General features: G+C 38.9%; 3 protein-coding genes and 1 long non-coding RNA gene across 5 annotated transcripts; 2 read left to right on the forward strand and 2 right to left on the reverse strand.

Annotated features, from left to right (window-relative positions):
• Positions 1-336: 336 nt before the first annotated feature.
• On the forward strand, positions 337-24,577 carry tmco4 (transmembrane and coiled-coil domains 4). 2 transcript variants are annotated; one of them, XM_089124430.1, is made up of 15 exons: positions 337-402; positions 7,303-7,411; positions 10,037-10,172; positions 10,423-10,597; positions 10,698-10,725; positions 11,671-11,800; positions 12,261-12,358; positions 13,605-13,748; positions 15,098-15,217; positions 15,988-16,152; positions 16,720-16,856; positions 18,384-18,468; positions 18,718-18,835; positions 20,283-20,400; positions 23,619-24,577. In XM_089124430.1, the coding sequence occupies exons 4-15, from the start codon at positions 10,484-10,486 to the stop codon at positions 24,156-24,158; spliced, it is 1,797 nt and encodes a 598-aa protein (XP_088980556.1). In that variant the 5' UTR covers positions 337-402; positions 7,303-7,411; positions 10,037-10,172; positions 10,423-10,483; the 3' UTR covers positions 24,159-24,577. The 2 variants fall into 2 exon arrangements, with proteins under 2 accessions (XP_088980556.1, XP_039507559.2); XM_039651625.2 differs by lacking the exons at positions 337-402; positions 7,303-7,411 and adding an exon at positions 8,948-9,115.
• htr6 (5-hydroxytryptamine (serotonin) receptor 6) lies at positions 23,708-29,378 on the reverse strand. Its single transcript, XM_039651627.2, has 3 exons — positions 27,773-29,378; positions 25,686-25,820; positions 23,708-25,246 (listed from the first exon to the last, which is right to left on the reverse strand). The coding sequence occupies exons 1-3, from the start codon at positions 28,781-28,783 to the stop codon at positions 24,887-24,889; spliced, it is 1,506 nt and encodes a 501-aa protein (XP_039507561.2). The 5' UTR covers positions 28,784-29,378; the 3' UTR covers positions 23,708-24,886.
• Positions 29,379-29,862: 484 nt separating this feature from the next.
• Positions 29,863-31,985, forward strand: LOC148970672 (uncharacterized). The gene is made up of 2 exons (XR_016148096.1): positions 29,863-30,557; positions 31,098-31,985. It is a non-coding gene; the product is annotated as an uncharacterized LOC148970672 (long non-coding RNA).
• Positions 31,986-33,537: 1,552 nt separating this feature from the next.
• micos10 (mitochondrial contact site and cristae organizing system subunit 10) lies at positions 33,538-36,635 on the reverse strand. Its single transcript, XM_039651628.2, has 4 exons — positions 36,478-36,635; positions 35,918-35,965; positions 35,730-35,839; positions 33,538-34,149 (listed from the first exon to the last, which is right to left on the reverse strand). The coding sequence occupies exons 1-4, from the start codon at positions 36,539-36,541 to the stop codon at positions 34,141-34,143; spliced, it is 231 nt and encodes a 76-aa protein (XP_039507562.1). The 5' UTR covers positions 36,542-36,635; the 3' UTR covers positions 33,538-34,140.
• Between the last annotated feature and the right edge of the window lie 33,900 nt (positions 36,636-70,535).

Consider the following 70,535-nt stretch of genomic DNA (forward strand, 5'->3'; position numbering starts at 1 on the left):
AATCTTTTGTAATCTTTTAAGTCTGTCACATTAATTAATGCATCTTTTTCTAATAAAAATAACGAAGGAAAAATAGCTGGAAATTCATCTTTGCATCAGAGAAATAAGTTATATTTTATAGAAAACACTTATTGTAATATTTTACAATATTGTTTTACAGTATTTTAGTTAGAAATTCAGCCTTCTTGAGGATAGTACATTTAAATAGCTAAAAATATATGCTTCTACTGATATTTTCAGTTTCTTTCTGGAAGATATCCAGATGGTGAAGTGTTAGTTATCTTGGTAATAATGTACTTGTGAACATGGTTTCATTTTATTGTGTTTGCCTTACAGGTACACTTCCAGACACACCTAATAATAGACTCACATGTGAGGAGATGAGATAAAGTCTTATATAGGGTAAGTATATAAGGAAGTAGTAAAGACAACTTTCGACCAAACATTGTATTGGACCAATTTCGTATACATTGTAAAAAGATCCCTAAAGCCGTGTTCTGGCGTTCACCATTACACACCTACTAAGCAAACAGATATGATATGACGTTTGCGGCGCTGAATTTACATTCAGTTAGTTACCGCAATTCTTCCTTTGAACTATCCCTGGGCAAACCCTGTGGAAAGTTCAAAACCCCTGCAGAGATTGTCAAATGGATATTGCAATTCATAAACGTGATCGTTTCGGGACAGTGTTGTGCATTGCTACACCCAACCAGTCTAGACACGCACCCTCATAAGACTGTCATCATGTGTACACTGTCCAGTCTTTGAATCCTTCATCCAATAAATCAGGTGCATCTCTGCACCTGGAAAAACGTTGCTCTGGAATGTGTGCAGCTTTTTGCATTGAGTTGCAAAGCAAGTTGTCCAGCGATACTCTGTTATTCTCATCGAAGATGAGGTAATATCATTCCAGAGAGTGTTGAGAGTGGAAATAAAGTGGGAGGAGAGTGATTTGAATATCAAATAGCACTGCAGAGCAGATTTTAATCAAGGACCAAGTCAAAAAAGCATGGACTTTCCACTTGAGGTGTGTTGAATTTCAAGAGCGCTTCATGAAAGCACAAATAGGTGTCTGAGTTCTCAGCCAAAATGGCTAATAGCTGTTCAAGTGAGCACTGTCCTGGAACTGCATGGTCACATGATCTCACTATAGGGCTTATATTAACTGGATTGAGTCACTGGATGTGAGTGGGTATGAGGGAATGGCACTCCTCAGAGACGGCTCAGTTTTCTTAATGTGGACCAACATGTGTTGCTTTGAATGGCGGTTTGCTGGTGTCTCTATCAGGCTTTAATAAGAAGAATTTAATGATTATAAAGACTGGCTTGGTTGGGTAGATACTGTTAGTTCCAGCATGGCTTGAGTGCGTCACCAGCTGGAAGAGTCGAAGTCTTGCAGAGATGTTGCTGCAAGAAGGAGGGGAAGTTATTTAGATTAACGTGAATTTAAAATAAATAATCATGATGTGCTTGGATAGATCATTTATAATAAATACCGCAATATTCCATTAAGACTGGAACGCTTCAATAAACTATACCATTTTCTTATATTCTTTATTTAAAATGAAAAGCAGGATCTGGAAGGGTTTGTTATTGACTTGCATAAATCAGGCGCAATCGAATTCACTCTGGTTTAAGCCGGCCCTCTTAAGCAACCGTAGACCATTCTCACACACCCTCGGAGAGAGTGCTCAGTATGTAATTGTGGATAATACAAATTTTTTGGTGAATCAAAAACTGCCATCAGTTCTGTGCACAATATACGCTCTCAGCTGTCAGATTTAGGGCCCTATTTTAAGGATGTAAGCGAATGGTCTAAAGCGTAGGGTGCACGTGCACTTAGGACGTGTCCGAATCCACTTTTGCTAGTTTAATGACGGGAGAAATGGTCGGTGTATGGTCTAAAATACATGACGGAATTTGCAAGCGGAAATACTGATCCTCTAGCGAAGTGTACGCGTGTTGTAGAACCACCTATAGGCACATATTACTAATGTGCTCTTCACCTCTGGAAAGATGGTTGTGTATTTAAAATGGGTCATTTATGTAGAAGAAATGTGAAATTATTTTTGAATTTGGAGCTTTCTAGACTGAGAAAAGCCAGAAAATGTATTTTTGGCTTATGTGGATGAAAGACAACAACTCCCAGAATGCACTTGCTTCGCTGCCCTAGGAGGCCACGCCTACCGGTAACAGAGCGCAGTAGTTAAACAAGCCTAGGCTACTAGTGAGTCTCCGTGATGAGTCTGCCCGAAAATGTGTTTCGAGATCGCCCAAAATGTCCGGGATTCGTCTTTTGCGTTCTACAGTCGCCATTTTTTAATTATGTTTACTGTGGCGAGCGGGACGAGTGAGGGTGGCGTGATTACCGATGAGCGACACCTGTGAGACGCACCGGTCTCGTATCTCTCACGGAGGAGCGGGAATTTTCTTAGCAATGTTAAAACGCACATCAACCGATCGCTTCGTTCATGTAAACACTACATTCAGATTCACCAATGGAATGAATTCAGTTAGATTGAAACAAAAGCTGTGCATGTAAACAATGAATGGCGACTGCAGAAAGCAAAAGCTGAATCCCGGACATCGACGGCCGGACAGGTCCGGGAAAAAGAGGATGGTAACCACTACTACTCAGCTTTCTCCACAAAACAAGAGCCTGCTATAGCTTAGCTTCCAAAAAAAGATGGCTGACACTATGTGTTCATTCTGTGAGTGAGATCGCCCTCTATGGGCGGGTTAAGAACATGCGGGACAGACCTGAATACTGACTGTAGTCTTTAGCCTCTGGCCAAAAAATCCTCCGATGACGCAAATGGACGATTTTTGAGAATTTTTTCCAGACAAAAAAACACATAAGTTCAAGTTTCAAGGTTTTCTACTAATACAAAGCTTAATGCTAAATCCTGAAGTATAATAATAATAATACTGCGCCAATGACTGCAGACCAGGTTTCAGTTGGTCAATGGCGCAGTCTATTTCAGTTGCCTCAAAATAGCAACACGCCAACAATGTGCCTGAACACACTGGCCCATGGGTGAACAAATGGGCGCTCATGCATTTCCTATGTAAACAACGTGGCGCAGGACGTGAAAAATGATAACTGCGTCAGGCTGAAACTTGCTGAAAACACTTGCGTCGCACCTGGTGTGTAAGATAGGGCCCAAAGTCTTCAAGTTGATAGCAGCACTGTTATCGCAGGCATGAGAACAAACAAAGCTGGTATCTGATTTCTGTTATCTGCGCAGAAATGCACGCAAGAGATCCGATAATCAGAAGCACTCGGTACAAGGACCCCGTGAGGCCCGCCCGCGTTCACTAATGAGGACCAGACAGAAGACATAAATGATCACCTTCCGCGCAAACACTAAAAATACTGTGGAAACACAGAGGGGTTTCCCATGCATCCCGTATTTGTAAAGTGCTGCCTTCCTGACTGTAAGTGTGAGTCTATACCTGCGTCACTTTAACTTCCCTCTTGGTGGTCTGACTTGCATTCCTTCCCATGTTCAAGGTTTGTCACGAGGGTTTGTTTGTGCACTACACATTTTTATGGCTTCCCAGTTCCCATATGGGCCCCATATGTAGGTATGTGTCTCCGCCTGTATAGGCTGGTGATCTGTGTTTGTTTACCACCATCTACATGTCATTGCATGTTTTGTATCTATAGTAATCAGTAGGCAATCACGGGCGTTATAGAGGTAATGCTGTTTTTCCATCCCTATAAGTTTCAGGGAAAAAAGCTGCGGCTTCATCACAATTTCAGCACTCAGAGTTTCCCAATTTTATAGCGCCAACACCCACTTTACAACTTTTCCATGCAGCGCTCCCAACACCGCATCTCCCTGCCAGCTGTAGCGCTGCATCTTAAGAAATCAATCCATCGCGACAATCGTGAGACTAACTACTAACCGGGAACGAGAGTCCCTCATGTATTTACAGCATTCCTAAAAGCTTGGAAAGAATTCCTCAGTGGAAGAGGAATTTCCAACAAAAAACAGCTATTGTATCCATGACAGATACAATGAGGCCCTTGTGTCCTCATCTGGTGTCCGCTGAAGGATCCTTTATTAGAGCGTGTTTGTGCTAGAGCTGATCGTTTTGAATGGAAACCACGTAATGTCTGGGGTTAAAACTAGTAAAGCACACATGATCTTTTTCATTCAGCTCAGATTTAGTCATCCATCATGTGAGTAAGTGTGGATAAAGGGCACCGCATGGGCGGACTTACTGACTTAATGTCAATGGGTGACAGCTTATTTTCCCATGAGAAGCAGCAGAGATCGCATGCAGTGAAGTCAAAGGAGAGTCTCGAACCAGAGGGATGTTTGTAAATGCACACACATGCAGAGGTATTATGGTGTCAGCTTAAAGGAGTAGTTCACTTTTCAAAAAAACTTTTGCTCACCCACTTCATCCAAGATGGCCACGTCTTTCTTTCTTCAGTCGAAAAGAAATTAAGAAATTCCAGGATTTTCTCCATATAATGGACTTCAATGGGAACCAAATGGTTCACAAGGTCCAATTGAGAGTTTCAGTGCAGCTTCAGAGGGCTTTAAACGACACAGACGATGAATTTCGAGTCATGACTCGAAAAAGATTCGTTCATTTTAATGAACGAATTCGAACAGGAGAGTCATGAACAATCATCACAGAACAGAGCAATTGTGCGTATAAAACTTACACTTTTTTTATTTATTTTTTAAATGACAGATCGTTTCGCTAGATAAGACCCTTATTCATCGTCTGGAATCGTTTAAAGCTGCACTGAAACTCTCATTTGGACCTTGAACCGTTTGGTTCCCATTGAAGTCCATTATATGGAGAAAAATCCTGGAATGTTCTCATCAAAAACCTTAATTTCTTTACGACTGAAGAAAGAAAGACATGGATATCTTGGATGACATGGGGGTGAGTAAATTATCAGCAAACATTTTTTTAAAGTGAACTACTCCTTTAAAATAGATATTTTGCAGCATACAAGACAAGTCATTTTACTTGATTGAAAAATTGTTGACGTATAGTCAGAGATATTGACACGTAGCTTTAAAACTAATATGGAAAGCAGTTCAACTAATTTGGTCTCAGAATAATTTGATGAAAAATGTTTGAGTTCGTATTGGGATCTAAATATCCTTGCACAGTTTGAGACCAAGATGAGACAAACAATAGTCTTTTTACCCAAAGAACCAAAATATTTTGGAGAAATATTACAGAGACCCGTTCCTGCTCTGCTTGGCATTCCTCCCGTTCCCCTAAGTCATCGTTAGTTCCTCACATGTTCTCATGCGTTTCAATGCATTTTCCGTGTTGGCCACAGTCTTATACAGCTGCGGTTTTCTTTTATATCTCTCTTTAGACATATCCTGACCTACTCCTCCACTCCCACCCCCATCATTCCCAAAAGACTGTCCAGCTGCACTTCTTTCCATAGAAACATACACAATCACACACTTTCTATTCGTGCGTATAAGGCCAGACAGGTCACGTTGCTTTGGCGTTGTTCAAGGCTGGTGGTTGTATATCGTGAGCATGTTTGTGTGCTGCGAATGATCTTTTTGAGTTTGTTTACCTTATCTGACTGAGCGGATGTCAAGAGGGTGTATTCAGTTTATATTGCCTTTGATTGGACGCCAAATTCCCCAAGAATCCCCCTGTTCTGTGAGGCCTGTCTCGACAGATTCGGCTGCGGATGTACTGAAAACACACACTTGATGTAGAACAATGCTTGCTAAGACAGATCTTTATGAGTGTGTGTGCGTGTCTCTGCTCTGTTATCTCTCAATAGATGTGGGGAGCTCTTGATGACAGTAAAGCCACTTTGAACAAACAGCTTTAGCACCTTCTGTTTGTTTCCGTGTTTGAGCTCTGGGATCGAGTCTCTCGTCGGGCTGATGGGAATGAGATGGAGGAGATGAGGAGCTGTGAATCAGTAAACCACAATAAATTCTACACTCTTAACAATGCTGGGTGGTTTTAAGCCAAATTTGGGTCAAATATGGACAAACCCAGATGTTGGGTTAAAAATGTAATTTAAAATTTTAACCCAACTTCAACTTTTACTTTCAACTGTTATTTTTTAAATTACATTTTAACGTTAATTTTTAACATTTTTATTTTTTAAATATGGGTTTGTCCATATTTGACCCAAATTTGGGTTGAAACAACCCAGCATTGTTTAGAGTGTATATTTTAATATCTGAGAAAAGAATATGCATAGGTCAACTAAACACTAAGCTAATATAAACAAACAATGCTAAGAATATAAGATGCTACAGATAAAAGAGATGCATAACAAATGAAACCAGAAAGGGTTTTTAATATTATTTACTATTACTATTTTACTATGAATACTATTTATCTATTTATTTAACATCATAAAACAATATGCTTTTATTTATATTTTTATATATATATACTGTATATATATATATATATATATATATATATATATATATATATATATATATATATATATATATATATAGTTCAGTTTAACCCAATAAAACAATATATTTTATGTTGAAAAAAATATCTATAGATAGAAATAGAATACGATAAATATTATTATTTTTATTAAGTAATATAATATTTTTTACAATATTTACAATATTATAATATATTTAATAGTGGTATTATAATAGTGATAATATTATAGTAATAATAATTTATTTTAATATAAAGTACAATAATAATAATAATTATTATTATTGTAATATATATATATATATAATTGTAAATTATTATTGTAATTACAATAATAATAGTTATTATTGTTTTTAAATATATTTAATAGATAATAATTTAAAATATTGAATTGTAAAATTAAATGTGTCATTATAATTGTATTATTAAATATATAATAATAATTATCATTCAAATGTTTAAATATTACATTTAATTGTGGTATAATAATATAAATAATTTAATTTTGTATTGTTATATAAAATTTTGTATAATATTCAGTGTAATAATAAAATTAGTAATTATTATTGTTAATATTATTATTATTAAAAAATAATATATTTAATAGATGCTAATAATAATATTGTATTTTTATATGAAATATATAGTTACAACAATGACAAGTATTAAGTGTTATTATTATTATTATTATTATTATGTCATTTATTTAAATTGACATCTATATTTTGTCCACCGCTAATGTTCTTAATTAAGGGAGCTTTGTAAATCTTTCTGTGGATCTTCTGTTTCTGAATGCTGGAACTGTTGTGCAACAGATGCTTTTACATTAAAGTGAAATGGAAGAAATGACATTGTGTTGTGTATCTCTCTCAGGCAGGTTGCATACAAACTTCTCAAGTTGAAATGGAGAAAGAAGAACAGATACAGATGTCTGTAACCCCCACTGATGTATAAACAGGATGTTTTGACCCCAAACACAAAGGTAAGATACTTCACTGCATGAATGAAGGAGCAGGGTTTGTATTACTGTAACGCTGACGGCTAGTTCTTCCTCTCTCTTCTCCTTTCTTCAAGGTTTGACCTCATAACCTCTGTAAAGAGACGGTACCAGGCAGAGAGAGAGAGAAAGAGACAGGAGAGAGATAGACATGACATAGATGTGCACAAATACACACATTCTCTTGTTACGAATGATGTCAGTTACATGTTGTGAAAAGAATATGAATAGACATGTCCATGAGTCTGTGTACAGGCGCGTGAAGCTGTAAAGACATGTCCATATTTAGCTGTTGCTCCTATGGAGATTGTTACTAGATATGCTTTTTTTGGTTTTTGGAAAATTATGTAATCATGCTTTTCACAAACTGTTCTCCTGGATCATCCCGCCTATGAGCTTTTAGTGGAAATAGCAACAAGACACAGCCAAAGACAACAACAGCAGCCATCAAGATCATAATGAAACTAAAAATACCAGTAGGTGTCAAAAAGTGAGCTATTGCTTGCAATGCGAATTATGTAACTCAAGACAAATTGCTATAATCAATCAAAGACGGGAAATTACTGATAAAATTATGGATGATTGTCATTTTATATACATGTATATACAGCTGCTTAGTGTTCAGTTCCAGGCTTTAAATACAAATTCTGAATATGATCAACGAATTTAAAAAAGAAAATATATATATATATATTATATATATATATATATATATATATATATATATATTATATTTTACATTACAATAAACAAGCTTACAAACAAATACAGTAACGTTTTGTGTCTGTGATGTTGTAAATAAGGATAGAAATAAGGTTAGAAATAAGGATCTAACTTAACCTCTAGTGCTCTCTGCTGGCTGCAAATGGGACTTCAACAATATTTCTGAAGGGCATATATTTATGTATTGAAGGGCTGCTTAAATTTATGAGGCACAACACCAACAATTAAAAACATGAATCATGTTTAAATTCTAAGATTCTAAAAAGAGACTCAGCTTATGAATATTAACTCATTATTAAAGTTATGCAGCCTTTACTTTCTAACCTCCCTCGAACGTCGTCACGGAAACTAATTCATGTTAATATTCGACGATATTTCTATTTTTCATTCAATCTCAAGTCAGGTAATACACGAAGAGCTTATATTTGTCAGGAAAAAGGTCGACATTAATTATTAATTGCCATCCTCTTATCAGTGATCTATATAAATAATTTTAAATAATTTATAGATCAGTGGTTTCAAACCAGTCCTTCCGATTACATTCCGATACGATACTCCAATCACGTTACCTAATTCATATTCATAAATCAATCTTACTCAGTGACCAACTTCTGCCAACGTGCAACGTTACTTATTAATATTCATAAGCCAATCCCTCGCTTTTAGGATTCGCTTATTTGCCAGCTGCTCTTGCCGTTCAGCCAATCAGTTAGGCCAGCTGGAGGAACGTAACTTTACGTAATGAATATTCATAAGCAAGTCCCTCTCTCATGAGTTGTGAATTGAATTGTCCAATAGGGGGCGTTGCTCCATACAAGACGACAACTTTGTGCTGAACTTTCATCTGTCACGACAACAAACTAACAACTTTCCAACATGGAGTGAACAAATCCGCTGTAATTTACTGTAAGGATAAACCAATGGAACCAACAAATAACAACAACGAGGACCCGAAATTAACTCCAGGTACTCATAAGCTTCACTAAGAGGGCAGTTTTAATTTTTTTAAAGGACTTTGAAAAGATTTTGAGTTTTGCCCAACAGCGTACAACAAAATAAGAGTCTTTGGTTTTCTTATTCTTAGCTCGTATTATATTAGTTATTGTTCGTTTTGTTGTATTGTGTTTGATTTTACAATTAAACTTTTATGTATTATTTTGATGTTGTTTTCTAATGATCGCATGTGTGTGTCTAACAGCTGCTTTAGTGTTTACTTCAGCTGCAGGATACGATCAAGGCCTAAAATATGTTTGGGTTTAAACAAGGGGAATTTTAACTTACGTAATAATAACACATGCATATCTGATGCATTTCCCGGGGCTTTTAACTGAAGAAAGCTCGAGACCATTGAGTTGAAAGACATATTACATACATTTTTAGTGTCAGATAGATTGCACAATGGTTGTGCAAATTCTCCATTTCAAAGTAATAATGTGTTAATATAAAAGTTTTGTGTGGTCTCCAGTGTCAGAAAACATGCAAATTAAGTTTTTTCTTGAATCTACAGCCTTTTAACCATAAATATTAAGCATTGCACCTCATTAAAAGCACAAAAACAGACTATCAATGCACATGAGAAGAGGAACGTGTGTAATTCTTTAAGTTTATGGCTCAAAAGGGTCAACAAGGCTTAGTGTTTATATTTTAAAATGATGTACTGGCTCCTATGCAGTGACAACATTAATGCATACCATAATTATGATTAAGTTAAGCAAAGTGATCATAAAATTTGTAATGTTTTAAAAAAAAAAATAACAAACATTTCTGCTTGGACCTATGTAATGAATATGTGGAGATCCATATCTGTTCTGACACAAATTCACAGTCCGTATCTATACGTGCACATTTTTCATTGGCACTTTTTGTGTTTTTTCTTTTTTGTGACAGACCCAGGAGGACAGAATAAAAAGCAGTCACCAGTTGAGAGCGTGTTTGGCCGACAGCTGAGTGAACCAGGGAGGTTTGCGTACGCTGGGTTATGTGGTGTGTCACTGGGACAGCTCTTTCATGGACACGAGCAAAAGTAAAACATTTCACAACACTTTAATGTACTGTGAAAAAAGCTTGGGGTCAAATATGTTCTTTTATGCTGTATGTTTCAGTTTAGTTTAGTTCACTGTGGCTCGGCTTTTAGCTACATTCATTGGGATAGTAACTTGCACTTCACGGCTAACCTTTTTCTTACTGCCCCCTAACTTTTGAACGCTAATGTACTTCCAGCATATTGAGGTTTGGGGTTGTGACTCTTCACTGTGATGTTTTTCCCAATGCAGACGTTTCCGTGAGGCGTATCTGGAGGGTCTGGTTCAGTGGCTGAATCTCGATGAGTCGGTCATGCCGGTTATGCAAGCGTTCCTGACAGGACTCGGGTTCGAAGGCACTGACACCTTCCTGTCCATTTTGCACGCAGAGCCGCTGCTCCGAGCCGGAGCTTTACCCATCACTCATGTACGCATGTGACGTGAATACAGTATATCTGGATGATTGCATTGACATATAGATGCTTTGTTTAGTTTGTGACGGTCTCTTTTGTTACTCTGTTTTTCAGGATCTCGTGTCTTTCTCTGTCAAGGATGGTGAGCTGTTGGTTCTTATTTAGTTAGCTGTTTGTTTGTTTTTTTGCATTGGCATGCATAAAAGAAAATATTAATTAAAATGATGAATAATAAATCAATTTAATGTCCAGAAAAAATATTTTGCGTAAAGAAAATGAATCCTGGTTCATTAGCATTCATATAGTTTGCATTTTTATTTTAATTTCTAGCACAATTAAGCACATTCACATACCAATGCTTCTTATTTTAAGCTTGAATTACATTTTGTACTTTCACTACTAACGTCACACAATACAAAACATGTTAATGATCCAAAAAGTCTTTATTTTCTTTATGCAAAATATTACTCTTTTTTTTTTTTTTAAATGAAAGGATCTTTTCCTTCACATTATCTTTGAGATTAATCTCTGTTTTACTTTAATATCATTGAGATACTATTATAGTTTTTATGAATATTTTGAATAAGATTTTGTGTTTTGTTTTATTTTTAATATCATTTTACATTTCATTTGTTAACGTTAACTAACAATGAAAAATACTTCTAAAGCATTTTATTAATTTCAGTTCATGTCAATTTCAACATTTACGTTATACATATTAAAACCTAAAGTTGCATCTGTTAATCTTATTTAATAGATGTGACCTTACACAAACCGTATTTTGTATTAACTAACATTGACAAAGATTTATTTCTCATTGTTAGTTAATGCATCATTTACCATTAACTATTGGTAATTTTGTTGTGTTTTTGTCTTTTTTTTATTGTTTATATAGTTTTAATTCATTTTTATTGTTTATTACCTAAATTAAAATGTGAAATTGCCTTTATTTATTTGAACGTTTATTTTATTCCGAATAAAGAAAATGGTTCTTTTTAAGTTTTTAGTTTTAGTTTTAATAATAACAGCCTGATCTGTTACTCTTGTTTCGTGTGTAATGAGCATTTGTTAATTTCTTGTGATGTAGGACATTACGATGCCAGGGCTCGTGTTCTGATCCGACATGTCAGCTGTCTCCTGCGTGTGACCCAACAGCAGCTGGAGGATTTTGAAGAGACCCTCGGAGAGAAATTGAGAGAGGCAGAAGAGGAGAGCGAGTGAGTGAAACGTCCTCCGATCATCAGCTGCTGCCCCTTTATGGGCTTTTTGCGAGCTTATCCTCATGTCTCTGAGAAACACACACTGATTTCATTGTTGGATGGATTATTTACAAGAGATTATTTTCTAAAAATCCCACCTGGACCTTCTGCAGATGCAAAGCCAATGCAGAAACATTTTGACACAATCAATATTATTGTTAAATGAAATACTTTTGACGTGGGGAACGAGCTTTGCATATATTTGCTGATTTCTGTCTTTTAATGTGTTCTCTCCTGCAAGACACGAGATGTGAGCTATCAGATGTTATGTTTTTGCAGTCAAGGTTTTTCCTTTCAGTACGGCGCTTTCATTTTAGTCTTGGTCTTTCATAGAATTTTTCTCCCAATGAGCAAGGCCTCTGAGTTTACAGCGACTCCGGGGAGCGTATTATGAATCAAATTGACTTTCTCTCAACAGAGAAGAGTCTTCAAGACGGCAGAAGAAAGAGAGAGGTCGTAAATTGCGCCGGTATCTGCTCATCGGACTTGCCACTGTGGGTGGAGGGACAGTAATCGGTGAGTCTAAACGCCACAGGACGTTTGTTTTAATCTACACTGGTCTTGCCGAGGTGATTCGGTCTCTATAATGTCACTGGAAAGTTCATGAAAAACATGCATAAAGAAAATAATCATACAACATTTCTGATTAAAAATCACAATAAATTTATCAAAAGTGACAAAGACATTTATAATGTAACCAAAGATTTCTGTTTCAAATAAATGCTGTTCTTTTGAAATTTATATTCATCAAATAATCCAGAAAAAATGCATCATTTCTACAAACATATTAAGCAGCAAAAATGTATTTCATTTTCAACGAACCATTATTAATAACTGAGCACCAATAATAATCATCAAATCATCATATTTATTTAATTTATATATATTATTCATACAAATATATATTCACAAACTTTCTTTACTGTAATTTATGCAGAGGTTTTATTTGTGAGTTTTTATTTAATTTCTTTAATTATTTATTTAAAAATATAATACAAATTAAAGTGTTAAATTAATATGAATTCAATTCAATAATTATAAATGATTTATGAAAAATTAGTCACAATACAAATAATAAAAAAACATGATTTATGTTTTGGTTATTATGATAATTTGAGTGGAAATGTGCTTAATTTTCATTTTCATATATTATTATTTTTAAAATAAATGGAATAATTAAAAAATATATATATTATTTTTTAATGAAAATATGATTTTATTATTAAATTATGATTTAATTATTAAATTAATTATCATTATTTATCTCTTAGTTCTGTCTCTTAATTGAATAATTGAAAATATATATTTTATTATTTTTAAAATAAAAATATTATTAAATTAAAGAATTATCATTATTTATCTTTTAGTTCTGTCTCTTAATTGAATAATTAAAAAATATATTATTGTTTAAAAATGAAAATATGATTTAATTATTAAATTAAAGAATTGTCATTATTTATCTCTTGGTTCTGTCTTTTAAGTGAATAATTAAATATATATATATATATATATATATATATATATATATATATATATATATATATATATATATATATATATATATTTTTTTTTTTATTTTTTTTAAACAAAAATATAATTTAATTATTAAGTAAAGAATTGTCATTATTTATCTCTTGGTTCTGTCACTTAATTGATGGGTGAAAGTCCAGGACTGATTTCATGAGATTCACCCACTGATATGAGATGTGTTTCCCTTGTCTGGGCTGAATGATCATGTGTGTGTGTGTCGTGTGTTGATCAGGTGTCACAGGAGGGTTGGCGGCTCCTCTGGTGGCTGCCGGGGCAGGAGCTGTGCTGGGAGCGGGTGGAGCCGCTGTTCTGGGATCTGCCACGGGCATCGCCATCATGGCCTCGTTGTTTGGAGCCGCGGGGGCCGGGTTAACAGGTGTTTTACAGAATATAATAGAAACTGTAGTAGAAAATGTATTGCTATTTTTCTGACTCTAAAATAGCTGATATATACACTAAAACTATGACCACAAATCAGATGTACTGTATACACTATACTGTTTATCTAATGTGTGATCATCATTTTAGTGTATATGTAAATGTATATTGTGCTCAGTTGAAGTGTTGCTTGGCAACCATACAGTGTACAGTTAGGCTAATTATATTAAGAGCCAGTTAGCACTCTTAGTATGAATAGGAACCAATCTTTGGTTCCTTAGATGTTACCCTGGTCACATTTTTTGACCACATACACATACACACACGCACACACCATACAGTACCAGTACAAAGTCACATGTGCAATGAAGTTGGTCTGGAGATCAATGGAGTATGATGGAAATAAACTGAACCCTTGGTTTAACTGCAAATACGACTTGGACTTTCATGAATAAAACAAGTTTTAAAACTTTAACAAGTTTTTGAAAGTTTAAAAGTAAAACAATTACTCAACCCTGAGATAGCACCTCAGGGGTTAAAGTTTGGGCTTGGCCTCTACAATGCTCATAATAATAATATTAATAGTAATTAATAAAAATTAAGCAGCAATTTGTAAAACAAATCGTCCTCCATCCTTTATCATTACTCAAAGTAGTAAGAACTTCAGACATTCTGCATTAATAGACAGTTTTGGGTAATAGTGGCCCACGGATGTTTAGCAGAAGTATTTCAGTAAGATCGTAATAACGTGAGTTAGTCGGTTAGCCGGAGACCTACACAATATAATGAATATAATGATCTCAATGAAGATCATAGGCGGGCATAATGCAAAATGTGTTGTCCAGTGACGTGTAGTCAAAACAAAGTGGGATTCGATTACCTGACGATTCGTTTAGGTGGTTCAGAGGTGATTCTTTCTTTTGAAAGACAATAACTTTATTTATCGTGCACTTTCGGCTTTAAAACTTTGTTTACATCGTTTACAAACGGCTGTATTACACACGGCATAAAGGGGAATATTCGAAAAGCATTGTAGGGGCACTTCAATTACTAGGCTTTGTTCGAGGATTGGTATGTGAGAAGATCAAATGGCACACTGAATAGAGTTAGATTCGTATAGAGTTTTATATAATCTTGCTTTGAAGACGAGCACATTGTCCGCTGCCTTTCAAAATGAACTGAGCTCAAGGTTGTTATTGATTGGTATTTCTTCAAAAGTTGTTTGTGTGTGTGTGTGTCTCACTTTATCTCTATTTGCAGATCAAGTTTTCTAAATTTTTAGTTTAAATCTCTTATAACATGAAGATACCACAAGGTATATTTACTCATTTTTGCTTTACTCATCAGGCTATAAAATGAACAAGCGTGTCGGCGCTATACAGGAGTTTGAGTTTCTTCCGATGAGTTCTGGAAAGCATCTGCATCTGACTATAGCCGTGACAGGCTGGTTATGCGGCGGCAAATACAGTGAGTGCTCAAATTAACCATCATATCACCATCAAAAAAGCATTTTTTCAGTTAATATTATTACTACATTACTTTATATTTTATTCATTACTTTATATTAGCTTTTGTATTTTATTTCTAAAATATACAGTTTTAAAGTCTCTTGTGTTAGTACTTCAACATGCTCTGAATATATGTGGCGTTTATTATTTATTAAAGGGGTTGTATGATTGTTTTTTGGGTGTACTTGAATAGGTTAACATGCTTCAAAAAAACATTATTTTCCACATAATGTACATTATTGAAGCTCTTCTATTCCCAGTCTGTCTAAAACGCACTGATTTCTACTAAACCCCTCCTACCGAAAAAGCTCAGAGTGCTCTCATTGGCCAGCTGAGCTAGTGCATTGTGATTGGCCAAACACCTCAGGCGTGTCAGAAATGTAACGCCCCTTAAAGGTGCAGTGTGTGATTTCTAGTGGTGAGGTTGCGAATTGCAACCAACAGAAGTTACGGTGGCCGGCAACAAGAGATGATGTCGTCATCTGAGACAGCAGAGAGTAGCCAGTTAAGCAATAAGGTTTCTTTACAAAGATAGAAGTAAGAAATTATGTTTACTCTATTATTCAGTAAAACGAAATGTTATTGCGAATATTGTTGTTACTTTTTTGTCTTTGTGTCAGTGTTTAATTCGCTGACTAAAAGCATCATATGACCCCTTTAATATAAAAAGCCAGAAATAGCCATGAAATATTGTTCACACTAAGGTTTAGTTTTGACTGGCCATCATAGGTTCGTTCCAGGCTCCCTGGTCCAGTCTTGGAGCGTGTGGCGAGCAGTACTGTCTGAAATGGGAGTCGCGTTATTTATTGGAACTGGGCTCTATTCTGGACTCATTATGGGACGGGCTTGTTAGTGTCTTTGCCCAGGAGGCCCTCAAATACACAGTGCTCTCAGGTATGTCTGCTTTACTATACCAATGCTGTTAAGCTATAAAAAGGACGTACTCTATGGTTTGAGGAAAAAAAGAAAGTCATTTGTAATTTATCTCACCTTATCTATGTGAGTATTGAACTGTGCAGTTATATTAATTCACTTAAGTCTGATCTGAATTGATCTGGACCATCTTTCACAGTCGTCCTGGCAGGAATGTGTCTAATACAGAGGAAGATTGCCCAGCAAAATTGCTCAAAAATTTGCTCTGTCGCCTTAATAGTCGAATTGAGATTTCTCTGTGTGTGTGTGTGTGTTATGAATGACAATCCAATGCCAGAATTTATATTGTTTGGTTGAGTGGCCATTGCATTTCTCACATATACTTTCATACACACTCTTCAGTCTTTTGGCTGTGGATTTTATTTTGCAATTTTATTATTATTATTCAAATGCTTATATATATATATATATATATATATAGAATACCTCCAAATTGCTCCATTTAATTGTAGTATATATGATTTGTCACACACATTGTTGTACGGTGTCCAGAATAACCACATTGCTGATTGTCTTGTTCATGCTCAGGGATAGTAACCGCTCTGACATGGCCTGCCTCTCTGCTGGCTGTGGCCAGTGTGATCGACAACCCCTGGGGAGTGTGTCTGAGTCGCTCAGCGGAAGTGGGGAAACACCTCGCACAGGTGCTCCGGAGCCGACAGCAGGTCAGAGTTCAGAAAATGAGTCCTTCTAGATTCTGCATTAGTATTTGATCTTTTCAGTTCAGCAAAACTTGTAATGACTAATTCAATTATGTCAATTAGTTAATTATGATAGACAGCCATTTAGACAGATTTAGAAATGCACTTACAGTACAGTTTGCCCTATTGACTTCTATTGTAACTGCATGACATGCCAAGTTTTAGTAAGATGTGTAAAATCATAAAAATGAAATGTTCATGGCAGGATGCTCAAAAACACAGTGACATATTGTGCAACATCCAAAGACGTTTGTGTGAATGTATGTAGGTGAAGAATTGATGCTTTAAAGTGGATCAGTCTTCATTTATTATTTAAAGTCCCCCTGTAATCAATAATTTAATCCCTTAAGACTCATCTTTGATCACCAAAATGACATATTTAAAAGTTTCCTTGAAAAGAAAAATTATTCATGCCTTAGAATGTAACTCGACACCCTTGCCTTATATAGAATATGAGGTTCAATGAATATGCAAATGAGCCCCGCCTCCACTCACTCACACCAGCTCAGAGATCCACTACACGTTGAACTGATTGGTAGTTTGTGACATCGAAAACACCAGTGGTTTCAAACCGCAAATTTAAGACTGTGTTTGGTTCACTGCAGTTTTAAGAAGAAAATACTGTTGACTTAATATGAAAGCATATTAAAAACACCACATTTAAACAATATTAAAAGCTTGATTTAATAATTAACCCTGCAAATCCTGACTTATGAAATAAGTCTGAAAAATTAAACCCTTAGACAAAAGTGTTTTTTGTTGAATATCATATTTGATTGGCTTTTATGATTCATATAGTATGATAAAGGAGAACATGGATCTAATAATCGAGGAAGAGAAACAACTAAATTTGATCAAAAATATGCAATTTGATGCAGTTGCTTATATTTATTGGGCATGGGCATATAAGTACATTTAAATTCTGATAGCTTTTAATGTTAATCTTTATAACATTATGTTGTAGCAGACTACTTACATTAATTGCATATAAATTTTGGTCACTATATCTCCCAATAATAAGTTTTAGTATTTAAATGATTATTTTTATGACCAAAGCTCTGCAAAAACATATAATGCAATGTAATATGAAGGACAGATTTCAACATTTCTCAAAAGCCTGATGAATCATATTTGATACTCGAATTATAACATGTTCTAAAAAAATTGATGTATGGATAATCACTTTAATGTTGAAACGATTTAAGTTATTTTTATGTTTACTTTGCAAAAACACTCGTTTATCATGCTTTTTTAGGCCTTCTACATATATAAAGTATAAACTGTCAATCAGATTACAGAATGCATGTAATACAGTAGATTGAGTGCAACAGGTTTTTCAGCAAAGTTTTGTTCATGTTGATGATTAGGCCTGAGAAATGTACATATCAAATATGATCGATATATCCTGCTAGGAATGTTAAATTTATAGGATAAACCTGGCCTATTCTTTTCAAATGTGTTTAATTATCTTCCTTTTTCATCTTTGTGCAGGGAAAGCGCCCTGTCAATCTAATTGGCTTTAGCCTTGGAGCTCGTGTCATATACTTCTGCCTAGAGGAGCTCGCTAATGATCAAGGTAGGCTTTCTATTCTTTGTACAGAGCGGGTGAGAGGTGACCGTACATCCTTTTGTCTTTAAGACCTTGCTTTTGAAGAAGTGTTGATTTGAGAGAGCTGAACGTGGACAAATTTCCTGCAAGCCAGACTGAGTCATTTTCTCTTCATCAGCCTAATGAAAGATGAAATCGGAGAGGTGTGAGGCTGTAAATGAAAATCTGTTCGCATGGAGCCGGTTGAAAGATATTCTGTCTCTTATTATCGGGCAGGTAGTGAAGGTGTGGTGGAAGATGTGGTGCTCCTGGGGGCCCCCGTGGACGGCTCCGAGAAAGCATGGAAGAGACTCTCCAGGGTAGTGGCGGGGAAGATTGTTAATGGATATTGCAGGTAAGACACTATTAGAGTTACTTCTAAGATTGATTGATTGTCCTGATTGAATTTAAAGGGATACTTCACCTCTGGAAAGATGAATGTGTATTTAAAATGGGTCATTTATGTAGAAGAAATGTGAAATTATTTTTGAATTTGGAGCTTTCTAGACTGAGAAAAGCCTGAAAATGTATTTTTGGCTTATGTGGATGAAAGACAACAACTCCCAGAATGCACTTTCTTCGCTGCCCTAGGAGGCCACGCCTACCGGTAACAGAGCGCAGTCGTTAAACAACAAGTCTAGGCTACTAGTGAGTCTCCGTGACGAGTCTGCCTGAAGATGTGTTTCGAGATCGCCCAAAATGTCCGGGATTCGGCTTTTGCGTTCTACAGTCGCCATTCATCATGTTTACTGTGGCGAGCGGGACGAGTGAGGGCCGTGGGAGAACGGCGCGAGGCCGGTGGTGTGATTACTGACTGTAGTCTTCAGTCTTTAGCCTCTGGACAAAAAAAATCCTCCAATGACGCAAAATTAGGATTTTTGAGGATTTTTTTTCCAGACAAAAAATATGTAAATCTCTCGTCAAATCACGGTGATTCGAAAATACTACTGGTTTTCTCCTAATACAAAGCTTAATGCTAAAATGTTTTTAAAATAATATTATAATTTAAAAGAACTGTTCTCTGTTTGAACATATTTTAAAATTTAATTTATTCCTGTGATGCAAAGTCATCATTACTCCAGTCTTCAGTGTCACATGATCCTTCAGAAATCATTCAAGAAACATTTCTTTAATATTATCAATATTGAAAACAGTTTTGCTGCTTCATTTTTTGAAACAGTAAACAATGATAAATTTTTTTTTAGGGTTTTTTGATGAATGGAAAGTTCAAAAGAACAGCATTTATTTAAAATATAAATATTTTGTAACATGTATTTACTGTCACGTTTGATTAATTCAGCAAGGATGCATTAAATGTAACTATTATTCTTTGTTTATTTAAATATTAATTAATCTTGCTGACCCCAACATTTGAACAGTAGTGTTTGCTCAATATCATTCTGCAAGTTCATTATGCCAGATGTTCTGCTTCTGACATTAGTTCAGATGGGAATAAAATTACCACAGTCTTCATCAATGCAAGATGTCAAACTTGTCAACTAGTGCCTCTAAATGCTGAAATCATGCTAGGCAAACAGAAAAGTGCTAAAGGTAACTTTTTAGATTATTACACATGTTTAATTATGAATTAGATGGAGTAATGGGTAATTAATTTACAAATCAAATTGAAATTAGTATTGAACAAATTACAGTCATTTCAGGCCACACATGAATAATTAGATTTGACACTTTATTTATGTAATAAAAAGTAACAATATCTCAATGTTGACTCCAAACCAATTTAGAGATTGCGATTTTAATGTTTTAACCACATTTATTTATTTGTGTCATTATTGGTTTAGAGGGGATTGGCTTCTTGGATTCCTGTATAGAAGTTCATCTGTCCAGCTGTCTGTTGCTGGGCTCCAGCCAATCAATTCGCAAGACCGCAAAATAATCAATGTGGACCTGTCTTCAGTGGTAAGCAAATGCGTGTGTGCATTGAGGATTGCATCCCAGATATTTGTTTTAAAGGGTTGATGAACTGAGAAATCAAATAAATTTTCCTTGAGCTTTTGACATCTAAGAGGTCATCATATTATAAGAATATCCTGTAAGTTTCAGAACTGAAAACGTCCTTGTTAGTCCAATAAAAGCTTTTCAGCAAACGACTCGTTTTTCAAAGTGGGGAACTATGATGTCAAAGAGGATAAAACACCACCCCCGCAGAAGAAGATCAACGCCTACTTCAACACGGCCAGTTTAGCCCCGCCCAGCGATTCGCGCATTACACGCATAGCTAAATAACATAGAATAGATGCCTACCTCGTGATGACAATCAGGATTGAGATACCGAGCAATACAGAATATTGTGCAGCGCCTGGTTGTGGAAGAAGACAGTCGCTGCATAAGCTTCCTCTGGATTCCAATAGGACTGCATGGATAAACTTTATTTTTAATGACGTTTCAACATTGTCTGTCTGTTCGCTTCATTTCACTGAGGATTGTTTTGTAAAACCGATTAAGATTAAAGAACAGTGCTGTGCCGTATATATTGGATCTGATGGGAATGGCGCAACACACGGACTCTAACATGTATGGGCAAATCGTTACGATTGCCATTTTACAACATTGGACGTTTTCAAAACAATTTCCCCCACGTGGACCGACAAGTGAGTTGAAACTCATTATTATATGCAAAACTGTTATCCACTCACAGCAGTGGGCGTTTACTTCCAAGTCTTCAGTGCGAGACGCCCATAAAAACCGAGCGTTTTTGAGCTAGGCTCAAAACTAGGGTAGAAAATAGCCTATTAATTATTCATTTTGATGTTTTTGAATGTAAAAACCAAGCGAACGTCATAAAATGACCTCAGACAACAATATAATAAAGTTCATGACCCCTTTAAATGTTCTTGGTGTCTGTGAGTTGCATTTAGATTCACATTGAATTCACTGGCATACATTAGCATAGAGTCAAAGTTTAATTTCCTTCAGATGGCTTCAAACCTTAACCAACTGAAAGGTGTTTTTTATATAGACAAAAGTGATTTAATGCTTTTTGCATTAAATACCCCCTTACATGAATAGAAAGGGCATTGTTAAATTGTCAGCCGCAAAAGACTACAATTACTGTAATTACTGTGGCAGGAAGTTCCTCGTTGATATTCAAGTGGAGTCCTTAAATCCAGGGCTGTTACCTCATAAAAAAAAGACTCAATGTGTCATTTTATGCAGTGCACAAATGTAAAAAGATAGACATTTCAAATTTTCAACTTAAAATGATCCATTCATAACAATCCCTTCTAAGTTACACAGAGCAACAGAAAGTCTGTACATCTCGACAGAGGTCGTCAGGTCCGCCATCCGTGTGATGTATTGTAGACAAAGGACTGAATCTGAGATATTCCTCATCTCGCAGAGACAGAATACAGGTTGCATCACATCGGCCTTAAGCCAGGACAAAAAAAGACATGCTATGGCATCTTTGTGAAAGAAGTTATTCATGAAAAAGAAAATGATACAGCTTAGATAAATTGGCAGAAGATATTGGTTTTGCGACTGCAATGCGAGGCATGTGAAGAATTGCACCTTCATTCGGCATGTGAAGAACTGTTTATGAGCAATTAAATTAGCTTCGTTTCCTGAAATAAATACCAGTGCTTGTAATGCAGCGCTAGAATAGTGTTACAGTTTTCAGGACTAATTTAGGCTTATTAGAAACACTTTAATCTTTACATAAAAACTCAGCAGATGTTACATAATGTCAAGGCAGGTGTAGTTAAATAAATAAATTAAATAGACCAGTTCAGTATGCAAATATTGCAATGGTGGAAATTAGTCAATGGGAGATCATCAAAATAAAGTCTTAAAGGAGTAGTTCACTTTCAAAAAAAATACTTTTGCTGATTATTTACTCACCCCCATGTCATCCAAGATATCCATGTCTTTCTTTCTTCAGTCGAAAAGAAATTAAGGTTTTTGATGAAAACATTCCAGGATTTTTCTCCATATAGTGGACTTCAATGGGAACCAAATGATTCAAGGTCCAAAAGACACTTTCTGTACAAACTGTTCAAAGGACTTTAAACGATTCCAAACAATGAATAAGGGTCTTATCAAGCGAAACGATCGCTCATTTAAAAAACAAAAACAATGTTATAGTTTTATAAGCTCAAATGCTAGCCTTGTTCTGTGATGCGCATTCGTGACTCTCCTGTTCAAACCTGTTCATCAAAATGAACAAATCTTTTCCAGAGTCAACTCGCTCATTCCGTCCGTTGAATGAACCAAATGACACAAAAAACGTTTCGTTCATTTTGATAAATGAGTTCGGACAGGAGGGTCACAGAACCCATTTGAGCTTATAAAACTTAAACTTTTTTTTTTTTAAATGAGCGATCGTTTCGCTTGATAAGACCCTTATTCATCGTCTGGAATCGTTTAAAGCCCTTTGAACATTTTGCAGTTTGCACTGAAACTCTAATTTGGACCTTGAACCGTTTGGTTCCCATTGAAGTGCATTATATGGAGAAAAATCCTGGAATGTTTTCATCAAAAACCTTAATTTCTTTTCGACTGAAGAAAGAATGACATGGATATCTTGGATGACCTGGGGATGAGTAAATTATCAGCAAAAGTTTTTTTTAAAAGTGAACTACTCCTTTAAATATCATAAAAGTATGAAAAGTAAAAAGTTCATAAGAAAAAAAAAGATAGCACACCTAAGAATCAAATGATTAGTGTTTTTTTATATGTGTTAAATTTGAGATATTTTCCAATGTCAATCAGTTAAAGTTAAAAACATGACTACCCACTGAATTGACTGTACATTGTATTCCCCTTTTTACTCAAATACGGCATTTACTTACTGGTCTAAATCAAAAGATTCAACCCCTGAGTCTCTATATGTTGTTTCTGGCTTTTTTTTTCCAAGTCTGAGGGAGTTTATTTAACCTGGCATAAAATAAAACTCAAATTTGACCGTTTGGAACAGTAATAGCATACATTGTGTGATGCAAGGTATCATGCACACCTGAGTTATGCGCCAAAGTGGGAATTTTTTTTTTTCCTGAAAAGTTATATAGCAACACTAAAATTAAAATGAGGCTATTAATATAGTAATGCAGTGCAAGCACTGTAAAAATGTATTTTTGACTTGCTTTTAAAATATCGACTATGTTCTGTCCAACTTTTAGGTAAAAGGACACCTGGACTACATGCGTCAGATGGACACCATCCTAGTAGCAGTGGGGGTTCCTACTAGGGAAGAGGCTGGAGCCATGAGTAGCAAATTACAGCTTGTTCATTTATCTCATAAAACAGACACTCCAGAATCAGCTGGTCAGAGCAGAGTCAAAGGAGACATTTCAAACAAAGATATATTAGATGTCCCATCATCAAGTGTAGATCAATACGAGAGGAAGGACTCTGAGAATGGCTGGGATATCCCTGATATATCCGATTTACTGGATTCCGTCAGTGAATGTGATGGCATCCTTGAATCCTGTCAAGGTAATGCTCATTCACAGTGTGCTCTTGAAGGTGAGAACCATGTTGAACCATCTCAGGACCAAAGCAAAATAGACAATGAAAGTAACACAGACTTTGAGTGCACATCATGGGACTGGGACGACACGAACTGGACTGCTGAACACACAAACACAACCTACCAATCGCAGACTGGTGCACAGAACAAATTAACCAACGGCAAACCTGATTGTTCTGAGCCAAGATGACATTTCCAACGTTCGCTCACAGAATTTGAGTCGGTCTAGATGGTAAATCTCGCTCCATGGAGTCACATTTGCTGCTACTGCTACCAAAATGAGGGTTGGGGGCTCAAATTAACACGGTGTTTTAATATCGTGAGACTTTTAGCAGAAGAAGGGTTACCATCTAGACACCACCCAGAATATAAAATAGCAATATAAGCTTGAACCTTGGCTTTTTGCAAGTCTGGAATTGCCTAAAAATCTCATTAAGTTATTACTGGATATCATCTGTAATTATTTTCAACCCTTCTGAATGTGATTTGTGATAAACTGCTATGTGAAAACTGTCAGTATTCTGTGTATACCATTTGCCCCCTTCATTAGAAGTGGTTTGTTGTTTAATTAAGATGTGAATTACAGCTCCACAGACAACCCACTTGACATTGTGTGAGGTATTAGTGAGATTTCTTTCGCTCTCGTCTGCTTTATCCATCTGTTGTTTTGGTTGTTATGGTAATGAATGAAGCGGGATGCGTGTTGAGACCGTACTAAATGTACAATCTCTGTGATCTGCTTTAAGGAACGATGCAGCCTCCCAGTTGATGCACGACTAACCCATTAACACATATCCCATTGATTTTTGTAGCACATTTTCACACAAACGTATATGCACTCGCACACTGCCTGAAGTCACACATCTTACAACCCACAGTATATATTGCATTTTTTTTTTTGTAGTCTCAGTCGGTGTATCAATCGTCCAGCGCATCAATCTGGTTGGGCAGCAGCAGAGGCAGGTCGATCCCGGCGTGTTCAGCGTCGAGAAGGTTAACGGCGTCCGTGGCCGTCGCCGGTAGTTGAGGCGGGTCAGACACGAGGGAGGGGGGTTCGGTGGGCAGTTGCGGTTCTCCTGAGTTGCGCAGAGAAAGGGAAAGTGGCAGGGATGGCCTACGAGGGGCTTGAGATGAAGAACAGCAGGGTAGAAGCCGTGCCAAAGCCCTCTTGAAATCCCTCATGAACATTGGATATATAATTGGGTTCATGGTGCTGTTGCAGTAGCCCAACCAGGTGATGGCGTCGAAGAAGGAAGGAGGTATGCACTCGCACACTGCCTGAATGTACAGAATAAAAGGTCTTAGATCACAACGTGAATACAGAATGTGGTTGAGACTCAATACCAAAGTGGTGGAAAAGGTCAAAGATGTCTAGTTCATTGGGATGAAGAAAGTGAGAGTAAGAGACAAAGATGGAGTGCTATTCACACACCATATTGTGTGTGAAGGAGGGCTGGAGACAGGCTTGCCCAGAAGCTCAAAATCTGAGCAAAGTGAGGGACACAGATGGGGGGACATGATCATGACGATTTGAGAGCAAGCCCAGGAATAATTGCACGACTAAATAGGAACATTTCTCTTTGTCAGTTTGTCATGTTGGAATTAATTGGCCACCAGTTCCGTTTTTTGTTGCGTGCTTTTTGTTGAGTTAAGGTCAAGGAGGTAGGGTTCACTTTTAGCGTGAACTAGCGAGATTAAGTGTGATTTGTGGACTGACCTGTGCCATGTTGGTGATAAAAAAGGGAAGCCAGGCACTGAAGAAGAGACCCAGGAGCACTCCCAGGGTTAGGCTGGCTTTCAGAGCTCTCTTCCTTTGCCTGTGTGCCAGTCTGCGCTCGCTGTTCACCGACAACTGAGAACAAGAGAGAGAAGAATATATTCATAGAGATTTCACAGTGATTCGCCTGCCAAGAGATGGGAAATAATGTTACCTTGGCCTGGGGTAATTATTTATTTATTTCCCTCTCTCAGTTGAAAGATTTTAAAAAGTGAGAGTGCTTCACAAGGTCTTTGCTATTGTCTTAAAGTTCTACCCTCCCTTTTCGCACTTCCTCATCTTTGAACGTCTCTCTTTACTTTCCTGTGGCTCAAAACAGTGGAGCGTTGGTGCTTGCAACGCCAAGGTCATGGGTTTGATTCCCAGGGAAAGCAAGAACTGATAAGAATTAAAATGTGTACCTTGAAATGCAATGTAAGTCGCTTTGCATAAAAGCGTTTGCCAAATGCATAAATGCTCTCTGTTCTAGTCCTTAAAGGGTTAGTTCACCCAAAAATGAAAATTAAGTCATTAATTACTCACCCCCATGCTGTACCAACCCCGTAAGACCTTCGTTCGTCTTCGGAACACAAATGAAGATATTTTTGATTAAATTTGAGAGCTGTATAACTACCACATTGGCTGCCTAAGGGACTGCCTATTGACGGCCCAGAAAGTCAATGAAGAAAATGTTTAAATTATCAAGCGACGCGAATACTTTTTGTGCGAAAAAACAAACAAAAATAACGAGTTTATTCGACTATTTCTTTTCTTCCTTGTAGGCCAGAACGAGACTTCCTTAGATTTCCACGACGCATGCGCGAGAATTGCGATCTGCTTACACCAGCTTACACTACTTCAGATCGCAATTCTCGCGCATGCGTCGTGGAAATCTAAGGAAGTCTCGTTTCTGGCCTACAAGGAAGAAAAGAAATAGTCGAATAAACTCGTTATTTTTGTTTGTTTTTTCGCACAAAAAGTATTCGCGTCGCTTGATAAACATATAGTTGAGCCACGGTAGTCACTTGGGATATTTAAACATTTTCTTCATTGACTTTTTGGGCCGTCAAGAGGCAGTCCCTTAGGAGCCAATGTGGTAGTTATACAGTTCTCAAATTTAATCAAAAATATCTTTATTTGTGTTCCGAAGACGAACGAAGGTCTTACGGGGTTGGTACAGCATGGGGGTGAGTAATTAATGACTTAAATTTCATTTTTGGGTGAACTAACCCTTTAAAATCAAATGGCACTTTTCCACTACACAGTACCAGCCCGACTCGACTCGACTTGGTTCGCCTTTGTTTGGTTTTCCACTGTGTAAAAGTTGTACCTGTTCCTGCTTTCGGGTATTATTATTTTTTGTACCACCTCCGGCGAGGTTCTGGGCGAGCTAAGGCGATACTAAAAGTGACGTGAAAACAATGCCGACTGCTGATTGGTCAGAGAGAATCGTCACCATTCACTGCGCCGTCATTACACGAGTATCCAGAATAACCCCGCCATTTTTGAAAAAGTTTGGCCAGAGATGGTTAATAAACTAACTACTATTATTATGGCAACTCGGAAGAACACGCCGTGGTCAAACGAGGAGGTGCAGACTTTTCTTAGTTTGGTGGCCGAAGAGAGGATCCAGCAAGAGATTGATGGGGCAACGAGGAACGAAAGGCGTCGCTATGACGACCGGGTACTATTTGTGGCATGAGTGAAAAGCAAGCCGAGTCGAACTGGTACTGGCAATGGAAAAGTGCCAAAAATGTCTTTCACCTTTCTTTTTGTGTTTAAGGAACAAGTATTTCTCTCTCTACACAATGCATTGTCAGCAATGGCACAACCTTCACTTGCCTAAGTGTTGGGTTTGTGAATGAACAACAGCTTGAGAATGCATACAATCCAAGTCGCTTGGTTTGTCGAGAGTTCACAACAAAAATTTGCACGCATACACAAAACAAGACATCCATCACTCACAATTTGCATCTAATACATTTTTTTTAGGTACTTCACAAATTGAATTCCTGTTGCATTTTTATCTCTGACTCAGGACTTCTCACCGGACCGTGCCGCAGAACGGGTGGCTCCGGGTGGCTGTAGTCGTCTCCATCATGCACAGCGTGACCGAGAGACGGAGGATGAGATGGTTCACCATGCGAGTGATGTGGGTAAGGAGGATGAGTAAGCGCCTCCACCTGTCGCGCCTGTCTTCTGGCCGCCAACAGGATCCGGCAGTAGGTGAAACAGATGGCCGTAGAGGGCAAGAAGAAGGTGAGTAAGGTCGCCACAAGGGCGAAGGGGAGAGTCACCCGCAGGCGGCACTGCGTTGACGGCGTCCCTGACGTGGAAAGCTGGAAGTATGAGGGGGGGTAGAAGGAACTCAACGGCGAGACTGTGGCGTTGGCGGGATAGTGCTCGGAAAGGTCTTGCACGCGACCCAGGCTGTGCCAGTCCATCTTGATTGGCAGGAAAGACGTAAGCGCAGCCAACCCCCAAGCCCCGCCCACCAGCAGCAAGGCACGGGGCGGGGTCATGTGCTGTTTGTATCGCAATGGAGAGATAATGAGGAGGTAGCGGTCCAGACTGATGACACACAAGTTGAGAATGGAAGCACTACAGCACATCACATCGAAGCAAAGCCAGACGGGGCAGAACCCAGGCGCCAGCACCCAGGTCCCACACAGCACGTTGAGCATAGCGGGAGGCATCACGACCAGAGCCACCATCAAGTCTGACAGAAAGAGGGACACCAGGAAGCAATTGGAGGTGCAGCGCAGCGACCGATGTGCGAACACCAAGGCAATCAACAAAATGTTCCCACAAGCTGTCACCAGAATTATGAGGGAAAGCATGACTGCGAGAAGCCAGGGACCGCTGCCACTAATGCTCCAGCCGTCACCGACAGCACCGCTGTCATTGAAGCTCCTGTGAGCGTTCCAGGGATCAGCACCTGATGCTGCCTCTACTCGAGGGATAGGTGAGCCACTCATCATCGAAGAGTTGAATAGGACAGTGTGCGCTTCCTCGGGTCTCGATGAAGCCAACACACATCCAGGGTTTTTCAGGTGCATTGAAATGTGAAACAGTTGATCTGCGCGGGTCACTGAATCCAATGCAGACCACCTCAGGTGGTGAAAAAGATCAAGATGTCCCGTTTATAGTAATCCTTTCCATCTTTCCCTTTGGCAAGGTTGGTGATTTCACTCCCTCTGTGCGCCTCAGTCACATCAGTGCGAGGATATTCAGCTGCCATCACTCCATTTGTCAACATGAGATGAGCAAAGCAATAAAATGACACATTTCCCAGTCCATAGTCTGGCTTCTTCAGCGCTTAGCACCGGTATGAGCAATTCTGTGCCTGTCAGAGTATTTCAAAGCTACGTGTCATGATGACACTCTTTGGGGGAGGGCAACTGAGAGGTGGGTTTCAGTACAAGAGTGTGTGAGAAAGAGAGGGAGAGTTACAAGGGCAAGACTACCATTTAGATATTTTTAGATGAGTGAATTTAAAAAACAAACTCATCTCGGTCAGGTTCTTCCCGTCGAGGAGGATTTCTTTTTTCTTTCTATGCATTTTTATGAGCTCGACGTTCTTTATTCAGTAATTGTGTGGCTGTAATTGAGTAAAAGGGAGCGGACGAGTGCACTAGAGTTAACTGAGTTGGCGTCTTTGCTGTTCCTTTTGCCCTCCTAATCCCTGTATCGTCCACTTCAGGGTGCCTGCAGGATCCGCACTCTGCTGCCGCCGGGCATAAAGCGTGTCTGAGTATTGCGCTTTTAATGCGACTTTATGCACATTCACAGCCAATCGTTATTCAGGGTTAATTGAGGCACACATTTAACATCTTACAAAAGGCTTATGTAAATGTGTGCAAAAAAAAAGTGTGATTGTTGATGTGAAAATGTTCCTTTACAAGAATGTTTTTCTTTCCTGTATCTTATAAATCTATATGAAGAGTTCAGATGCAAAAACCTCTAAGTGCCATTTGAAATTTTCTTCTAGAATGATCATTATCAAGCTTGTATATTTAAGTTCAGTAATTTCACTTAAATGGCATTGAAGATTACCTATTAATTGTTATTTAAGTGAAATTACTGAACTTAAATATACAAGTTTGACAAAAATCATTATTAAAGAAGAAAATTTCAAATGGCATTTAGAGGCTTTTGCATCTGAACTCTTCATATAATTCTTTTTTTTTTATTATTGCGATAATCTTTTTTGGGGCATCTGCGAGATTGTACACGAGTCATTGGTAGGGCTGTCAAACGATTAATCGTACCCTCCAAAGTCGATTGACGAGCCGTCAGAGGGCGATTTCCTTACATATCTATTAATAACTTCGGATTGGATGACAGTATTAACTTACTTTTTTTATGAAAAAGCTGACAATCGTCTGCATGTTGATTTCCGCAAATTGAAAGCATTTTATATTTTAGTGCAAATCTATAGCATTTTACTGCAAAACAAACAAATATTAGGCTACTTTATTCTGATCTAATGAAATGAAATGCTGTTGGTGTGTGTGACCAATCACAGACCAAAAACATAAAATGACGTTCTCAGACAACGTCTGGATTAGCTCCAGGTGTGTGTTAGCTGATGCAACATTTAATTTATACACGGTGTTTGGACGCGCGCAGTTGGATGTTATCAGATATGGCTTATTTGCACTTTACAAGATTCTTTTCAAAGAAAACCTGCCACAACGGAGATTCTCTGCCGAGCAAGTTGCTGAAATGCCTTTTGCCGACAGTGATGAGAGTGAAATCGGAGCTGATCCAGAGCGGTTTGATTCGGAGGAAGATCAAATAGTCCACGGACGGACTCGATCCATTTGAGGAGTAAGTACGAATGATATATTACTGATAATATATTGTCTAATTGTGTAGTTTTTAGTCAGATTATTTTATTTATTATAGCTTTTCAGAAATAACGGCGCTGTAATCAGAAAATGTGTGTGCGCTCAATCAAACACGCCATGTGCGCAATCAAACCATGCGCGCGTTTTCCCCGAATGTAATCCATCTTCATTTATAAGCTATTTCGTTTACTTTGCTTGTCTATTTTATTGAAATGTTTTTTTTTTTTAGGAAAATGTTATTCTAGTTTTTCATGGTGCAGTGACAGTGAGTTATCTAATCTGTACTATTTGTCTATATGGGAGGGGGTTTGCTTTAGACATTGTATTTACTCTGTGCATTTTATTATAATGTTTTTTATGGAAACTTTTTTTTTTTAGCTTTTCAGAAATAATAGTGCAGTATGCCTTATCTAAGGCCTGTACTATTTTGTCTACATGGGAAGGGGTTTCAGACATTTTATTTAGTCTGTGCATATACGTTAAAGGCTCCAGTAATAATTTTGTCACTTTCACCTTTCAGATGTCCAGCACCACCAGGCCAGTTGGAACAAGGATTGGAGACCGAAAATGATCCTGATGTGATGTGGCCCCCAGTCCACAGGTTTTGCCCCAGACTGGAACCTGGAGTGCAATTGGCTTTATGCACAGCTGCACTACTTCCTGAACTTAAGCCAGCTCCTTGTTTCCTGTCTGCCATTATTGGACAAATTGATTAACCCAGGTGTGCCTGACCTCAGTAGTCACGGCAACAATAATCAGACACACCTGAATTAATCAAGTTCGGCCAATAATTGGATTTATGCACCGCTGCACTACTTCCTGAACTTAAGCCAGCTCCTTGTTTCCTGTTTGCAATTATTGGCCGAACTTGATTAATTCATGTGTGTCTGATTATTTTTGCCATGACTACTGAGGTCAGGCACACATGGACTAATCAATTTGTCCAATAATGGCAGACAGGAAACAAGAAGCTGGCTTAAGTTCAGGAAGTAGTACAGCTGTGCATAAAGCCAATTGGACACCTCCGTAGAGCAAAGCCCCATCGGCCTTTTCAAGCACTTTTTTTAGTGCTGAGTCAATCAGGACATTGTTTGCCAACACAAACAAGCTGGCAGAGAGAAATATTGCTGCTGGGAAAAGGTACAAGTGGACCACTATCAACCCTGCACAGATGTTCAAATTAATTGGCTTGGTTTTTTACATGGGAATTCTAAAGCTCCCAGCAGTAAGTGACTATTGGAAGAACATTTTTTTTTTTTTTTTTTACAATCAAATATTGAAACGTCAATATTTCAAGTCTTTCAAATGCAGTGCACAGTGCCATCTAGGGGTGGTTTTGTGTATTTTGTAAATTGAGACCATTGAGAATTTTCCATTCTAATGAGCATTTGGTTCCCTTTATATTCTTCTTTCTGTGTTTTCTCAAAAAAGTATGGTGACTACAGTTACAGAAATGTAAATATTTGTTTTGTTTCTTTATATTTTTTCACCCAATTTTTTTTTTTGCAGGTGTTCTAAAGCCTTTGAGGAATAAATATTTGTTGTAAAATCCCTTATTTATTTTTCACATTTTTATATAATAAAAACAAAAAACAAAACAAACAATTCTGTGTTTGTATTTCTTGGTGAAATATCACATTATTACACACACAATTGTCTCAAAAAGTGTGTTTTCAATGCATCCAAATTGTAGCTGAGAATCTGTAGAACCCAGAAATATGTCTCTTTACTGTATGAAAATTGACAATTCCAGAAGCCAAAATATCAACAAAACCCTTTAGACCTTGAAGGGTTAATCGCATCCAAAATAAAAGTTTGTGTTTACATAATATCTGTGGGTGCAGTGTGTATAATTATTTTACAAATATAAATACACAGACATGCTTGTTTATATTTAAGAAATATTTTCATGTATATACTGTTATTTATATATACTTTTTTTATTCAACTTTTTTTTTTATTTAACTATACATGCATGTGTGTGTATGTATATATATATATATATATATATACACACAAAATAATTATACACAGTTGTCACGGGTTATGGTGCAGGTCCAGGATGAAGGAGAGGCTGACACAAAGACTAATTCAAATATTTCCTTGTATAATCAAAACTCAGGTACGGTGAAAACCCCTCAGGTGGCCTCGGCGGGACGAGACTCTGGCTGGACGGTCTCTGGGGGAAGAAGCTCAGGAAGATCGTCAAAAGGCTCAGCTGACTCAGGATCGGCTGGTGCTACAGTAAGAGAGGAACCACAAACCCAAAGAGCTCGGTCCAAAAACTCAAGAGAAGGTCAGTGCAAGTCTTTGAGCAGCAAAATCTGGGTTAGGATCATCAAGTCCTCCCCAAAACCGTGGCTTTAAAAACTCCTCCCAGTAATCATCCTGATACAGATGCAGCTAAACTTCCACTAATTCCTCCAAAGAACCTCCATTCTGGTTGAACAGAAACTTACCCATTGCGTCCTCCTCCACTACCTTTTTGGTTTACTTGTATAGTCAAAACTCAGAATGATGGTCAAAGGGAAACACCATGTAACATAGATGAGAACTGACCAAGACAGACTGAACAAGGGGAACTAAATACAGAAGCAAATGAACACTAACGAGGTGAAGACAGGTGACACAGATGATAATGACGCTGAACAGGTGGATGATTGAGGGAGTGAGAAGAACAGGTGTGGAGACAAGAGGATCCTGGGAAGTGTAGTGAAGACAAAGACAGACAGGTGCAGACGAGGACTGTGACAACAGTGCACCCACATATATTGTGTGAACACAATAATTTATTTTGGATGCAATTAATCTTTTGACAGCCCTTCTAAATGCATAATGTTTTTCTTTTACAAACTGATTGTGTGTGTAGTTATCAACTGCATGCTGTAATGCTTAATTTGCATGTTTGATTGGACATTTGTAATGTTGTTGATGATCTGAGACTTAGAACTGAGATCAAAGGGTTTTCGAAATTAAAGTTTATTCCAAAAGAGAAGCTGAAAAGACGGTCTTCCTAAACTGTTGTACAGTTGTAAATACTGTTGATAAATGCAAGCGACGACACATTTAATATTTGTAATTTTTTGAGCATAAACATGCCTTGCAACCATTCTCTAAAAGACTTAATTCTGAACAATGCATGGGAATTTATTTCGATATGCACTTCTACTTTTGGATAAAATGAAACGAAAAACAAACCAATGCTTGTACTTCACAACTGGAGAACTATCACCATGCCAACACCGTTCTGAACACAAAGCATGTTTTTTGCTTTAAGCATAAGTGCACTAGTTCTGCGTGTTTGCCAAAAATCATCTTGGCCTGGGTCAAAAGTCAGATGACAGTGTGGGTTGCTGAAATTATAATGTAGGGTCATTTTTTAAAATATATATATAAATTAAAAAGAAAATCACATTTATGTCATCCTTTGCAAACTTCAAATCTCCTTTATCATTTTATTAAATAACCACAGACTGTCCTGTACAAGAACATATATATATTATGTAGAGAGAAAGACAACCAGAGTAAGGCAGATGACAGAATCCAAAACCGATGCGTCAACTCTACTGCTCCTGAAAGAGAAGAGAAAACAACACTTCAACTGATATTCAAATGTCTTGAGATTCAATGCATATGATCTTATGTTCAAGGTGACAAACAAATCTGCAACATTTGGTACATTAGATGACTTGATTCTCAGGCGATTTTAAACAAAACACTGTGTGTACAGTGATCATCTGCGTGCATACAAATATTCATAAATTAAAGTCTAGTTTACTGTTAGTTGTAGCTTTTCGACATGCCTTTTAGACCTGATTAGGGTGAACAGGGTTTAATTTAGTGTGAGACTATGTAATTGCTTTTGTTGTATTAATTATGCTGGAAAGCACTTTGGTAAACAGCAGTTGTTGTAAATGTGCAATAGAAATACAATTTTTATTGAGTATTAATTTAACTGTCACATAACATGTCGTGTTCATATCCAGTGAAATTCTTTAATGATTTAATTTTAAAAACGCAATGTAACAACTGAACATAATTGAAAAAATTATTAGATGGCCAAAAGTACCTTTTTGTCAGTGTTCTAATTATTATTGAACTGAATAAAATGGGAAATGTTTCCTTGGCAAACAGCTCGCTTAATGTTTTTTTGTTGTTTGTTTTTATTTAAGTTGAAGTACTTAAAAAAAAAATTAATTAAAAACTATAAAGACATTTATAAAGAAAAATGACAAAAAAAATACAACAAAATGACTCAAACTTTATCAAATTACACTGAAAACAGAAAAATAAAACGCTATTCAAAATATGAACAAAAAAAATAAAATAAAAAAATATTTGTATGAATAATTTCTAAAATAAATTCGAATACATTCACATTTACGATAATTAGGGAGCAAGCACTGAAAGTGTGCAACGTAATGAAGAATTATTATTATTATTGTGACTATGTACACCAATAGCAAAATATTTTATTTACACCATGTAAAATACCAGTATTCTCTTTGCCAGTTTGTTAAATAGTTATATATATATGAATATTGGCAGATGGTATTTGCACCACAGTGTTGTTGTAGATTAAATGCTATACAATAATAACAGAGTGTAAATGATTACATTTATTAAAATTATTAATCACCTTATTGGGACAATAACCATCAAATAACTTTATAATTAAACACGTTAGACACTTTATTTCCACTTTTTCGAATGTTTTCTTAAAAATAAAAGACTTTCCGATCTGATATGTGATGGGAAAATGAAGTAGAGCGAGTTCACCAAAAGAACAATTCAAACGCGATTTGCATCGAAACTTTCTGCCATGCACCATCCTTACCCCTACACTATTGTTACTGTGGACAATCCGGTGTCTTCCGTAGTTTTGTCTGGCATTAATGTAAACTCCATATTATACTATTTGCACTCCATATTAATTATTCATCAGCCATGGGAGTGTAATAGTATTTATAGGAAAATTATCAAATTTGGCACACTTATAGAGGTGGTCTGGAATAGTAATCGTACCAACTCTGGCGTCTATGCGTGTTTTGCCAAATGAGCCCAAGGTCTCCAATGCAAACTGTGTTTTTGCGGCACGGACATGAACTGCAAGGTTACGATAATGGTGAGATTTGATTTGAAAAACACAAACCTTAGAGACTTTACTGTGCAGTACATAATGTGACCTGAAGTCATTCTGGCAGTTGGAATACGCCATGCCAAGACCCAGTCCTGTACCCAAGGCAATGGGCGACGTCCGGCCTACAAAAACATCCTGATATATTACGATGGATGAAGATTTACACAAGGTTTACACAAGGTCTAGTATTAAATACTTACGCTTGAAAAATACCACAGAGAACACAATTCCTAGACCCAGCCCAGTACCTGCAAGAGAAAAACATTATGTGACATTACAAAATGACTCTTGCCTGTGGCACTGTGATGAGATTTCAATACTTTGAGATGCATTGTGTTTAAAGAAAATACTATGTTAATATTAAAAAAAAAAAAAAAAAACAGTCCAAAACGCTTCAAACCATGGATATACCATCGTATCACGTCCAAAATACTACGGTAACTGTCCATAGTAGTCTGTCACTGCCATAGTATCTAAACTATGACGAGATTAGTAGAAGGCGGTCCTAGTAACGTTAGACATTCTTTTAATACAACACAAAGACATTAGTTCTCAAAGCCTAACACACTCTCAAACATAACGAATTACAAACTAAGACGGGATTTACGGGTGAATCGCCGTCTACTTAGGAAGTTCACAACGTTTTGAGTCAAATCCGATGTGCGAGTGAGCGTCTATCTTATCAATGACCCGAGTGCCCTACACGGACATGACGTCCTGCCGTGAATTAAGCAGATTATTAAATGAAACCAATCCTTACCGACTTTAATAGCACAGTCTGCGAGGCAGCGATCCCACTTTTGGCCGATCTCTTTCTCAGACATGATGACTGCAGACGGGATGACTTTAGCTTGAAGACTGCACTAGAACGCTGTCATACTTTCCTTCGCCGACAGTGCGAGTGCAAGTATATTCGCGCTACATGATGGCGCCACCAGTCGGACAGGCGGGGAAATGCTGCAAGTTTAATTAGCCCATTCAGACCCTGTGTCCATCACATGTCAGCCCCCCTTTTTTAACTTCTGGAGCATTTCACCTAGTTTAAAGCAGCCTGCAGTCCATGAGACTGGACGTTTGTCATCCAATCAAATGCCAGTATAGCTCTGCATATGGTAATTATATAAAAAAAACTCTACATTGAAGAGAAGCATGTCAGCACTTCACTCCAAACGCAGAAGCAAGCAACATTTTCTAATTGTATTTACATTTTGTATATATTTTTGCCAGTATTTCATAGTTTGTATGTAAAATAGAAAGATTGAACTTATTAATTAAAGTTAAAAATCGACTGTAGAATTGCACGTTTTAAATCGGGATTTTTTAAAATGTGTCTGTTCATTAGAATGGACAGTAGGTTTGAAAGCCTGTTACTGAAGTCACATTTTCAGTGATGCTGATTATATATATGATATATATACGTATATCACAATACCGATACATTTTTGAAACTTTTTCATGTGCAGAATATACAGTACTGAAGTGCTTGAAGATGATGAAAATATCTCAGATGTTGACTTTATGTGGAGTAATGAGGAAGATGGAGATATAAGAAAAATATCCATATTTACAACTTTATAAAGTAAAATAACTTCCGGCCATGGGAACATATGGATTTGACTTAAATCTAAAGCTCAACTTAAATATGAATATTTTAAATATTTTATATTAATATATATTTTTATGGATAGATGTACTTTTATGATGGATAGATGCACTTTTATCATGGATAGATATACTTTTATGATGGATAGATGCACTTGTATCATGGATAGATGCACTTTTATGGACTTTCAAAACAGAAACCATTTACAGTCAATAAAGCTTGGAAGGGCCAGGACATTGTTTAATATAACTCTGTTTGTTTTCGTCTGAGAGAAGAATGTCATATACACCAAGGATTAAATCATGGTGGTTAAATCATGGGCTAATTAAAATTTTTGGGTGAACTATGCCTTTAAAAGTATAGTTCAACCACAAATTATATTTGTCATCACTTAGTCACCCTCATGTTGTTCCAAACCTGTATGAGTTTCATACCATTTTTATGTTGGATACCACCCCGTCTGCAATCTATTAAATGGGGATTTGGGTATTATATTTGATATTAACTAAAGATCCTGTCGTGCTAAAAACTATTTTACTGCACTCAGCAGGCCCCCCGGGGTCCGTAGCACCAAGCGCTGTCCCAAAATTCCACCGTCCGCGAACCCACTATTTTTATAAAGGCATAAATGCTATGTAGGATCTCAATATCTCACCTCTGGAAGGGTCTAGAGCCTCCATTTTGCCACTCAGGTCTAAGTTTCATTGCTCTCTATCAGAATCCAGAGTTTCAAGAAGATCAAAGAAACTCCAAATTTCGACCCGAAAAAAAACGACAGGGTCGTTTTTTTTTTTCGGGGCGAGAAATTAAGTTTCTCCAATCTTCTCAAAACTCTGGATTCTGATAGAGGGCAATGAAACTTAGACCTGAGTGGCAAAATGGAGGCTCTAGACCCTTCCTGAGCTGAAATATATTGAGGTCCCACATAGCATTTATGCCATTATAAATATCTCACTATCTCAGCTCAGGAAGGGTCTAGAGCCTCAATTTTGGCACTCAGGTCTAAGTCCCATGGCCCTCTATCAGAATCCAGAGTTTCAAGAAGAGTGGAGAAACTTATTTTTTCGCACCAAAAAACAAAACAAAAACGAAAGGGGTACCACTGTCGTTTTTTGGGGGGGTCGAAATGTTGAGTTTCTATGATCTTCTTGAAACTCTGGATTCTGATAGAGGGCCATGGGACTTAGACCTGAGTGCAAAAATGGAGGCTCTAGACCCTTTGTTTTATGGTGTTAGATCAATCCTAGTATCCTAGTTATAAATCATTTACCTTCTACCTTATTTTTTTTATTCTCAGGTAAGGTAAAGATGGTCAAATTCTACATTAGATATTAAGTACAAAAATTCATACTTACACCCCAGTAGAAAGACCCCTCCGTGGCTAAGTTCTTTACTGCAAGCATAGACTCCTGGCAGGCAAACTTCTTTTATCTATTATTTGTATTTTTATTGTATAGAGTTTTCCAAAGTTTTTCTTTCAGACAGTTTAACAAAATTAGTTCAATAAATGCAGTTCACAAGTTACACCAGTAGGTGTCAGGCTTGGATCATCAAACAATGGAGAGTCTGGTCCAGTTTCCAGAGTAGCCTCCATTTTGGCACTCGGGTCTAAGTCTCATTGCCCTCTATCAGAATCCAGAGTTTCAAGAAGATTGGAGAAACTTATTTTTTCGCACCAAAAAAAACCAAAAAAAAAACGAAAGGGGTACCACTGTCGGTTTTTTTCGGGTCGAAATTTTGAGTTTCGATATCTCAGCTCTGGAAAGGTCTAGAGCCTCCATTTTTGCACTCAGGTCTAAGTCTCATGGCCCTCTATCAGAATCCAGAGTTTTGAGAAGATTGGGAAAACTTAATTTTTCGGCCTCCCAAAAAAAACGTAAGGGGTTACACTGTCGTTTTTTTTTCGGGTCGAAATTTTGAGTTTCGATATCTCACCTCTGGAAGGGTCTAGAGCCTCCATTTTTGCACTCAGGTCTAAGTCTCATTGCCCTCTTTCAGAATCCAGAGTTTTGAGAAGATTGGGGAAACTTCATTTTTCGGCCCCCCCAAAAAAACGTAAGGGGTAACACTATCGGTTTTTTTTCTGGTCGAAATTTTGAGTTTCGATATCTCAGCTCTGGAAGGGTCTAGAGCCTCCATTTTTGCACTCAGGTCTAAGTCTCATGGCCCTCTATCAGAATCCAATGTTTTGAGAAGATTGGTGAAACTTAATTTTTCGGCCCCCCCAAGAAAACGTAAGGGGTAACACTGTCGTTTTTTTTTTCTGGTCGAAATTTTGAGTTTCGATATCTCAGCTCTGGAAGGGTCTAGAGCCTCCACTTTTGCACTCAGGTCTAAGTCTCATGGCCCTCTATCAGAATCCAGAGTTTTGAGAAGATTGGGGAAACTTAATTTTTCGGCCCCCCCAAAAAAACGTAAGGGGTAACACTGTCGTTTTTTTTTCTGGTTGAAATTTTGAGTTTCGATATCTCAGCTCTGGAAGGGTCTGGAGCCTCCATTTTTGCACGCAGGTCTAAGTCTCATGGCCCTCTATCAGAATCAAGAGTTTTGAGAAGATTGGGGAAACTTAATTTCTCGGCCCCCCCAAAAAAAATGCAAGGTGTAACACTGTCGTTTTTTTTTCTGGTCGAAATTTTGAGTTTCGATATCTCAGCTCTGGAAGGGTCTGGAGCCTCCATTTTTGCACTCAGGTCTAAGTCTCATGGCCCTCTATCAGAATCCAGAGTTTTGAGAAGATTGGGGAAACTTAATTTTTCGGCCCCCCTAAATAAACGTAAGGGGTAACACTGTCGTTTTTTTTTCTGGTGGAAATTTTGAGTTTCGATATCTCAGCTCTGGAAGGGTCTAGAGCCTCCATTTTTGCACTCAGGTCTAAGTCTCATGGCCCTCTATCAGAATCCAGAGTTTTGAGAAGATTGGGGAAACCTAATTTTTCCTCCCCCCCCCCCGAAAAAAAAACGTAAGGGGTAACACTGTCGTTTTTTTTTTCTGGTCAAAATTTTGAGTTTCGATATCTCAGCTCTGGAAGGGTCTAGAGCCTCCATTTTTTCACTCAGGTCTAAGTCTCATGGCCCTCTATCAGAATCCAGAGTTTTGAGAAGATTGGGGAAACTTAATTTTTCGGCCCCCCCAAAAAAACGTAAGGGGTAACACTGTCGTTTTTTTTTTCCGGTCAAAATTTTGAGTTTCGATATGTCACCTCTGGAAGGGTCTGGAGCCTCCATTTTTGCACGCAGGTCTAAGTCTCATGGTCTTCTATCAGAATCCAGAGTTTTGAGAAAATTGGGGAAACTTAATTTTTCGGCCCCCCCAAAAAACGTAAGGTGTAAGACTGTCGTTTTTTTTTTCTGGTCGAAACTTTGAGTTTTGATATCTCAGCTCTGGAAGGGTCTGGAGCCTCCATTTTTGCACTCAGGTCTAAGTCTCATGGCCCTCTATCAGAATCCAGAGTTTTGAGAAGATTGGGGAAACTTAATTTTTCGGTCCCCCCAAAAAAACGTAAGGGGTAACACTGTCGGTTTTTTTTCTGGTCAAAATTTTGAGTTTCGATATCTCAGCTCTGGAAGGGTCTGGAGCCTCCATTTTTGCACTCAGGTCTAAGTCTCATGGCCCTCTATCAGAATCCAGAGTTTTGAGAAGATTGGGGGAACTTAATTTTTCGGCCCCCCCAAAAAAACGTAAGGGGTAACACTGTCGTTTTTTTTTTTCTGGTCGAAATTTTGAGTTTCGATATCTCAGCTCTGGAAGGGTCTAGAGCCTCCATTTTTGCACTCAGGTCTAAGTCTCATGGCCCTCTATCAGAATCCAGAGTTTTGAGAAGATTGGGGGAACTTAATTTTTCGGCCCCCCCAAAAAAACGTAAGGGGTAACACTGTCGTTTTTTTTTTCTGGTCGAAATTTTGAGTTTCGATATCTCAGCTCTGGAAGGGTCTAGAGCCTCCATTTTTGCACTCAGGTCTAAGTCTCATGGCCCTCTATCAGAATCCAGAGTTTTGAGAAGATTGGGGAAACTTAATTTTTCGGGCCCCCCAAAAAAACGTAAGGGGTAACACTGTCGTTTTTTTTTCTGGTTGAAATTTTGAGTTTCGATATCTCAGCTCTGGAAGGGCCTAGACGCTCCATTTTTGCACTCAGGTCTAAGTCTCATGGCCCTCTATCAGAATCCAGAGTTTTGAGAAAATTGGGGAAACTTAATTTTTTGGCCCCCCCAAAAAAACGTAAGGGGTAACACTGTCGTTTTTTTTTTCGGGTCGAAATTTTGAGTTTCGATATCTCAGCTCTGGAAGGGTCTAGAGCCTCAATTTTTGCACTCAGGTGTAAGTCTCAGTGCCCTCTATCAGAATCCAGAGTTTCGAGAAGATTGGGGATACTTAATTTTTCGCCCAAAAAAAAAAACGTAAGGGGTAACACTGTCGTTTTTTTTTCGGGTCGAAATTTTGAGTTTCGATATCTCAGCTCTGGAAGGGTCTAGAGCCTCCATTTTTGCACTCAGGTCTAAGTCTCATGGCCCTCTATCAGAATCCAGAGTTTCAAGAAGATTGGGGATACTTAATTTTTCGCCCAAAAAAAAAAACGTAAGGGGTAACACTGTCGTGTTTTTTTTCGGGTCGAAATTTTGAGTTTCGATATCTCAGCTCTGGAAGGGTCTAGAGCCCCCTTTTTTGCACTCAGGTGTAAGTCTCAGTGCCCTCTATCAGAATCCAGAGTTTCGAGAAGATTGGGGATACTTAATTTTTCGCCCAAAAAAAAAAAACGTAAGGGGTAACATTGTCGTTTTTTTTTCGGGTCGAAATTTTGAGTTTCGATATCTCAGCTCTGGAAGGGTCTAGAGCCCCCTTTTTTGCACTCAGGTGTAAGTCTCAGTGCCCTCTATCAGAATCCAGAGTTTCGAGAAGATTGGGGATACTTAATTTTTCGCCCAAAAAAAAAAAACGTAGGCTAAGGGGTAACACTGTCGTTTTTTTTTCGGGTCGAAATTTTGAGTTTCGATATCTCAGCTCTGGAAGGGTCTAGAGCCTCCATTTTTGCACTCAGGTGTAAGTCTCAGTGCTCTCTATCAGAATCCAGAGTTTCGAGAAGATTGGGGATACTAAATTTTTCGACCAAAAAAAAAAAACGTAAGGGGTAACACTGTCGTTTTTTTTTCGGGTCGAAATTTTGAGTTTCGATATCTCAGCTCTGGAAGGGTCTAGAGCCTCCATTTTTTCACTCAGGTGTAAGTCTCAGTGCCCTCTATCAGAATCCAGAGTTTCGAGAAGATTGGGGATACTTAATTTTTCGCCCAAAAAAAAAAAACGTAAGGGGTAACACTGTCGTTTTTTTTTAGGGTCGAAATTTTGAGTTTCGATATCTCAGCTCTGGAAGGGTCTAGAGCCTCCATTTTTGCACTCAGGTGTAAGTCTCAGTGCCCTCTATCAGAATCCAGAGTTTCAAGAAGATTGGGGATACTAAATATTTCGCCCCAAAAAAAAACGTAAGGGGTAACACTGTCGTTTTTTTTTTCGGGTCGAAATTTTGAGTTTCGATATCTCAGCTCTGGAAGGGTCTAGAGCCTCCATTTTTGCACTCAGGTGTAAGTCTCAGTGCCCTCTATCAGAATCCAGAGTTTTGAGAAGATTGGGGATACTTAATTTTTCACCCAAAAAAAAAAAAACGTAAGGGGTAACACTGTCGTTTTTTTTTCGGGTCGAAATTTTGAGTTTCGATATCTCAGCTCTGGAAGGGTCTAGAGCCTCCATTTTTGCACTCAGGTGTAAGTCTCAGTGCCCTCTATCAGAATCCAGAGTTTAGAGAAGATTGGGGATACTAAATTTTTGGCCCCCAAAAAAAACGTAAGGGGTAACACTGTCGTTTTTTTTTCGGGTCGAAATTTTGAGTTTCGATATCTCAGCTCTGGAAGGGTCTAGAGCCTCAATTTTTGCACTCAGGTCTAAGTCTCATGGCCCTCTATCAGAATCCAGAGTTTTGAGAAAATTGGGGAAACCTAATTTTTCCTCCCCCCCCCCAAAAAAAACGTAAGGGGTAACACTGTCGTTTTTTTTTTCTGGTCAAAATTTTGAGTTTCGATATCTCAGCTCTGGAAGGGTCTGGAGCCTCCATTTTTCACTCAGGTCTAAGTCTCATGGCCCTCTATCAGAATCCAGAGTTTTGAGAAGATTGGGGAAACTTAATTTTTCGGCCCCCCCAAAAAAACGTAAGGGGTAACACTGTCGTTTTTTTTTTCCGGTCAAAATTTTGAGTTTCGATATGTCACCTCTGGAAGGGTCTGGAGCCTCCATTTTTGCACGCAGGTCTAAGTCTCATGGTCCTCTATCAGAATCCAGAGTTTTGAGAAAATTGGGGAAACTTAATTTTTCGGCCCCCCAAAAAAACGTAAGGTGTAACACTGTCGTTTTTTTTTTCTGGTCGAAACTTTGAGTTTTGATATCTCAGCTCTGGAAGGGTCTGGAGCCTCCATTTTTGCACTCAGGTCTAAGTCTCATGGCCCTCTATCAGAATCCAGAGTTTCAAGAAGATTGGGGATACTAAATATTTCGCCCCAAAAAAAAACGTAAGGGGTAACACTGTCGTTTTTTTTTTCGGGTCGAAATTTTGAGTTTCGATATCTCAGCTCTGGAAGGGTCTAGAGCCTCCATTTTTGCACTCAGGTGTAAGTCTCAGTGCCCTCTATCAGAATCCAGAGTTTTGAGAAGATTGGGGATACTTAATTTTTCACCCAAAAAAAAAAAAAACGTAAGGGGTAACACTGTCGTTTTTTTTTCGGGTCGAAATTTTGAGTTTCGATATCTCAGCTCTGGAAGGGTCTAGAGCCTCCATTTTTGCACTCAGGTGTAAGTCTCAGTGCCCTCTATCAGAATCCAGAGTTTAGAGAAGATTGGGGATACTAAATTTTTGGCCCCCAAAAAAAACGTAAGGGGTAACACTGTCGTTTTTTTTTCGGGTCGAAATTTTGAGTTTCGATATCTCAGCTCTGGAAGGGTCTAGAGCCTCAATTTTTGCACTCAGGTCTAAGTCTCATGGCCCTCTATCAGAATCCAGAGTTTTGAGAAAATTGGGGAAACCTAATTTTTCCTCCCCCCCCCAAAAAAAAACGTAAGGGGTAACACTGTCGTTTTTTTTTTCTGGTCAAAATTTTGAGTTTCGATATCTCACCTCTGGATGGGTCTGGAGCCTCCATTTTTGCACGCAGGTCTAAGTCTCATGGTCCTCTATCAGAATCCAGAGTTTTGAGAAAATTGGGGAAACTTAATTTTTCGGCCCCCCAAAAAAACGTAAGGTGTAACACTGTCGTTTTTTTTTTCTGGTCGAAACTTTGAGTTTTGATATCTCAGCTCTGGAAGGGTCTGGAGCCTCCATTTTTGCACTCAGGTCTAAGTCTCATGGCCCTCTATCAGAATCCAGAGTTTTGAGAAGATTGGGGAAACTTAATTTTTCGGGCCCCCCAAAAAAACGTAAGGGGTAACACTGTCGTTTTTTTTTCTGGTTGAAATTTTGAGTTTCGATATCTCAGCTCTGGAAGGGCCTAGACACTCCATTTTTGCACTCAGGTCTAAGTCTCACGGCCTTCTATCAGAATCCAGAGTTTTGAGAAGATTGGGGAAACTTAATTTTTCGGCCCCCCCAAAAAAACGTAAGGGGTAACACTGTCGTTTTTTTTTCGGGTCGAAATTTTGAGTTTCGATATCTCAGCTCTGGAAGGGTCTAGAGCCTCAATTTTTGCACTCAGGTGTAAGTCTCAGTGCCCTCTATCAGAATCCAGAGTTTCGAGAAGATTGGGGATACTTAATTTTTCGCCCAAAAAAAAAAACGTAAGGGGTAACACTGTCGTTTTTTTTTCGGGTCGAAATTTTGAGTTTCGATATCTCAGCTCTGGAAGGGTCTAGAGCCTCCATTTTTGCACTCAGGTCTAAGTCTCATGGCCCTCTATCAGAATCCAGAGTTTCAAGAAGATTGGGGATACTTAATTTTTCGCCCAAAAAAAAAAACGTAAGGGGTAACACTGTCGTTTTTTTTTCGGGTCGAAATTTTGAGTTTCGATATCTCAGCTCTGGAAGGGTCTAGAGCCTCCATTTTTGCACTCAGGTGTAAGTCTCAGTGCTCTCTATCAGAATCCAGAGTTTCGAGAAGATTGGGGATACTAAATTTTTCGACCAAAAAAAAAAAAACGTAAGGGGTAACACTGTCGTTTTTTTTTCGGGTCGAAATTTTGAGTTTCGATATCTCAGCTCTGGAAGGGTCTAGAGCCTCCATTTTTGCACTCAGGTGTAAGTCTCAGTGCCCTCTATCAGAATCCAGAGTTTCGAGAAGATTGGGGATACTTAATTTTTCGCCCAAAAAAAAAAAACGTAAGGGGTAACACTGTCGTTTTTTTTTAGGGTCGAAATTTTGAGTTTCGATATCTCAGCTCTGGAAGGGTCTAGAGCCTCCATTTTTGCACTCAGGTGTAAGTCTCAGTGCCCTCTATCAGAATCCAGAGTTTCAAGAAGATTGGGGATACTAAATATTTCGCCCCAAAAAAAAAACGTAAGGGGTAACACTGTCGTTTTTTTTTCGGGTCGAAATTTTGAGTTTCGATATCTCAGCTCTGGAAGGGTCTAGAGCCTCCATTTTTGCACTCAGGTGTAAGTCTCAGTGCCCTCTATCAGAATCCAGAGTTTTGAGAAGATTGGGGATACTTAATTTTTTTTCACCCAAAAAAAAAAAAAAAACGTAAGGGGTAACACTGTCGTTTTTTTTTCGGGTCGAAATTTTGAGTTTCGATATCTCAGCTCTGGAAGGGTCTAGAGCCTCCATTTTTGCACTCAGGTGTAAGTCTCAGTGCCCTCTATCAGAATCCAGAGTTTCGAGAAGATTGGGGATACTAAATTTTTCGCCCAAAAAAAAAAACGTAAGGGGTAACACTGTCGTTTTTTTTTTCGGGTCGAAATTTTGAGTTTCGATATCTCAGCTCTGGAAGGGTCTAGAGCCTCCATTTTTGCACTCAGGTGTAAGTCTCAGTGCCCTCTATCAGAATCCAGAGTTTCGAGAAGATTGGGGATACTAAAATTTTCGCCCAAAAAAAAAAAACGTAAGGGGTAACACTGTCGTTTTTTTTTCGGGTCGAAATTTTGAGTTTCGATATCTCAGCTCTGGAAGGGTCTAGAGCCTCCATTTTTGCACTCAGGTCTAAGTCTCATGGCCCTCTATCAGAATCCAGACTTTTGAGAAGATTGGGGAAACTTAATTTTTCGGCCCCCCAAAAAAAACGTAAGGGGTAACACTGTCGTTTTTTTTTTCTGGTCAAAATTTTGAGTTTCGATATGTCACCTCTGGAAGGGTCTAGAGCCTCCATTTTTGCACTCAGGTCTAAGTCTCATGGCCCTCTATCAGAATCCAGAGTTTCGAGAAGATTGGGGATACTTAATTTTTCGCCCAAAAAAAAAAACGTAAGGGGTAACGCTGTCGTTTTTTTTTCGGGTCGAAATTTTGAGTTTCGATATCTCAGCTCTGGAAGGGTCTAGAGCCTCCATTTTTGCACTCAGGTGTAAGTCTCAGTGCCCTCTATCAGAATCCAGAGTTTCGAGAAGATTGGGGATACTAAATTTTTCGCCCAAAAAAAAAAACGTAAGGTGTAACACTGTCGTTTTTTTTTTCGGGTCGAAATTTTGAGTTTCGATATCTCAGCTCTAGAAGGGTCTAGAGCCTCCATTTTTGCACTCAGGTGTAAGTCTCAGTGCCCTCTATCAGAATCCAGAGTTTTGAGAAGATTGGGGATACTTAATTTTTCGCCCCAAAAAAAAAAACGTAAGGGGTAACACTGTCGTTTTTTTTTCGGGTCGAAATTTTGAGTTTCGATATCTCAGCTCTGGAAGGGTCTAGAGCCTCCATTTTTGCACTCAGGTGTAAGTCTCAGTGCCCTCTATCAGAATCCAGAGTTTCGAGAAGATTGGGGATACTAAATTTTTCGCCCCAAAAAAAAAAACGTAAGGGGTAACACTGTCGTTTTTCTTTCGGGTCGAAATTTTGAGTTTCGATATCTCAGCTCTGGAAGGGTCTAGAGCCTCCATTTTTGCACTCAGGTCTAAGTCTCATGGCCCTCTATCAGAATCCAGAGTTTTGAGAAGATTGGGGGAACTTAATTTTTCGGCCCCCCCAAAAAAACGTAAGGGGTAACACTGTCGTTTTTTTTTTTTCTGGTCGAAATTTTGAGTTTCGATATCTCAGCTCTGGAAGGGTCTAGAGCCTCCATTTTTGCACTCAGGTCTAAGTCTCATTGCCCTCTATCAGAATCCAGAGTTTCAAGAAGATTGGGGATACTAAATTTTTCGCCCCAAAAAAAAAAGACGTAAGGGGTAACACTGTCGGGTTTTTTTCGGGTCGAAATTTTGAGTTTCGATATCTCAGCTCTGGAAGGGTCTAGAGCCTCCATTTTTGCACTCAGGTGTAAGTCTCAGTGCCCTCTATCAGAATCCAGAGTTTCGAGAAGATTGGGGATACTTAATTTTTCGCCCAAAAAAAAACCGTAAGGGGTAACACTGTCGGTTTTTTTTAGGGTCGAAATTTTGAGTTTCGATATCTCAGCTCTGGAAGGGTCTAGAGCCCCCATTTTTGCACTCAGGTGTAAGTCTCAGTGCCCTCTATCAGAATCCAGAGTTTCGAGAAGATTGGGGATACTTAATTTTTCGCCCAAAAAAAAAAACGTAAGGGGTAACACTGTCGTTTTTTTTTCGGGTCAAAATTTTGAGTTTCGATATCTCAGCTCTGGAAGGGTCTAGAGCCTCCATTTTTGCACTCAGGTGTAAGTCTCAGTGCCCTCTATCAGAATCCAGAGTTTCGAGAAGATTGGGGATACTAAATTTTTCGCCCCAAAAAAAAAACGTAAGGGGTAACACTGTCGTTTTTTTTTCGGGTCGAAATTTTGAGTTTTGATATCTCAGCTCTGGAAGGGTCTAGAGCCTCCATTTTTGCACTCAGGTGTAAGTCTCAGTGCCCTCTATCAGAATCCAGAGTTTCGAGAAGATTGGGGATACTAAATTTTTCGACCAAAAAAAAAAAACGTAAGGGGTAACACTGTCGTTTTTTTTTCGGGTCAAAATTTTGAGTTTCGATATCTCAGCTCTGGAAGGGTCTAGAGCCTCCATTTTTGCACTCAGGTGTAAGTCTCAGTGCCCTCTATCAGAATCCAGAGTTTCGAGAAGATTGGGGATACTAAATTTTTCGCCCCAAAAAAAAAACGTAAGGGGTAACACTGTCGTTTTTTTTTCGGGTCGAAATTTTGAGTTTTGATATCTCAGCTCTGGAAGGGTCTAGAGCCTCCATTTTTGCACTCAGGTGTAAGTCTCAGTGCCCTCTATCAGAATCCAGAGTTTCGAGAAGATTGGGGATACTAAAATTTTCGCCCAAAAAAAAAAACGTAAGGGGTAACACTGTCGTTTTTTTTTGGGGTCGAAATTTTGAGTTTCGATATCTCAGCTCTGGAAGGGTCTAGAGCCTCCATTTTTGCACTCAGGTCTAAGTCTAATGGCCCTCTATCAGAATCCAGAGTTTTGAGAAGATTGGGGAAACTTAATTTTTCGGCCCCCCAAAAAAAACGTAAGGGGTAACACTGTCGTTTTTTTTTTTCTGGTCAAAATTTTGAGTTTCGATATGTCACCTCTGGAAGGGTCTAGAGCCTCCATTTTTGCACTCAGGTCTAAGTCTCATGGCCCTCTATCAGAATCCAGAGTTTTGAGAAGATTGGGGAAACTTAATTTTTCGCCCCCCCCCCCCCCCCCCCCCCCCCAGAAAACGTAACGGGTAACACTGTCGGTTTTTTTTCTGGTCAAAATTTTGAGTTTCGATATCTCAGCTCTGGAAGGGTCTGGAGCCTCCATTTTTGCACGCAGGTCTAAGTCTCATGGCCCTCTATCAGAATCCAGAGTTTTGAGAAGATTGGGGGAACTTAATTTTTCGGCCCCCCCAAAAAAACGTAAGGGGTAACACTGTCGTTTTTTTTTCTGGTCGAAATTTTGAGTTTCGATATCTCAGCTCTGGAAGGGTCTAGAATCTCCATTTTTGCACTCAGGTCTAAGTCTCATTGCCCTCTATCAGAATCCAGAGCTTTGAGAAGATTGGGGAAACTTAATTTTTCGGGCCCCCCAAAAAAACGTAAGGGGTAACACTGTCGTTTTTTTTCTGGTTGAAATTTTGAGTTTCGATATCTCAGCTCTGGAAGGGTCTAGAGCCTCCATTTTTGCACTCAGGTCTAAGTCTAATGGCCCTCTATCAGAATCCAGAGTTTTGAGAAGATTGGGGAAACTTAATTTTTTGGCCCCCCAAAAAAACGTAAGGGGTAACACTGTCGTTTTTTTTTCTGGTTGAAATTTTAAGTTTCGATATCTCAGCTCTGGAAGGGCCTAGAGCCTCCATTTTTGCAATCAGGTCTAAGTCTCATGGCCCTCTATCAGAATCCAGAGTTTTGAGAAGATTGGGGAAAATTAATTTTTCGGCCCCCCCAAAAAAACGTAAGGGGTAACACTGTCGTTTTTTTTTCTGGTTGAAATTTTGAGTTTCGATATGTCACCTCTGGAAGGGTCTAGAGCCTCCATTTTTGCACCCAGGTCTAAGTCTCATGGCCCTCTTTCATAATCCAGAGTTTTTAGAAGATTGGGGAAACTTAATTTTTCGGCCCCCCCAAAAAAACGTGAGGGGTAACACTGTGGTTTTTTTTTTCTGGTCAAAATTTTGAGTTTCGATATCTCAGCTCTGGAAGGGTCTAGAGCATCCATTTTTGCACTCAGGTCTAAGTCTCATGGCCCTCTATCAGAATCCTAAAAGTTTAGAACTTTTAGTTTAGAACACAACATTAAGGTGATACATTTTTCCTTTACTACTCACAAGCATTATACTGGTTACATTGCATAAATAAAGTATTTTGTTACAATATGTTTCTGTGTCTTTCTTATAAAACCAATAAACATTTGTTACAATATGTTTCTGTGTCTTTCTTATAAACAGTTTACGTATAAAAACTGTATAATACAAGACTATCTATAATGCCTTTACATATGGTTTTTATGGTTTTTGAGACCACTGTCGTTTTTTTTTTCGGGTTGAAATTTTGAGTTTCGATATCTCAGCTCTAGAAGGGTCTAGAGCCTCCATTTTTGGACTCAGGTGTAAGTCTCAGTGCCCTCTATCAGAATCCAGAGTTTCGAGAAGATTGGGGATACTTAATTTTTCGCCCAAAAAAAAAACGTAAGGGGTAACACTGTCGTTTTTTTTTTGGGTCGAAAGTTTGAGTTTCGATATCTCAGCTCTGGAAGGGTCTAGAGCCTCCATTTTTGCACTCAGGTGTAAGTCTCAGTGCCCTCTGTCAGAATCCAGAGTTTCGAGAAGATTGGGGATACTAAATTTTTCGACCAAAAAAAAAAAACCGTAAGGGGTAACACTGTCGTTTTTTTTTCGGGTCGAAATTTTGAGTTTCGATATCTCAGCTCTGGAAGGGTCTAGAGCCTCCATTTTTGGACTCAGGTGTAAGTCTCAGTGCCCTCTATCAGAAACCAGAGTTTCGAGAAGATTGGGGATACTAAATTTTTCGCCCAAAAAAAAAAAACGTAAGGGGTAACACTGTCGTTTTTTTTTCGGGTCGAAATTTTGAGTTTCGATATCTCAGCTCTGGAAGGGTCTAGAGCCTCCATTTTTGCACTCAGGTGTAAGTCTCAGTGCCCTCTATCAGAAACCAGAGTTTCGAGAAGATTGGGGATACTAAATTTTTCGCCCAAAAAAAAAAAACGTAAGGGGTAACACTGTCGTTTTTTTTTCGGGTCGAAATTTTGAGTTTCGATATCTCAGCTCTGGAAGGGTCTAGAGCCTCCATTTTTGCACTCAGGTGTAAGTCTCAGTGCCCTCTATCAGAATCCAGAGTTTCGAGAAGATCGGGGATACTAAATTTTTCGCCCCCCAAAAAAAACGTAAGGGGTAACACTGTCGTTTTTTTTTCGGGTCGAAATTTTGAGTTTCGATATCTCAGCTCTGGAAGGGTCTAGAGCCTCCATTTTTGCACTCAGGTGTAAGTCTCAGTGCCCTCTATCAGAATCCAGAGTTTCGAGAAGATTGGGGATACTTAATTTTTCACCCAAAAAAAAAAAACGTAAGGGGTAACACTGTTGTTGTTTTTTTCGGGTCGAAATTTTGAGTTTCGATATCTCAGCTCTGGAAGGGTCTAGAGCCTCCATTTTTGCACTCAGGTGTAAGTCTCAGTGCCCTTTATCAGAATCCAGAGTTTCGAGAAGATTGGGGATACTAAATTTTTCGACCAAAAAAAAACGTAAGGGGTAACACTGTCGTTTTTTTTTCTGGTCGAAATTTTGAGTTTCGATATCTCAGCTCTGGAAGGGTCTAGAGCCTCCATTTTTGCACTCAGGTGTAAGTCTCAGTGTCCTCTATCAGAATCCAGAGTTTCGAGAAGATTGGGGATACTAAATTTTTCGACCAAAAAAAAAAAACGTAAGGGGTAACACTGTCGTTTTTTTTTCGGGTCGAAATTTTGAGTTTCGATATCTCAGCTCTGGAAGGGTCTAGAGCCTCCATTTTTGCACTCAGGTGTAAGTCTCAGTGCCCTTTATCAGAATCCAGAGTTTCGAGAAGATTGGGGATACTAAATTTTTTGCCCAAAAAAAAAAACGTAAGGGGTAACACTGTCGTTTTTTTTTCGGGTCGAAATTTTGAGTTTCGATATCTCAGCTCTGGAAGGGTCTAGAGCCTCCATTTTTGCACTCAGGTGTAAGTCTCAGTGCCCTCTATCAGAATCCAGAGTTTCGAGAAGATTGGGGATACTAAATTTTTCGACCAAAAAAAAAAAACGTAAGGGGTAACACTGTCGTTTTTTTTTCGGGTCGAAATTTTGAGTTTCGATATCTCAGCTCTGGAAGGGTCTAGAGCCTCCATTTTTGGACTCAGGTGTAAGTCTCAGTGCCCTCTATCAGAATCCAGAGTTTCGAGAAGATTGGGGATACTAAATTTTTCAACCAAAAAAAAAAACGTAAGGGGTAACACTGTCGTTTTTTTTTCGGGTCGAAATTTTGAGTTTCGATATCTCAGCTCTGGAAGGGTCTAGAGCCTCCATTTTTGCACTCAGGTGTAAGTCTCAGTGCCCTCTATCAGAATCCAGAGTTTCGAGAAGATTGGGGATACTAAATTTTTCGACCAAAAAAAAAAAAACGTAAGGGGTAACACTGTCGTTTTTTTTTCGGGTCGAAATTTTGAGTTTCGATATCTCAGCTCTGGAAGGGTCTAGAGCCTCCATTTTTGCACTCAGGTGTAAGTCTCAGTGCCCTCTATCAGAATCCAGAGTTTCGAGAAGATTGGGGATACTAAATTTTTCGACCAAAAAAAAAAACGTAAGGGGTAACACTGTCGTTTTTTTTTCGGGTCGAAATTTTGAGTTTCGATATCTCAGCTCTGGAAGGGTCTAGAGCCTCCATTTTTGCACTCAGGTGTAAGTCTCAGTGCCCTTTATCAGAATCCAGAGTTTCGAGAAGATTGGGGATACTAAATTTTTCGCCCAAAAAAAAAAAAAACGTAAGGGGTAACACTGTCGTTTTTTTTTCGGGTCGAAATTTTGAGTTTCGATATCTCAGCTCTGGAAGGGTCTAGAGCCTCCATTTTTGCACTCAGGTGTAAGTCTCAGTGCCCTCTATCAGAATCCAGAGTTTCGAGAAGATTGGGGATACTAAATTTTTCGACCAAAAAAAAAAAACGTAAGGGGTAACACTGTCGTTTTTTTTTCGGGTCGAAATTTTGAGTTTCGATATCTCAGCTCTGGAAGGGTCTAGAGCCTCCATTTTTGCACTCAGGTGTAAGTCTCAGTGCCCTTTATCAGAATCCAGAGTTTCGAGAAGATTGGGGATACTAAATTTTTCGCCCAAAAAAAAAAACATAAGGGGTAACACTGTCGTTTTTTTTTCGGGTCGAAATTTTGAGTTTCGATATCTCAGCTCTGGAAGGGTCTAGAATCTCCATTTTTGCACTCAGGTGTAAGTCTCAGTGCCCTCTATCAGAATCCAGAGTTTCGAGAAGATTGGGGATACTAAATTTTTCGCCCCAAAAAAAAAAACGTAAGGGGTAACACTGTCGTTTTTTTTTCGGGTCGAAATTTTGAGTTTCGATATCTCAGCTCTGGAAGGGTCTAGAGCCTCCATTTTTGCACTCAGGTGTAAGTCTCAGTGCCCTTTATCAGAATCCAGAGTTTCGAGAAGATTGGGGATACTAAATTTTTCGACCAAAAAAAAACGTAAGGGGTAACACTGTCGTTTTTTTTTCGGGTCGAAATTTTGAGTTTCGATATCTCAGCTCTGGAAGGGTCTAGAGCCTCCATTTTTGCACTCAGGTGTAAGTCTCAGTGTCCTCTATCAGAATCCAGAGTTTCGAGAAGATTGGGGATACAAAATTTTTCGACCAAAAAAAAAAAACGTAAGGGGTAACACTGTCGTTTTTTTTTCGGGTCGAAATTTTGAGTTTCGATATCTCAGCTCTGGAAGGGTCTACAGCCTCCATTTTTGCACTCAGGTGTAAGTCTCAGTGCCCTCTATCAGAATCCAGAGTTTCGAGAAGATCGGGGATACTAAATTTTTCGCCCCCCAAAAAAAACGTAAGGGGTAACACTGTCGTTTTTTTTTCGGGTCGAAATTTTGAGTTTCGATATCTCAGCTCTGGAAGGGTCTAGAGCCTCCATTTTTGCACTCAGGTGTAAGTCTCAGTGCCCTCTATCAGAATCCAGAGTTTCGAGAAGATTGGGGATACTTAATTTTTCACCCAAAAAAAAAAACCGTAAGGGGTAACACTGTTGTTGTTTTTTTCGGGTCGAAATTTTGAGTTTCGATATCTCAGCTCTGGAAGGGTCTACAGCCTCCATTTTTGCACTCAGGTGTAAGTCTCAGTGCCCTTTATCAGAATCCAGAGTTTCGAGAAGATTGGGGATACTAAATTTTTCGACCAAAAAAAAACGTAAGGGGTAACACTGTCGTTTTTTTTTCGGGTCGAAATTTTGAGTTTCGATATCTCAGCTCTGGAAGGGTCTAGAGCCTCCATTTTTGCACTCAGGTGTAAGTCTCAGTGTCCTCTATCAGAATCCAGAGTTTCGAGAAGATTGGGGATACTAAATTTTTCGACCAAAAAAAAAAAACGTAAGGGGTAACACTGTCGTTTTTTTTTCGGGTCGAAATTTTGAGTTTCGATATCTCAGCTCTGGAAGGGTCTAGAGCCTCCATTTTTGCACTCAGGTGTAAGTCTCAGTGTCCTTTATCAGAATCCAGAGTTTCGAGAAGATTGGGGATACTAAATTTTTCGCCCAAAAAAAAGAAACGTAAGGGGTAACACTGTCGTTTTTTTTTCGGGTCGAAATTTTGAGTTTCGATATCTCAGCTCTGGAAGGGTCTAGAGCCTCCATTTTTGCACTCAGGTGTAAGTCTCAGTGCCCTCTATCAGAATCCAGAGTTTCGAGAAGATTGGGGATACTAAATTTTTCGACCAAAAAAAAAAAACGTAAGGGGTAACACTGTCGTTTTTTTTTTCGGGTCGAAATTTTGAGTTTCGATATCTCAGCTCTGGAAGGGTCTAGAGCCTCCATTTTTGCACTCAGGTGTAAGTCTCAGTGCCCTTTATCAGAATCCAGAGTTTCGAGAAGATTGGGGATACTAAATTTTTTGCCCAAAAAAAAAAAACGTAAGGGGTAACACTGTCGTTTTTTTTTCGGGTCGAAATTTTGAGTTTCGATATCTCAGCTCTGGAAGGGTCTAGAGCCTCCATTTTTGCACTCAGGTGTAAGTCTCAGTGCCCTCTATCAGAATCCAGAGTTTCGAGAAGATTGGGGATACTAAATTTTTCGACCAAAAAAAAAAAACGTAAGGGGTAACACTGTCGTTTTTTTTTCGGGTCGAAATTTTGAGTTTCGATATCTCAGCTCTGGAAGGGTCTAGAGCCTCCATTTTTGGACTCAGGTGTAAGTCTCAGTGCCCTCTATCAGAATCCAGAGTTTCGAGAAGATTGGGGATACTAAATTTTTCGACCAAAAAAAAAAACGTAAGGGGTAACACTGTTGTTTTTTTTTCGGGTCGAAATTTTGAGTTTCGATATCTCAGCTCTGGAAGGGTCTAGAGCCTCCATTTTTGCACTCAGGTGTAAGTCTCAGTGCCCTCTATCAGAATCCAGAGTTTCGAGAAGATTGGGGATACTAAATTTTTCGACCAAAAAAAAAAACGTAAGGGGTAACACTGTCGTTTTTTTTTCGGGTCGAAATTTTGAGTTTCGATATCTCAGCTCTGGAAGGGTCTAGAGCCTCCATTTTTGCACTCAGGTGTAAGTCTCAGTGCCCTCTATCAGAATCCAGAGTTTCGAGAAGATTGGGGATACTAAATTTTTCGACCAAAAAAAAAAAAACGTAAGGGGTAACACTGTCGTTTTTTTTTCGGGTCGAAATTTTGAGTTTCGATATCTCAGCTCTGGAAGGGTCTAGAGCCTCCATTTTTGCACTCAGGTGTAAGTCTCAGTGCCCTCTATCAGAATCCAGAGTTTCGAGAAGATTGGGGATACTAAATTTTTCGCCCAAAAAAAAAAAACGTAAGGGGTAACACTGTCGTTTTTTTTTCGGGTCGAAATTTTGAGTTTCGATATCTCAGCTCTGGAAGGGTCTAGAGCCTCCATTTTTGCACTCAGGTGTAAGTCTCAGTGCCCTCTATCAGAATCCAGAGTTTCGAGAAGATTGGGGATACTAAATTTTTCGACCAAAAAAAAAAAACGTAAGGGGTAACACTGTCGTTTTTTTTTCGGGTCGAAATTTTGAGTTTCGATATCTCAGCTCTGGAAGGGTCTAGAGCCTCCATTTTTGCACTCAGGTGTAAGTCTCAGTGCCCTTTATCAGAATCCAGAGTTTCGAGAAGATTGGGGATACTAAATTTTTCACCCAAAAAAAAAAACATAAGGGGTAACACTGTCGTTTTTTTTTCGGGTCGAAATTTTGAGTTTCGATATCTCAGCTCTGGAAGGGTCTAGAATCTCCATTTTTGCACTCAGGTGTAAGTCTCAGTGCCCTCTATCAGAATCCAGAGTTTCGAGAAGATTGGGGATACTAAATTTTTCGCCCCAAAAAAAAAAACGTAAGGGGTAACACTGTCGTTTTTTTTTCGGGTAAAAATTTTGAGTTTCGATATCTCAGCTCTGGAAGGGTCTAGAGCCTCCATTTTTGCACTCAGGTGTAAGTCTCAGTGTCCTCTATCAGAATCCAGAGTTTCGAGAAGATTGGGGATACTAAATTTTTCGACCAAAAAAAAAAAACGTAAGGGGTAACACTGTCGTTTTTTTTTTCGGGTCGAAATTTTGAGTTTCGATATCTCAGCTCTGGAAGGGTCTAGAGCCTCCATTTTTGCACTCAGGTGTAAGTCTCAGTGCCCTTTATCAGAATCCAGAGTTTCGAGAAGATTGGGGATACTAAATTTTTTGCCCAAAAAAAAAAAACGTAAGGGGTAACACTGTCGTTTTTTTTTCGGGTCGAAATTTTGAGTTTCGATATCTCAGCTCTGGAAGGGTCTAGAGCCTCCATTTTTGCACTCAGGTGTAAGTCTCAGTGCCCTCTATCAGAATCCAGAGTTTCGAGAAGATTGGGGATACTAAATTTTTCGACCAAAAAAAAAAAACGTAAGGGGTAACACTGTCGTTTTTTTTTCGGGTCGAAATTTTGAGTTTCGATATCTCAGCTCTGGAAGGGTCTAGAGCCTCCATTTTTGGACTCAGGTGTAAGTCTCAGTGCCCTCTATCAGAATCCAGAGTTTCGAGAAGATTGGGGATACTAAATTTTTCGACCAAAAAAAAAAACGTAAGGGGTAACACTGTCGTTTTTTTTTCGGGTCGAAATTTTGAGTTTCGATATCTCAGCTCTGGAAGGGTCTAGAGCCTCCATTTTTGCACTCAGGTGTAAGTCTCAGTGCCCTCTATCAGAATCCAGAGTTTCGAGAAGATTGGGGATACTAAATTTTTCGACCAAAAAAAAAAACGTAAGGGGTAACACTGTCGTTTTTTTTTCGGGTCGAAATTTTGAGTTTCGATATCTCAGCTCTGGAAGGGTCTAGAGCCTCCATTTTTGCACTCAGGTGTAAGTCTCAGTGCCCTCTATCAGAATCCAGAGTTTCGAGAAGATTGGGGATACTAAATTTTTCGACCAAAAAAAAAAAAACGTAAGGGGTAACACTGTCGTTTTTTTTTCGGGTCGAAATTTTGAGTTTCGATATCTCAGCACTGGAAGGGTCTAGAGCCTCCATTTTTGCACTCAGGTGTAAGTCTCAGTGCCCTCTATCAGAATCCAGAGTTTCGAGAAGATTGGGGATACTAAATTTTTCGCCCAAAAAAAAAAAACGTAAGGGGTAACACTGTCGTTTTTTTTTCGGGTCGAAATTTTGAGTTTCGATATCTCAGCTCTGGAAGGGTCTAGAGCCTCCATTTTTGCACTCAGGTGTAAGTCTCAGTGCCCTCTATCAGAATCCAGAGTTTCGAGAAGATTGGGGATACTAAATTTTTCGACCAAAAAAAAAAAACGTAAGGGGTAACACTGTCGTTTTTTTTTCGGGTCGAAATTTTGAGTTTCGATATCTCAGCTCTGGAAGGGTCTAGAGCCTCCATTTTTGGACTCAGGTGTAAGTCTCAGTGCCCTCTATCAGAATCCAGAGTTTCGAGAAGATTGGGGATACTAAATTTTTCGACCAAAAAAAAAAACGTAAGGGGTAACACTGTCGTTTTTTTTTCGGGTCGAAATTTTGAGTTTCGATATCTCAGCTCTGGAAGGGTCTAGAGCCTCCATTTTTGCACTCAGGTGTAAGTCTCAGTGCCCTCTATCAGAATCCAGAGTTTCGAGAAGATTGGGGATACTAAATTTTTCGACCAAAAAAAAAAACGTAAGGGGTAACACTGTCGTTTTTTTTTCGGGTCGAAATTTTGAGTTTCGATATCTCAGCTCTGGAAGGGTCTAGAGCCTCCATTTTTGCACTCAGGTGTAAGTCTCAGTGCCCTCTATCAGAATCCAGAGTTTCGAGAAGATTGGGGATACTAAATTTTTCGACCAAAAAAAAAAAACGTAAGGGGTAACACTGTCGTTTTTTTTTCGGGTCGAAATTTTGAGTTTCGATATCTCAGCACTGGAAGGGTCTAGAGCCTCCATTTTTGCACTCAGGTGTAAGTCTCAGTGCCCTCTATCAGAATCCAGAGTTTCGAGAAGATTGGGGATACTAAATTTTTCGCCCAAAAAAAAAAAACGTAAGGGGTAACACTGTCGTTTTTTTTTCGGGTCGAAATTTTGAGTTTCGATATCTCAGCTCTGGAAGGGTCTAGAGCCTCCATTTTTGCACTCAGGTGTAAGTCTCAGTGCCCTCTATCAGAATCCAGAGTTTCGAGAAGATTGGGGATACTAAATTTTTCGACCAAAAAAAAAAAACGTAAGGGGTAACACTGTCGTTTTTTTTTCGGGTCGAAATTTTGAGTTTCGATATCTCAGCTCTGGAAGGGTCTAGAGCCTCCATTTTTGCACTCAGGTGTAAGTCTCAGTGCCCTTTATCAGAATCCAGATTTTCGAGAAGATTGGGGATACTAAATTTTTCGCCCAAAAAAAAAAACATAAGGGGTAACACTGTCGTTTTTTTTTCGGGTCGAAATTTTGAGTTTCGATATCTCAGCTCTGGAAGGGTCTAGAATCTCCATTTTTGCACTCAGGTGTAAGTCTCAGTGCCCTCTATCAGAATCCAGAGTTTCGAGAAGATTGGGGATACTAAATTTTTCGCCCCAAAAAAAAAAACGTAAGGGGTAACACTGTCGTTTTTTTTTCGGGTAAAAATTTTGAGTTTCGATATCTCAGCTCTGGAAGGGTCTAGAGCCTCCATTTTTGCACTCAGGTGTAAGTCTCAGTGTCCTCTATCAGAATCCAGAGTTTCGAGAAGATTGGGGATACAAAATTTTTCGACCAAAAAAAAAAAACGTAAGGGGTAACACTGTCGTTTTTTTTTCGGGTCGAAATTTTGAGTTTCGATATCTCAGCTCTGGAAGGGTCTAGAGCCTCCATTTTTGCACTCAGGTGTAAGTCTCAGTGTCCTTTATCAGAATCCAGAGTTTCGAGAAGATTGGGGATACTAAATTTTTCGCCCAAAAAAAAGAAACGTAAGGGGTAACACTGTCGTTTTTTTTTCGGGTCGAAATTTTGAGTTTCGATATCTCAGCTCTGGAAGGGTCTAGAGCCTCCATTTTTGCACTCAGGTGTAAGTCTCAGTGCCCTCTATCAGAATCCAGAGTTTGGAGAAGATTGGGGATACTCAATTTTTCGACCAAAAAAAAAAAACGTAAGGGGTAACACTGTCGTTTTTTTTTTCGGGTCGAAATTTTGAGTTTCGATATCTCAGCTCTGGAAGGGTCTAGAGCCTCCATTTTTGGACTCAGGTGTAAGTCTCAGTGCCCTCTATCAGAATCCAGAGTTTCGAGAAGATTGGGGATACTAAATTTTTCGACCAAAAAAAAAAACGTAAGGGGTAACACTGTCGTTTTTTTTTCGGGTCGAAATTTTGAGTTTCGATATCTCAGCTCTGGAAGGGTCTAGAGCCTCCATTTTTGCACTCAGGTGTAAGTCTCAGTGCCCTCTATCAGAATCCAGAGTTTCGAGAAGATTGGGGATACTACATTTTTCGACCAAAAAAAAAAAAACGTAAGGGGTAACACTGTCGTTTTTTTTTCGGGTCGAAATTTTGAGTTTCGATATCTCAGCTCTGGAAGGGTCTAGAGCCTCCATTTTTGCACTCAGGTGTAAGTCTCAGTGCCCTCTATCAGAATCCAGAGTTTCGAGAAGATTGGGGATACTAAATTTTTCGACCAAAAAAAAAAACGTAAGGGGTAACACTGTCGTTTTTTTTTCGGGTCGAAATTTTGAGTTTCGATATCTCAGCTCTGGAAGGGTCTAGAGCCTCCATTTTTGCACTCAGGTGTAAGTCTCAGTGCCCTCTATCAGAATCCAGAGTTTCGAGAAGATTGGGGATACTAAATTTTTCGACCAAAAAAAAAAAACGTAAGGGGTAACACTGTCGTTTTTTTTTCGGGTCGAAATTTTGAGTTTCGATATCTCAGCTCTGGAAGGGTCTAGAGCCTCCATTTTTGCACTCAGGTGTAAGTCTCAGTGCCCTCTATCAGAATCCAGAGTTTCGAGAAGATTGGGGATACTAAATTTTTCGACCAAAAAAAAAAACGTAAGGGGTAACACTGTCGTTTTTTTTTCGGGTCGAAATTTTGAGTTTCGATATCTCCGCTCTGGAAGGGTCTAGAGCCTCCATTTTTGCACTCAGGTGTAAGTCTCAGTGCCCTTTATCAGAATCCAGAGTTTCGAGAAGATTGGGGATACTAAATTTTTCGCCCAAAAAAAAAAAAACGTAAGGGGTAACACTGTCGTTTTTTTTTCGGGTCGAAATTTTGAGTTTCGATATCTCAGCTCTGGAAGGGTCTAGAGCCTCCATTTTTGCACTCAGGTGTAAGTCTCAGTGCCCTCTATCAGAATCCAGAGTTTCGAGAAGATTGGGGATACTAAATTTTTCGACCAAAAAAAAAAAACGTAAGGGGTAACACTGTCGTTTTTTTTTCGGGTCGAAATTTTGAGTTTCGATATCTCAGCTCTGGAAGGGTCTAGAGCCTCCATTTTTGCACTCAGGTGTAAGTCTCAGTGCCCTTTATCAGAATCCAGAGTTTCGAGAAGATTGGGGATACTAAATTTTTCGCCCAAAAAAAAAAACATAAGGGGTAACACTGTCGTTTTTTTTTCGGGTCGAAATTTTGAGTTTCGATATCTCAGCTCTGTAAGGGTCTAGAATCTCCATTTTTGCACTCAGGTGTAAGTCTCAGTGCCCTCTATCAGAATCCAGAGTTTCGAGAAGATTGGGGATACTAAATTTTTCGACCCAAAAAAAAAACGTAAGGGGTAACACTGTCGTTTTTTTTTCGGGTCGAAATTTTGAGTTTCGATATCTCAGCTCTGGAAGGGTCTAGAGCCTCCATTTTTGCACTCAGGTGTAAGTCTCAGTGCCCTCTATCAGAATCCAGAGTTTCGAGAAGATTGGGGATACTAAATTTTTCGCCCCAAAAAAAAAAACGTAAGGGGTAACACTGTCGTTTTTTTTTCGGGTCGAAATTTTGAGTTTCGATATCTCAGCTCTGGAAGGGTCTAGAGCCTCCATTTTTGCACTCAGGTGTAAGTCTCAGTGCCCTCTATCAGAATCCAGAGTTTCGAGAAGATTGGGGATACTAAATTTTTCGACCAAAAAAAAAACCGTAAGGGGTAACACTGTCGTTTTTTTTTCGGGTCGAAATTTTGAGTTTCGATATCTCCGCTCTGGAAGGGTCTAGAGCCTCCATTTTTGCACTCAGGTGTAAGTCTCAGTGCCCTCTATCAGAATCCAGAGTTTCGAGAAGATTGGGGATACTAAATTTTTCGACCAAAAAAAAAAACGTAAGGGGTAACACTGTCGTTTTTTTTTCGGGTCGAAATTTTGAGTTTCGATATCTCCGCTCTGGAAGGGTCTAGAGCCTCCATTTTTGCACTCAGGTGTAAGTCTCAGTGCCCTTTATCAGAATCCAGAGTTTCGAGAAGATTGGGGATACTAAATTTTTCGCCCAAAAAAAAAAACGTAAGGGGTAACACTGTCGTTTTTTTTTTCGGGTCGAAATTTTGAGTTTCGATATCTCAGCTCTGGAAGGGTCTAGAGCCTCCATTTTTGCACTCAGGTGTAAGTCTCAGTGCCCTCTATCAGAATCCAGAGTTTCGAGAAGATTGGGGATACTAAATTTTTCGCCCAAAAAAAAAAACATAAGGGGTAACACTGTCGTTTTTTTTTCGGGTCGAAATTTTGAGTTTCGATATCTCAGCTCTGGAAGGGTCTAGAATCTCCATTTTTGCACTCAGGTGTAAGTCTCAGTGCCCTCTATCAGAATCCAGAGTTTCGAGAAGATTGGGGATACTAAATTTTTCGACCCAAAAAAAAAAACGTAAGGGGTAACACTGTCGTTTTTTTTTCGGGTCGAAAATTTGAGTTTCGATATCTCAGCTCTGGAAGGGTCTAGAGCCTCCATTTTTGCACTCAGGTGTAAGTCTCAGTGCCCTCTATCAGAATCCAGAGTTTCGAGAAGATTGGGGATACTAAATTTTTCGCCCCAAAAAAAAAAACGTAAGGGGTAACACTGTCGTTTTTTTTTCGGGTCGAAATTTTGACTTTCGATATCTCAGCTCTGGAAGGGTCTAGAGCCTCCATTTTTGCACTCAGGTGTAAGTCTCAGTGCCCTTTATCAGAATCCAGAGTTTCGAGAAGATTGGGGATACTAAATTTTTCGACCAAAAAAAAAAACGTAAAGGGTAACACTGTCGTTTTTTTTTCGGGTCGAAATTTTGAGTTTCGATATCTCAGCTCTGGAAGGGTCTAGAGCCTCCATTTTTGCACTCAGGTGTAAGTCTCAGTGTCCTCTATCAGAATCCAGAGTTTCGAGAAGATTGGGGATACTAAATTTTTCGAACAAAAAAAAAAACGTAAGGGGTAACACTGTCGTTTTTTTTTCGGGTCGAAATTTTGAGTTTCGATATCTCAGCTCTGGAAGGGTCTAGAGCCTCCATTTTTGCACTCAGGTGTAAGTCTCAGTGCCCTCTATCAGAATCCAGAGTTTCGAGAAGATTGGGGATACTTAATTTTTCGCCCAAAAAAAAAAAACGTAAGGGGTAACACTGTCGTTTTTTTTTCGGGTCGAAATTTTGAGTTTCGATATCTCAGCTCTGGAAGGGTCTAGAGCCTCCATTTTTGCACTCAGGTGTAAGTCTCAGTGCCCTCTATCAGAATCCAGAGTTTCGAGAAGATTGGGGATACTAAATTTTTCGACCAAAAAAAAAAACGTAAGGGGTAACACTGTCGTTTTTTTTTCGGGTCGAAATTTTGAGTTTCGATATCTCAGCTCTGGAAGGGTCTAGAGCCTCCATTTTTGCACTCAGGTGTAAGTCTCAGTGCCCTCTATCAGAATCCAGAGTTTCGAGAAGATTGGGGATACTAAATTTTTCGACCAAAAAAAAAAAACGTAAGGGGTAACACTGTCGTTTTTTTTTCGGGTCGAAATTTTGAGTTTCGATATCTCAGCTCTGGAAGGGTCTAGAGCCTCCATTTTTGCACTCAGGTGTAAGTCTCAGTGCCCTCTATCAGAATCCAGAGTTTCGAGAAGATTGGGGATACTAAATTTTTCGCCCAAAAAAAAAAAACGTAAGGGGTAACACTGTCGTTTTTTTTTCGGGTCGAAATTTTGAGTTTCGATATCTCAGCTCTGGAAGGGTCTAGAGCCTCCATTTTTGCACTCAGGTGTAAGTCTCAGTGCCCTCTATCAGAATCCAGAGTTTCGAGAAGATTGGGGATACTAAATTTTTCGACCAAAAAAAAAAAACGTAAGGGGTAACACTGTCGTTTTTTTTTCGGGTCGAAATTTTGAGTTTCGATATCTCAGCTCTGGAAGGGTCTAGAGCCTCCATTTTTGCACTCAGGTGTAAGTCTCAGTGCCCTTTATCAGAATCCAGAGTTTCGAGAAGATTGGGGATACTAAATTTTTCGCCCAAAAAAAAAAACATAAGGGGTAACACTGTCGTTTTTTTTTCGGGTCGAAATTTTGAGTTTCGATATCTCAGCTCTGGAAGGGTCTAGAATCTCCATTTTTGCACTCAGGTGTAAGTCTCAGTGCCCTCTATCAGAATCCAGAGTTTCGAGAAGATTGGGGATACTAAATTTTTCGCCCCAAAAAAAAAAACGTAAGGGGTAACACTGTCGTTTTTTTTTCGGGTAAAAATTTTGAGTTTCGATATCTCAGCTCTGGAAGGGTCTAGAGCCTCCATTTTTGCACTCAGGTGTAAGTCTCAGTGTCCTCTATCAGAATCCAGAGTTTCGAGAAGATTGGGGATACAAAATTTTTCGACCAAAAAAAAAAAACGTAAGGGGTAACACTGTCGTTTTTTTTCGGGTCGAAATTTTGAGTTTCGATATCTCAGCTCTGGAAGGGTCTAGAGCCTCCATTTTTGCACTCAGGTGTAAGTCTCAGTGTCCTTTATCAGAATCCAGAGTTTCGAGAAGATTGGGGATACTAAATTTTTCGCCCAAAAAAAAGAAACGTAAGGGGTAACACTGTCGTTTTTTTTTCGGGTCGAAATTTTGAGTTTCGATATCTCAGCTCTGGAAGGGTCTAGAGCCTCCATTTTTGCACTCAGGTGTAAGTCTCAGTGCCCTCTATCAGAATCCAGAGTTTCGAGAAGATTGGGGATACTAAATTTTTCGACCAAAAAAAAAAAACGTAAGGGGTAACACTGTCGTTTTTTTTTTCGGGTCGAAATTTTGAGTTTCGATATCTCAGCTCTGGAAGGGTCTAGAGCCTCCATTTTTGGACTCAGGTGTAAGTCTCAGTGCCCTCTATCAGAATCCAGAGTTTCGAGAAGATTGGGGATACTAAATTTTTCGACCAAAAAAAAAAACGTAAGGGGTAACACTGTCGTTTTTTTTTCGGGTCGAAATTTTGAGTTTCGATATCTCAGCTCTGGAAGGGTCTAGAGCCTCCATTTTTGCACTCAGGTGTAAGTCTCAGTGCCCTCTATCAGAATCCAGAGTTTCGAGAAGATTGGGGATACTACATTTTTCGACCAAAAAAAAAAAACGTAAGGGGTAACACTGTCGTTTTTTTTTCGGGTCGAAATTTTGAGTTTCGATATCTCAGCTCTGGAAGGGTCTAGAGCCTCCATTTTTGCACTCAGGTGTAAGTCTCAGTGCCCTCTATCAGAATCCAGAGTTTCGAGAAGATTGGGGATACTAAATTTTTCGACCAAAAAAAAAAACGTAAGGGGTAACACTGTCGTTTTTTTTTCGGGTCGAAATTTTGAGTTTCGATATCTCAGCTCTGGAAGGGTCTAGAGCCTCCATTTTTGCACTCAGGTGTAAGTCTCAGTGCCCTCTATCAGAATCCAGAGTTTCGAGAAGATTGGGGATACTAAATTTTTCGACCAAAAAAAAAAAACGTAAGGGGTAACACTGTCGTTTTTTTTTCGGGTCGAAATTTTGAGTTTCGATATCTCAGCTCTGGAAGGGTCTAGAGCCTCCATTTTTGCACTCAGGTGTAAGTCTCAGTGCCCTCTATCAGAATCCAGAGTTTCGAGAAGATTGGGGATACTAAATTTTTCGACCAAAAAAAAAAACGTAAGGGGTAACACTGTCGTTTTTTTTTCGGGTCGAAATTTTGAGTTTCGATATCTCCGCTCTGGAAGGGTCTAGAGCCTCCATTTTTGCACTCAGGTGTAAGTCTCAGTGCCCTTTATCAGAATCCAGAGTTTCGAGAAGATTGGGGATACTAAATTTTTCGCCCAAAAAAAAAAAAACGTAAGGGGTAACACTGTCGTTTTTTTTTCGGGTCGAAATTTTGAGTTTCGATATCTCAGCTCTGGAAGGGTCTAGAGCCTCCATTTTTGCACTCAGGTGTAAGTCTCAGTGCCCTCTATCAGAATCCAGAGTTTCGAGAAGATTGGGGATACTAAATTTTTCGACCAAAAAAAAAAAACGTAAGGGGTAACACTGTCGTTTTTTTTTCGGGTCGAAATTTTGAGTTTCGATATCTCAGCTCTGGAAGGGTCTAGAGCCTCCATTTTTGCACTCAGGTGTAAGTCTCAGTGCCCTTTATCAGAATCCAGAGTTTCGAGAAGATTGGGGATACTAAATTTTTCGCCCAAAAAAAAAAACATAAGGGGTAACACTGTCGTTTTTTTTTCGGGTCGAAATTTTGAGTTTCGATATCTCAGCTCTGTAAGGGTCTAGAATCTCCATTTTTGCACTCAGGTGTAAGTCTCAGTGCCCTCTATCAGAATCCAGAGTTTCGAGAAGATTGGGGATACTAAATTTTTCGACCCAAAAAAAAAACGTAAGGGGTAACACTGTCGTTTTTTTTTCGGGTCGAAATTTTGAGTTTCGATATCTCAGCTCTGGAAGGGTCTAGAGCCTCCATTTTTGCACTCAGGTGTAAGTCTCAGTGCCCTCTATCAGAATCCAGAGTTTCGAGAAGATTGGGGATACTAAATTTTTCGCCCCAAAAAAAAAAACGTAAGGGGTAACACTGTCGTTTTTTTTTCGGGTCGAAATTTTGAGTTTCGATATCTCAGCTCTGGAAGGGTCTAGAGCCTCCATTTTTGCACTCAGGTGTAAGTCTCAGTGCCCTCTATCAGAATCCAGAGTTTCGAGAAGATTGGGGATACTAAATTTTTCGACCAAAAAAAAAACCGTAAGGGGTAACACTGTCGTTTTTTTTTCGGGTCGAAATTTTGAGTTTCGATATCTCCGCTCTGGAAGGGTCTAGAGCCTCCATTTTTGCACTCAGGTGTAAGTCTCAGTGCCCTCTATCAGAATCCAGAGTTTCGAGAAGATTGGGGATACTAAATTTTTCGACCAAAAAAAAAAACGTAAGGGGTAACACTGTCGTTTTTTTTTCGGGTCGAAATTTTGAGTTTCGATATCTCCGCTCTGGAAGGGTCTAGAGCCTCCATTTTTGCACTCAGGTGTAAGTCTCAGTGCCCTTTATCAGAATCCAGAGTTTCGAGAAGATTGGGGATACTAAATTTTTCGCCCAAAGAAAAAAACGTAAGGGGTAACACTGTCGTTTTTTTTTTCGGGTCGAAATTTTGAGTTTCGATATCTCAGCTCTGGAAGGGTCTAGAGCCTCCATTTTTGCACTCAGGTGTAAGTCTCAGTGCCCTCTATCAGAATCCAGAGTTTCGAGAAGATTGGGGATACTAAATTTTTCGCCCAAAAAAAAAAACATAAGGGGTAACACTGTCGTTTTTTTTTCGGGTCGAAATTTTGAGTTTCGATATCTCAGCTCTGGAAGGGTCTAGAATCTCCATTTTTGCACTCAGGTGTAAGTCTCAGTGCCCTCTATCAGAATCCAGAGTTTCGAGAAGATTGGGGATACTAAATTTTTCGACCCAAAAAAAAAAACGTAAGGGGTAACACTGTCGTTTTTTTTTCGGGTCGAAAATTTGAGTTTCGATATCTCAGCTCTGGAAGGGTCTAGAGCCTCCATTTTTGCACTCAGGTGTAAGTCTCAGTGCCCTCTATCAGAATCCAGAGTTTCGAGAAGATTGGGGATACTAAATTTTTCGCCCCAAAAAAAAAAACGTAAGGGGTAACACTGTCGTTTTTTTTTCGGGTCGAAATTTTGACTTTCGATATCTCAGCTCTGGAAGGGTCTAGAGCCTCCATTTTTGCACTCAGGTGTAAGTCTCAGTGCCCTTTATCAGAATCCAGAGTTTCGAGAAGATTGGGGATACTAAATTTTTCGACCAAAAAAAAAAACGTAAAGGGTAACACTGTCGTTTTTTTTTCGGGTCGAAATTTTGAGTTTCGATATCTCAGCTCTGGAAGGGTCTAGAGCCTCCATTTTTGCACTCAGGTGTAAATCTCAGTGTCCTCTATCAGAATCCAGAGTTTCGAGAAGATTGGGGATACTAAATTTTTCGAACAAAAAAAAAAAACGTAAGGGGTAACACTGTCGTTTTTTTTTCGGGTCGAAATTTTGAGTTTCGATATCTCAGCTCTGGAAGGGTCTAGAGCCTCCATTTTTGCACTCAGGTGTAAGTCTCAGTGCCCTCTATCAGAATCCAGAGTTTCGAGAAGATTGGGGATACTTAATTTTTCGCCCAAAAAAAAAAAACGTAAGGGGTAACACTGTCGTTTTTTTTTCGGGTCGAAATTTTGAGTTTCGATATCTCAGCTCTGGAAGGGTCTAGAGCCTCCATTTTTGCACTCAGGTGTAAGTCTCAGTGCCCTCTATCAGAATCCAGAGTTTCAAGAAGATTGGGGATACTAAATTTTTCGCCCAAAAAAAAAAACGTAAGGGGTAACACTGTCGTTTTTTTTTTGGGTCGAAAGTTTGAGTTTCGATATCTCAGCTCTGGAAGGGTCTAGAGCCTCCATTTTTGCACTCAGGTGTAAGTCTCAGTGCCCTCTATCAGAATCCAGAGTTTCGAGAAGATCGGGGATACTAAATTTTTCGCCCCCCAAAAAAAACGTAAGGGGTAACACTGTCGTTTTTTTTTCGGGTCGAAATTTTGAGTTTCGATATCTCAGCTCTGGAAGGGTCTAGAGCCTCCATTTTTGCACTCAGGTGTAAGTCTCAGTGCCCTCTATCAGAATCCAGAGTTTTGAGAAGATTGGGGATACTTAATTTTTCACCCAAAAAAAAAAAAACGTAAGGGGTAACACTGTCGTTTTTTTTTCGGGTCGAAATTTTGAGTTTCGATATCTCAGCTCTGGAAGGGTCTAGAGCCTCCATTTTTGCACTCAGGTGTAAGTCTCAGTGCCCTCTATCAGAATCCAGAGTTTCGAGAAGATTGGGGATACTAAATTTTTCGACCAAAAAAAAAAAACGTAAGGGGTAACACTGTCGTTTTTTTTTCGGGTCGAAATTTTGAGTTTCGATATCTCAGCTCTGGAAGGGTCTAGAGCCTCCATTTTTGCACTCAGGTGTAAGTCTCAGTGCCCTCTATCAGAATCCAGAGTTTCGAGAAGATTGGGGATACTAAATTTTTCGCCCCAAAAAAAAAACGTAAGGGGTAACACTGTCGTTTTTTTTTCGGGTCGAAATTTTGAGTTTCGATATCTCAGCTCTGGAAGGGTCTAGAGCCTCCATTTTTGCACTCAGGTGTAAGTCTCAGTGCCCTCTATCAGAATCCAGAGTTTCGAGAAGATTGGGGATACTAAATTTTTCGACCAAAAAAAAAAAACGTAAGGGGTAACACTGTCGTTTTTTTTTCGGGTCGAAATTTTGAGTTTCGATATCTCAGCTCTGGAAGGGTCTAGAGCCTCCATTTTTGCACTCAGGTGTAAGTCTCAGTGCCCTCTATCAGAATCCAGAGTTTCGAGAAGATTGGAGATACTAAATTTTTCGACCAAAAAAAAAAAGGAAGGGGTAACACTGTCGTTTTTTTTTCGGGTCGAAATTTTGAGTTTCGATATCTCCGCTCTGGAAGGGTCTAGAGCCTCCATTTTTGCACTCAGGTGTAAGTCTCAGTGCCCTTTATCAGAATCCAGAGTTTCGAGAAGATTGGGGATACTAAATTTTTCGCCCAAAAAAAAAAAACGTAAGGGGTAACACTGTCGTTTTTTTTTCGGGTCGAAATTTTGCGTTTCGATATCTCAGCTCTGGAAGGGTCTAGAGCCTCCATTTTTGCACTCAGGTGTAAGTCTCAGTGCCCTCTATCAGAATCCAGAGTTTCGAGAAGATTGGGGATACTAAATTTTTCGACCAAAAAAAAAAAACGTAAGGGGTAACACTGTCGTTTTTTTTTCGGGTCGAAATTTTGAGTTTCGATATCTCAGCTCTGGAAGGGTCTAGAGCCTCCATTTTTGCACTCAGGTGTAAGTCTCAGTGCCCTTTATCAGAATCCAGAGTTTCGAGAAGATTGGGGATACTAAATTTTTCACCCAAAAAAAAAAACATAAGGGGTAACACTGTCGTTTTTTTTTCGGGTCGAAATTTTGAGTTTCGATATCTCAGCTCTGGAAGGGTCTAGAATCTCCATTTTTGCACTCAGGTGTAAGTCTCAGTGCCCTCTATCAGAATCCAGAGTTTCGAGAAGATTGGGGATACTAAATTTTTCGACCCAAAAAAAAAACGTAAGGGGTAACACTGTCGTTTTTTTTTCGGGTCGAAATTTTGAGTTTCGATATCTCAGCTCTGGAAGGGTCTAGAGCCTCCATTTTTGCACTCAGGTGTAAGTCTCAGTGCCCTCTATCAGAATCCAGAGTTTCGAGAAGATTGGGGATACTAAATTTTTCGACCAAAAAAAAAAAAACGTAAGGGGTAACACTGTCGTTTTTTTTTCGGGTCGAAATTTTGAGTTTCGATATCTCAGCTCTGGAAGGGTCTAGAGCCTCCATTTTTGCACTCAGGTGTAAGTCTCAGTGCCCTCTATCAGAATCCAGAGTTTCGAGAAGATTGGGGATACTAAATTTTTCGACCAAAAAAAAAAACGTAAGGGGTAACACTGTCGTTTTTTTTTCGGGTCGAAATTTTGAGTTTCGATATCTCCGCTCTGGAAGGGTCTAGAGCCTCCATTTTTGCACTCAGGTGTAAGTCTCAGTGCCCTTTATCAGAATCCAGAGTTTCGAGAAGATTGGGGATACTAAATTTTTCGCCCA

Source organism: Pimephales promelas, chromosome 20 (assembly GCF_988280905.1).
Source record: "Pimephales promelas chromosome 20, fPimPro1.hap1.1, whole genome shotgun sequence".
Classification (NCBI taxonomy): domain Eukaryota; kingdom Metazoa; phylum Chordata; class Actinopteri; order Cypriniformes; family Leuciscidae; genus Pimephales; species Pimephales promelas.

What these genes read in the sequence shown, in the direction of transcription:
- micos10 (XM_039651628.2), bottom strand. Translation starts at nt 36,541, where the DNA reads ATGTCTGAGAAAGAGATCGGCCAAAAGTGGGATCGCTGCCTCGCAGAC. An exon ending in AGACTGTGCTATTAAAGTCG is followed by an intron (nt 35,966 to 36,477) that starts GTAAGGATTGGT and finishes TTTCTCTTGCAG; the next exon opens with GTACTGGGCTGGGTCTAGGA. An exon ending in CTCTGTGGTATTTTTCAAGC is followed by an intron (nt 35,840 to 35,917) that starts GTAAGTATTTAA and finishes ATGTTTTTGTAG; the next exon opens with GCCGGACGTCGCCCATTGCC.
- tmco4 (XM_039651625.2), top strand. Translation starts at nt 9,070, where the DNA reads ATGGAACCAACAAATAACAACAACGAGGACCCGAAATTAACTCCAG. An exon ending in GTCTTTCTCTGTCAAGGATG is followed by an intron (nt 10,726 to 11,670) that starts GTGAGCTGTTGG and finishes CTTGTGATGTAG; the next exon opens with GACATTACGATGCCAGGGCT. An exon ending in GAGGCAGAAGAGGAGAGCGA is followed by an intron (nt 11,801 to 12,260) that starts GTGAGTGAAACG and finishes TTCTCTCAACAG; the next exon opens with AGAAGAGTCTTCAAGACGGC.
- htr6 (XM_039651627.2), bottom strand. Translation starts at nt 28,783, where the DNA reads ATGCACCTGAAAAACCCTGGATGTGTGTTGGCTTCATCGAGACCCGAG. An exon ending in CCGTTCTGCGGCACGGTCCG is followed by an intron (nt 25,821 to 27,772) that starts GTGAGAAGTCCT and finishes TCTTGTTCTCAG; the next exon opens with TTGTCGGTGAACAGCGAGCG. An exon ending in TTATCACCAACATGGCACAG is followed by an intron (nt 25,247 to 25,685) that starts GTCAGTCCACAA and finishes CTGTACATTCAG; the next exon opens with GCAGTGTGCGAGTGCATACC.